This window comes from Leishmania donovani, chromosome 36 (genome assembly GCF_000227135.1).
Source record: "Leishmania donovani BPK282A1 complete genome, chromosome 36".
NCBI lineage: Eukaryota > Euglenozoa > Kinetoplastea > Trypanosomatida > Trypanosomatidae > Leishmania > Leishmania donovani.
Window position 1 is genome coordinate 1,794,202 of NC_018263.1, and position 54,399 is coordinate 1,848,600.

The 54,399-nt window shown below is 57.4% G+C and overlaps 15 protein-coding genes across 15 annotated transcripts; all 15 read left to right on the forward strand.

The window, feature by feature from the left end:
- Window positions 1-2,670: 2,670 nt before the first annotated feature.
- Window positions 2,671-3,810, forward strand: LDBPK_364790 (hypothetical protein, conserved; the record flags this gene model as incomplete). The annotated part of the gene is made up of 1 exon (XM_003865545.1): window positions 2,671-3,810. The coding sequence occupies one exon, from the start codon at window positions 2,671-2,673 to the stop codon at window positions 3,808-3,810; it is 1,140 nt and encodes a 379-aa protein (XP_003865593.1).
- A 3,803-nt stretch (window positions 3,811-7,613) lies between these two features.
- LDBPK_364800 (hypothetical protein, conserved) lies at window positions 7,614-8,582 on the forward strand (the record flags this gene model as incomplete). Its single annotated transcript, XM_003865546.1, has 1 exon — window positions 7,614-8,582. The coding sequence occupies one exon, from the start codon at window positions 7,614-7,616 to the stop codon at window positions 8,580-8,582; it is 969 nt and encodes a 322-aa protein (XP_003865594.1).
- Window positions 8,583-9,493: 911 nt separating this feature from the next.
- LDBPK_364810 (hypothetical protein, conserved) lies at window positions 9,494-10,852 on the forward strand (the record flags this gene model as incomplete). The annotated part of the gene is made up of 1 exon (XM_003865547.1): window positions 9,494-10,852. The coding sequence occupies one exon, from the start codon at window positions 9,494-9,496 to the stop codon at window positions 10,850-10,852; it is 1,359 nt and encodes a 452-aa protein (XP_003865595.1).
- A 2,342-nt stretch (window positions 10,853-13,194) lies between these two features.
- Window positions 13,195-15,189, forward strand: LDBPK_364820 (hypothetical protein, conserved; the record flags this gene model as incomplete). The annotated part of the gene is made up of 1 exon (XM_003865548.1): window positions 13,195-15,189. One exon carries the CDS (start codon window positions 13,195-13,197, stop codon window positions 15,187-15,189), a length of 1,995 nt encoding a protein of 664 aa, XP_003865596.1.
- A 1,037-nt stretch (window positions 15,190-16,226) lies between these two features.
- LDBPK_364830 (hypothetical protein, conserved) lies at window positions 16,227-16,706 on the forward strand (the record flags this gene model as incomplete). The annotated part of the gene is made up of 1 exon (XM_003865549.1): window positions 16,227-16,706. The coding sequence occupies one exon, from the start codon at window positions 16,227-16,229 to the stop codon at window positions 16,704-16,706; it is 480 nt and encodes a 159-aa protein (XP_003865597.1).
- Window positions 16,707-17,505: 799 nt separating this feature from the next.
- On the forward strand, window positions 17,506-18,924 carry LDBPK_364840 (hypothetical protein, conserved; the record flags this gene model as incomplete). Its single annotated transcript, XM_003865550.1, has 1 exon — window positions 17,506-18,924. The coding sequence occupies one exon, from the start codon at window positions 17,506-17,508 to the stop codon at window positions 18,922-18,924; it is 1,419 nt and encodes a 472-aa protein (XP_003865598.1).
- Window positions 18,925-19,639: 715 nt separating this feature from the next.
- Window positions 19,640-23,362, forward strand: LDBPK_364850 (hypothetical protein, conserved; the record flags this gene model as incomplete). Its single annotated transcript, XM_003865551.1, has 1 exon — window positions 19,640-23,362. One exon carries the CDS (start codon window positions 19,640-19,642, stop codon window positions 23,360-23,362), a length of 3,723 nt encoding a protein of 1,240 aa, XP_003865599.1.
- A 2,970-nt stretch (window positions 23,363-26,332) lies between these two features.
- On the forward strand, window positions 26,333-27,025 carry LDBPK_364860 (hypothetical protein, conserved; the record flags this gene model as incomplete). The annotated part of the gene is made up of 1 exon (XM_003865552.1): window positions 26,333-27,025. The coding sequence occupies one exon, from the start codon at window positions 26,333-26,335 to the stop codon at window positions 27,023-27,025; it is 693 nt and encodes a 230-aa protein (XP_003865600.1).
- A 2,602-nt stretch (window positions 27,026-29,627) lies between these two features.
- On the forward strand, window positions 29,628-31,385 carry LDBPK_364870 (hypothetical protein, conserved; the record flags this gene model as incomplete). The annotated part of the gene is made up of 1 exon (XM_003865553.1): window positions 29,628-31,385. One exon carries the CDS (start codon window positions 29,628-29,630, stop codon window positions 31,383-31,385), a length of 1,758 nt encoding a protein of 585 aa, XP_003865601.1.
- A 1,353-nt stretch (window positions 31,386-32,738) lies between these two features.
- On the forward strand, window positions 32,739-33,422 carry LDBPK_364880 (60S acidic ribosomal protein, putative; the record flags this gene model as incomplete). The annotated part of the gene is made up of 1 exon (XM_003865554.1): window positions 32,739-33,422. One exon carries the CDS (start codon window positions 32,739-32,741, stop codon window positions 33,420-33,422), a length of 684 nt encoding a protein of 227 aa, XP_003865602.1.
- A 1,218-nt stretch (window positions 33,423-34,640) lies between these two features.
- LDBPK_364890 (hypothetical protein, conserved) lies at window positions 34,641-37,436 on the forward strand (the record flags this gene model as incomplete). The annotated part of the gene is made up of 1 exon (XM_003865555.1): window positions 34,641-37,436. The coding sequence occupies one exon, from the start codon at window positions 34,641-34,643 to the stop codon at window positions 37,434-37,436; it is 2,796 nt and encodes a 931-aa protein (XP_003865603.1).
- Window positions 37,437-38,605: 1,169 nt separating this feature from the next.
- LDBPK_364900 (hypothetical protein, conserved) lies at window positions 38,606-38,992 on the forward strand (the record flags this gene model as incomplete). Its single annotated transcript, XM_003865556.1, has 1 exon — window positions 38,606-38,992. The coding sequence occupies one exon, from the start codon at window positions 38,606-38,608 to the stop codon at window positions 38,990-38,992; it is 387 nt and encodes a 128-aa protein (XP_003865604.1).
- Window positions 38,993-39,805: 813 nt separating this feature from the next.
- Window positions 39,806-40,045, forward strand: LDBPK_364910 (cytochrome b5 1, putative; the record flags this gene model as incomplete). The annotated part of the gene is made up of 1 exon (XM_003865557.1): window positions 39,806-40,045. The coding sequence occupies one exon, from the start codon at window positions 39,806-39,808 to the stop codon at window positions 40,043-40,045; it is 240 nt and encodes a 79-aa protein (XP_003865605.1).
- Window positions 40,046-43,751: 3,706 nt separating this feature from the next.
- Window positions 43,752-49,238, forward strand: LDBPK_364920 (hypothetical protein, conserved; the record flags this gene model as incomplete). The annotated part of the gene is made up of 1 exon (XM_003865558.1): window positions 43,752-49,238. One exon carries the CDS (start codon window positions 43,752-43,754, stop codon window positions 49,236-49,238), a length of 5,487 nt encoding a protein of 1,828 aa, XP_003865606.1.
- Window positions 49,239-51,008: 1,770 nt separating this feature from the next.
- Window positions 51,009-53,987, forward strand: LDBPK_364930 (hypothetical protein, conserved; the record flags this gene model as incomplete). The annotated part of the gene is made up of 1 exon (XM_003865559.1): window positions 51,009-53,987. The coding sequence occupies one exon, from the start codon at window positions 51,009-51,011 to the stop codon at window positions 53,985-53,987; it is 2,979 nt and encodes a 992-aa protein (XP_003865607.1).
- Between the last annotated feature and the right edge of the window lie 412 nt (window positions 53,988-54,399).

The window sequence follows — 54,399 nt, forward strand, 5'->3', positions numbered from 1 at the left end:
TGACGCCTCGCCTGTTGGCCGGCGCGACGGGCGCCACGGCTTCCGCCCTCGAGCGGGGGGACCCTTGGCGGCTGCGTGCTTTGGGTGAAGGCGTGCAGGCCACCCGCGTCTGCGTCTGGCGCGGATCGGGCAGCACGCCGCCGGCGGAGGGACCGAGAGGGGCAGGACGGGGAGAGCTGGTTAGACGCGTGGCCTGATTCGATGACAGGGGCTGGGCGGGCGCGTCCCAGAGGGCCTGGATGCCGCGGCGGTGCGGCAGCGGTGGTGGAGCTGTGGCTGGGTGTGCGTATATTCTGTTGCCCTGTACTTGGTCGAATATGGACACGCTGAAGGAAAAGGTAAACGCGCCTAGTCTGTGTTTGTGAACCTCCCTGCGATCAGGCTTTTACGTCTCTATGTATGATTTGTGTTACAAGTTTTGCGCTTCTTAGCTAGCGACTGCGGCTTTTCGTGTGTTGCCGAATCGGTCGTTGTTTTGCATGCTTTTTGCAGCGTTTTCGCGAAGGGGCAGGCAGTTGTTAGCTACACGGCAGGACCATTTTTTAATTGTTTCAGCGGTTCGCTTTTTCCCCGATTTCTCCAACTCTCGTTTTCTATTTGGCGTGTTAGCTCTCCTCCTCTTTCTGTCCTCCTTTGGCTGGTGTGTTGGTGGTTTTAGTTGCGTGTGGGAATGTCGTCAGTCGAGGACTGCTTTTTGCTTTTAGAGGGCTGACAGACATCCTTTATCCATGGGAGAGCAGATGCCGTACGTGAAGTAACTCACTTCTAGCGCGGACATTGCTGCACTTGACAGGAGAGGGTGGGAGTACTGCAAGCATGGAATGGCACTGGGTCTATCTAAGTGGCAAGCAGTGCTATCTTGTCCTCTGATGCACGTCCGTCAGCGCCAAGTGAGCGAAATATCTACACAAGGAGTAAAAAAAAATGATCAGCATCTCACTTGCCGGCGTGTTTGTATGCGGCCGTCTTTTCTTCTCTGTTCGTCGTCTCGTTCGAGTCTACAAGATGCCAATGCAGGAACCGCGCGTGAGTTCCACACATGACGTGTTCCGTGATGGGTGAGGGCGGGAGAGGGATACAGGTCCAGCGCGTAGACCTGGTGTCTGCGCCCTTCCCCGTTTTGTTTGCGTCGCCTTTCGCCTGCACGCCAGCTAGCATTTTCTCAAGATCCCTCATGCATCTTGCACCATTTCTCTCACCTCGTTTTTCTTCTTCCGTCTACGCATACTGTGCACCCCTTTCCATATTCTCGTTCGCTGCCGGTTACCCTCACTCTCCTGTTTGTGCCCGTCTTCACTGGTGCATTCTACGTACACCCGACGCCATGAATGGACCGCGGACAACCACACGCCCACCCGCCGACACACGCACTGGCAATGTGACGCCGGTTTCTAGTAGGTATACTCACTAGCACAACAACACAGGCCGATTCAAAGCGGTTCCGTTCTTATTGTCATCTGTTGAGAGTTAACCTCCCCCCGCCTTCTGTCGCTGTTTGGTTGTTCCGCTCACGAGTGAGTGTCCCCACGTCTGCACGCGTTGTCCCCTCTCTTGTTTCGTTCACCCTTCTCTTTGTTGTTTGATGTTTTTTTTTTATTTTGCTGCTCACGGCAAATTTTTCATTTTTGTTTTTGTGTTTTAGGAGCCCGCACTCGCTGTCTGTCTGTCGTTGTCGCTGCACTCGGCGTTTGTCTGTCCACTATCCCTTTCTTTCGCTTCTGCTCGTTGTTGTTCTCTTGTTCGTAAGTCAAGCGACCGCAAACATCTTCTGCCACCGTTAAGTAATAATACGTAGGCCGACACCGACACCGGTACTGGGGCAACGAGAAGGTGAAGAGGTCAGAGAAAGGGAGTCGGCGCGGGGTGGGCAAAAGGGCAAACACAGCATTCACGCTTTTTGTCGTTGTCGTTACTCGTCACGTCCATAGGAGCTGAAGGAAACCCACTCCGCTGCTACACCTTTGCCTGCTCACCAAAGGACACGCACACACACAGTCATCGAACCCTCCCTGTCGTACAATTCCCGCTATTTTGGCGTTTCGCTCTGGCTGCTCGATGCCGCAACCAGCCTCTAGTCACGCCTTAGAGCGTGAGCAGCTGGCGAGTGTGGTGCGCAAGCTGGTGATCGATGCCGACGAGTTTTTTGCCCAGCAGCAGAAAACGCTGCAGCTGTCCTATGCCGAACTAAACAGCCGTATCGAGCAGCTGCGAATGCGTGTGCTGCAGCAGCAACTGCAGCTGAGCCCGATGCACACGGCGAATGGCGGATACAGTAACATGAACCCGTCTCTCTTTTCAGCGCTGCACAACATCCCGAACGCGGATCTACTGGGCCTCTCCGGGTCTAACGTCGGCATGGTCGGCGGTGTCGCGACAACGCCAAATGCTGCCAATGCTATGAACGCCACACCGATGCGTCCGAAGACCGGTGGCGCGACTCGGTCGTTGATGGGCAGCCTGAACGGACCCAACGCGGTGCTGGGCATGAGTGAGGCATTATCAGAGAGCGCGCGCTCTAACGGTGCGCTTGGTGGTTATCTGAGCACGGCTCTGAACGGCAACAACGCAGCAACGGCAGGTCCGGGGTCACTGCGCTCCTACAAGGCGGATGCCGTAACGCCACCGAAGAAGCAGCTGGCCCTCTCGCAGCCAACGAACAAGAGCCCTAGCATGCCCTCGCCGCACTTGGCAGGTGGGCTGAACGCAATGTCCGTCATAGACGACGCCATCAGCGGAGAGTTTTTCTCAACGGCACCGAACAACAACAACCGCAGCCACCACGACTCGCTGATGGCGTCTCCACAGGCTACACAGAAGCTCTCGCTGGTCGAGCTTATTGAACGCTTCAACATGTCGTCTGCCCCCGTGAACACGACCTCTTCCTCTGCCTTCAACTTCGACTCGCTCTATGAGCAACTCACCGGCGGCGGTGGTGCAGAGGAGTTGTCGCAGAGTCCGATGGATTACACGGAGAAGGCACCGAACTTGATTCCGACCGGCCAGCCAGATAACGCTCAGGCGTCGCCATGCGACCGCCACCATGACAACGGCGGCGACCCGTCGCCGGACGCGAACGGCATCAGCGGTGGTGCCATGGCGAAGAATAGCATTCCTATCGATACGCTGCGCGCCTTGCACGACCAGCATTTGACGACCAGCGTGCGTGTCGCTTACGAGCGGGGGCGCCCGAAGGTCTTGAAGATTCTTGGTGGCGCGGCCGACACTCCTGGGAGGCTTGGCATTGACCCCCGCAGCAGCTGCGAGGTGCTCGTGGAGTTTAAACGGAATCGGGTTCTCCAGTACGAATCACATGAGTACGTTGCGCCGGGCAGCTACGTCATTGTCGGCGGCGACCGCGGTGAGGACCTGGGTCTCGTCGTTTACGTCTGGTGCGAGGTGGCGCAGGAAGGAAACGGCCACGGGCACGCAGGCGGTGGCGCCGGTGCGTTGGACAAGACTGCCTCTGCGTCTCGCAAGCGCCAGGTGGTCGGCGTTGGCCTGACAGACAGCAAACTGCCGCGCAGCATCGGAGTGGGCAACGGCACTGTCTTGCGACTGGCATCGGAGACAGACGTGCAGCAGTTACTCGGCACCCAGGCGGAACTGGAGCGCCGCGCCATTGACGTGTGTGCTCAGCTGGTGCTCGACCACTCTCTGCCAATGGTGATTGTCGACGCTGAGTACCAGTTTGACAAGAAGAAGCTGACGTTCTTCTACGAGGCTCAGCAGCGGATGGACTTCCGAGAACTGGTGCGCCACCTATACAAGACGTTTCGTGCGCGTATTTGGATGGAGCTGGTAGACGCGTAAAGCAGCTGCAATGCGATGCTTTTCCTCGCCCAGGGGCATGAGCACAAGCGATGCGTTTTTGTTTTCTCGCTCGCGCTTGTGCGATCGATATGTGCCCGCGCGTCGTGTCACGCGTGTTGCGTATCGGCGCGTATGTGCGTCGACCCACCGAGGTTTCTTCACTTTCCCTTTATAGATGTCACTGTTTACTTTTTGTGTGTTTTGTTTTGACTACATTTCTTCCTTACAAAGCCGACACACCCAAGCCCGGGAAAAAGCGGCAGCAAGTAAAGTAACGAGACGGAGAAACGGAGGCGAACTTGTGGGGTGTTAAGAGGTCCTCCGACAGGGAGCTTCTTTTTCTTTCCTTTGCCCGTTGCAGTGGTCAAGGTGGGAGAGAGAAAACAGATGAAGATCAACCAAAACCAGGAGAAAAAAAAAGAATAAGTAAAAAAACAACAAAGGAAAAGAAAGGAAAAAAAAAAAAGAAACACCGCCAAATAAACGAAAGCGACAGGAACGGATTGCACGCGTAATCTCGTAATTCATGGTGCGGGATTTATTATTATTATTTTTTTTTTCGGTCTTGCATATAGGCACCGTTAGGGGATAAGAGAGGAGAGGGCTGGAGGAGGGGGCGACTGATTCTTGCGAGACATGTGGATCGCTAGCAAATGAGAGATCTGCGCGATTTTCGAAGCTGTCTTAGCTTTTCCATGCTGCGACGCGACGCGGCTGCCATGTGCTGATCAAAGAGAGTAAAGCATTCAAAAGGGAAGCCGCGTCAAGCTGCATCGGCTTCCGCACTACCCCCTCCCCTTCCCGTCTGCATCTTAGGTGCGTCAGCCGGAAGCGGTAGAAAGGGGGGGGGAGCGGATTTCAGGTAAGAAGCCGTATGCTCTCCGTCCAGAACGGGCATCAAAGATGAAGAGCTTCGATAACCTTCAGCGAGCATGGATGCGCGCATCTCCGCATGGCGACCATTTGGATGTTTTTCCAACCTTGTTCTTCGTGATTCGTGTGAAAAGTCATTCTTTTCGGTGAAGGAGACGTCCCCAAACCACACAAGCGTTTTTCCCCCTTTCACTCTTGCTTTGGTCGACCTTCGCTTCGTGATCGTTGGGCGTCTTCGCGTACTGGTGCTGCTGTTCCCCTCGGTAGGGTTCGTGCCAGCATCTCATTTGTTGCCTACCGCTGTCCTCTTCCCCCCTTCTTTACCCCCCTCTCGGTTCGCTTTCTTGGTGTCCCCCTCGACCGTTTTTGTCACGCTCTACCCATCTTTCTCCCCGTCAGATTATTTTTCTCGCTTTCGACTATGAATTGTGCGGCTTGCCCTCACTCCTCTTCGTGTTTTACGACTCTTACTGCGACCTTGGTGTGAATGCCCCCGCCACGATCTGGGCCACTCAACAGCACATGTGTTGATCTCTCGTTTTTCTCCATCTCCCCTTCTTGCGTCCCTGTCGCTCCTTCAGCTAGACTCTCTTATGTTGCCGCTTTCTCTTTTTTTTTCGGTAGACATGCGCAATGGGCGGCCACCGCGGCGACTAGCGATCTCCCGTTCACGGCCACTATCACTGCTTCTGTATGTGCAGTGTAGCGCATGTGCACTTTTTTGGCGACGTGCTCAGCCCCCTCTTTTTTTTTGTGCCTTTGTGTTTCCATTTCTGTTATCTTTGTCTACCCCATCCCTGCGCTCTCCTCCGTTCTCTTCGTCTCCAACCTCCATGCTTATGCCACACGATAGTGCCAGCACCTTCTTCTTTTTCTTCTCTTTCTTCGCCGCGTCTTTCACGCTTATGTATTTTTGAAGGGATTGCCAGTTTCTCAGGGCAGCGGCACACACCTCAGTGCGTGGTAGGCACACAGCCCCGAGCCGCAGGCTTTCTGGGAAGGATGCCATGCAGACCCCCTCCTCCCTCGATCCCCCTGCCAAATGCCGGGCCACTTGTGGTGGTGACAGGGTCACGCACCCTACGCCGTGGGGAGCTGGGAGCGATGCATCGCTGCTCATGTCGTCGGTGAGGCTCTGGACGGTGTTGTGTGGGAGCGACATGCGACAGTGAGCACGCTTGTGCCATCCATATGATAGGCAAAGTGTCAGCGTGGCTCGAACGTGCATCCTACCCGGCCCTCGCACTGCCCACCGTCGTGGTTAGCCTGAGCCGCCCCACAGGGGATGCAGCAGGGGTGGCGACCCTCGCGATGGGAGGGCGTCTGTGCGGTGGGTGGGTCGAGTGTGAGGCAGGGGCCCTGCTGCGAGATGGCTGAGTCGGTGCACTGCTGTAACGTGTGTGCCGTGACGGGGGGAGGGGGGGGTGCTTCGTACCGCGCGGATAGGCCTGTGACGGACCGGGAACTGGTGGTAGAGCGGCGTTTGAGCTCATGGCTTGCCGTGGAGGGGGCACGCTGAGCAAAGAAATTCGTCTATGCGACGCATTGTTGAAACGGGTCTTTTATCTAGTGGTGCTGCTGTTTCTTTTTCCTCATTTTTTGCGTGTTCGGACTCTCTTGGGTGCTGTCTGGAGGATCTACGAGACTTGTTGACGTCTTTTGTACTCCAGGTCTACTTCAAATGGTGTTGCAGTCGTTGGGTCGACCTCTTCCGAGTGTGACGTTTTTTCTTTTGCTAGTCAGGGTGGTGGTGGTCGCGGGGCGAGCGAGAACCTTTTTTTTACTTGCGTGAATCTGTATGTGTGTGTTAGTGTGCGACTCCGCCGCTCACTCTCCTGTTTTTTTTTTTTCGTCGTCGTTGTCCGTCTTCTACGCCGCATCTGGGAAGACTTTTGCGTTTTCCTTTTTCTGTTTTTTTTTTTCATTTCTCGTGGTGTGCGTTGAATATGCTGGTGTGCTGCGTCCTGCCGACCGTCTATGAGCGCCGTGCGCTTTCGCATTGGACGCGAGACGCAAGGCGAAAAGGGATCCAGAAGTACATATATCTCTCTCTCTATATATAGATATCTATCTATATATAGATATATATGCATAGGAAACGCCACAGATCATGGAGTGAATGGGTGGCCTTACAAAAAAAAAACAAAAAGAAGTGGCGAAGGTGATAAGGAAGGAGCTTTAAGAGGACACCTTGCGTTGTTGTATAAGTGGAGTGCGTGCTGATGTCTGTTTTTCTCTCTCCCCCACTTCTCTCTCCTGAGCCGCTGGAGCTGTGCGCACGGTGTGAAATCTACTGAGTTCCATGTCCTGTTCGTCTCTTTTTTTTTTCTTGATCGTTTTTGCTTCGGATTTTTTTTCGTGCGTGTTAATGTGGCTCCTTGTTTTTTGTGTGTGAGATTTTTTTGTATGTGTGTCTGTTACAAAGAAGGCTACTAAAACAAACCTCACCTATACCACCCCAACACGCTCAAAAACAACAGCAACAACGACAACGAAAAAAAAGGCGCCGGCCATCTGGGGTGCAGTCGGTGAGACGCCTTGACTTGAAGCTCAGTGCTTGTGACCCGCCGTGCCTTAAATGCAAGTGACTCGCTCTCTGATGAAGATAGAGACAGATAGAGAAGCCGTGCGCTTCTGGTCGCAGCACAAGCAATGATGAGGCACTGACTCGTATCGCAGATCCGCGAAAGTCAGACAAGTGTTGCACACTGCAGTAGTTTTCCATCCTGATGCGGTCACTGCCGTTGTCAATCATGGCTGCAGTGGCCAGACAAGGATCTCACCATCACTCCCCTATCCTCCATTTCAGAAGTGCTTGTATGTAACGAATTGCTTCCGGCGTATTTCTGCCCAGAGTCATCCCTACTTTGTGCCGCTCCGCACGCCACCCCCTGGAGGAGACTCACGCCTCGGGACAGGAAACCATGTCCATGTCCGCATGTAGAGTGACTCCTTTTTCGGCGGGCCTGCAGTTTACGAGGAAAGACGTCCACGAACCTCCTGCAGATACTGCTGTCGATAATAAAAGCGGCGTATCTGATGGAGAGCCTCAAGCGGCCGGTAGAACACCAGTGAGGGAAGAGGCTCGCTGCTTTGAGTCGGAGGAAGAGCGACTCCTGTGGAAAGCCGCCAGGCTGCGCCACAGCATCGAAACGGACTTGGTGCCACGACAAGAGTTGGCCGAGCGCGCCCTTCGACACGGTCGTCGGCAACTTGTGAAGCTACAGCGCCTCTCGCCGAGTGCGGCTTTCCTGACGTTCCGACAGAAGTGTGCCGCGTGGTGTGATCGGCTGCGCCTCTTCGAAGAGCTTGTGGTGCGCACTATGTTGAGGGAAGCTGTGGACGGCGCCGCACGAAGTGGCGATGTGAAGGCACCTGCCCGATGGCGGAAGTCGAATCAATGGCCGGCCATCACCAATTTTCTGGAGTTGCAGTTGCATTTGTGTTTCGCAGTCAAGGGCAGCGCTGCGGTAGAAGCCTCTTCGCCAGAGCAGTCGAGCCGCGAGAACTCTGCGGTTTACCGACATCTGGCCGCGATCTGGGCAGCGCAGCAAGAGCGTCTTCTGACATGTGACCTTCTTCATCGCTATTACACATTAAGGGACATTTTGCATGGCTGGGGAAATGCCTGGCACGTGAGGGCGTCTTGTGCTGACGACGGCGACAACGTCAGCTCCACTGCACGCAGTCGTCTGCCACATGAGCCGGACGGCTCATGCATCTGCCCGTTCACCGCGTGGGAGAGTCTCTCTGAAGTGGATCGACTCACAAGCTACTCAAAAATATGCTCCCACCACCTCACCGAAGACGTGGTGGAGTGCTTGGAGGCGCTCATGTTCACGCACTTTGCGGACGTGTGGTGCCATGTCGAGTCCGTCACGAGCGGTGTAAGCACGTAGTCGAACGTATCTGCGGTGCGGCTGCATGTCGATGATGATCTCCGAGCATTTCCGTTTCGAAGTCAACCCTCATCGCTTCACAAATGGCCGTGCATCCGCCCCCTCACCCTCTCTTCTGTCTTGCCTCTGGTACCGAGAGCGTACCTTCCCTTCGCGAGAATGCCGCTGTGCTGACTCTCATCCATCTCCGCCAACTACCGCTCATCTCTCGTGTTCTCTGTCCTTTGGGTCGAGACAATCATGTACTCAAGCGCCTTTGTGCCTTCCTGTCTCACCCTCGCTTCCCGCCCCTCTTACGCGCCTCCTCTCCGTTTCGAGCAGTGCTGTCGGTGTGCACGCGCGTCTGAACGGATGTGCGCGTGCGCTTGACCATTGCGAAACCCTGGGGTAGCAGCCAAGGCGATGGGCGCGTTTAGTGTGCGGGTGCTGCACTGGACTGCTAGTGGACAACGATGTTCAAATCGAAATCGGAAAAGAGAAGCGACGGACAGGACTTATGGGAGGGGCACATCCTTCTAGGGCGTACGAACAGGTAGACACGTGCTGACAGACCTATGCGACCGCTTTGCTCTCGTCGAGAGTGCTCGTGATCCATCCGAGACGTGGCGCGCCTCCGAGCGAGGCCGCTCCGGCTACCTCGGGCATCACTCCTTCGCCATATGACCCCACACGCTCTCGTGTTCCACCTCTCCTTTCCGTGCTATCCTCTTGTTTTTCTATACGTGTTCGTGTGTCGTACGTCTAGACGGCTGGTGCACAGAGCGCATTGATCACCGTCGGCCGCTTCTTCTGGCGTGCATGTTTGTGTCTTCCTGAGGGGTCGTGCCGCCTGGACTCACAGATTTTTTTAATATATTGTTTTTATTTTTTGATAGTCTCTGTCGTTTTGTTTCCTCGCCTTCTCGGGCTCAATGTCCGATTCGGAGGCGCCGTGTCAGGACGGGCTAGCTGCTGCCACGTGCAAGAAACCACCGCAGCGTGCCTGGGTGGACGACGAGGATGTACCAGTGGAGCAGGAGACGCCGGCGTTCTTCAAGGAGAGTCACGTCAAACCGGCGTGGGCACTTAGCGACACGACACGCGCAGACAAGGACCAGTCCGACTCTCACGAAGGCGCCGTTCCGGGCTACCGGCGCTCCGCGGAGGCGCTGGCTCGCAAACGCTTCCGCAGCGACGATCTCGACACCTTGCTGTCGCGCAAAGAGCCACTCCTGTCGTCAAAACACGACCGACCTCACAGTGCTGTGCCGGCAGTGCTCTCGTTGCTGCCCCTTCCTCGTGACTCGGCACGCACGATTCACTGGCATCGTAACGGCCAGCTGGCAGTCGTTGGCGGCAACCAGCACATCTACACTTTCCACGCCGCCGGTGGGTTCGTGGAGCAGCTCTCCAAGGTACACGTTAACAAAAGGATAGAAACGACGGCGCTCTCCGAGAATGGTGAGGAGGTGCTCATCGCAGCGCATGAAGCGTACGCGCCCCAGCTGCTGAACATTGCCACAGAACAGTTGACCACGCTGGCATTCCTCGACACCCGCGATACTGCGGTGCATCGGAACGGCCGACGCGACAACACGCGAGATGAGTTCTTTGTCTCGAAGCTGGTTTGCAGGCCGAACGACCCCGTGAGTCGCGGCGTGGCGATGGCGCGCGGCTCTTCGGTGACGCTCGCCTCGCTCTCCTCCGGCAGCGTCCTTAGCCACATCACTGCCGACACGGCAGTCGTGGATGTCACCTTTCTCTCCTCGACAGAGCTGGCCATCGCGACCAACAACAAGGTTCTACTCTACGACGTACGCAAGCTCAGTCGTTTCACCCGCGAGTTGACGGACAACGCGGCACTCGACATTACAACTTGCGGCTTCTCAGCTTCTCGTTCATCAGGTGCGTGTGAACGCGCCATGGCGATTGGCTCTGCAAGTGGTGTGGTGAGTGTCTACGACAGCGCTACGCTGCGCTCGGCAGCGGCGGCGGCGGCCTCGGTGGCGGCAGGATCACGGCCGAAACTGCTCCGCGAGTTGAAGCAGCTCGTGACCCCAATCTCATGCCTATGCTTCGGCGAAGACAGCCAGGGCGACTCGGTGCTGGCCTTTGCGACACGCGGGCAGAAGGGCGGCTTCCGTCTCGCACGGATGCCGGAATTGAACGTGGTGCCGTCCTTTCCAGCCGTCTCGACACGGCACGGCTTCGTGCAGAGCATGACCATCGCACCAACAGTGCCGATCCTCTCTGTCGGTGAGCGTCAGAAAGTAACGAATTACGCGCTTTAGCTCAGAGTGGAAGCACAAGAGGCGCGCCGGTCACCCGAAAGAGGAAGGCAGATCTCTGTTTGATTGCGATGCTATCGATGAGACCCGACGGGTGAGAAGTGCACGGAAGCACCGCGACCGCGGGTGAGTAGAGAACGCGCACGTGGCCATGCAGAGAGCTCTCTTTTCCCCCTTTCTCTTTTTGGCTGCACGCCGCGCTTTCAAAGTTCATGGGTGACTCTCATCCTCCATCGCCCTCTGTGGCCGTCATAAAACGGCTGGCCGCAACGAAAAAAAAAAAAACAACAACCAAAAAAAAAAGAGTATCCTTCATCTTTCGGCAGCGCCCCTGTTTCACGATGTTTACACACGTGACAAGCGGGTGTCTTTTGCTGTTGCTGTTCGTGTTTGAGGTAAAGAAGAAGTCTCACGGCGTCGTCTGCACGGGATGCATGATGGGGTAGGTTTGAGCTGTCCAGTACGTTTGGCACACGATGAAAAAAAAAAGACGGGATAGTGCTATGCAGCGGTACCGCTCCCCCTCTTTCCTAAAAGCTTCTGTTTTTCTTCTCGTGTAATTGATCCTAAACCGCTAGAGAAAGAAAAGGGCGCCCCAATATGTCCGCACGCAATGCGAAACGGCTTCTGCGGGCATGATTCGGTCCCTGGGTTTGATGAGGTGAGTAGGTGCGTGTGCAGCGTGCATGACTGTCTTGATGTCCGCGTGCCACGCAACGGAAGACGACGCTGCTGCTGACACATGGATGAGGCACCAAGTCGGTCACTCATACGTTTCACCGTGCATGTGGGCACCTTCTGTCAACGAGAACGAAGCAGCGACGAGTAGCCCAAAGCAGCTGCATACACTCACACAAAGACCATGCGCGACGCAGCATGCGAGCATTCTTATCATCCGCTCGTTCTCCTTGTCCGCTTTTCTTTTGTTCATGATGCGCACAACCCACCCACCAATGTTGTTGCAAGAACATTTTACGCAATCCTTTGCTCGGGAGAGGAGGGGAGCTTATTTGATATTTCAACCTTACAGCGCTCACTCGTGCTGCGACTCTTGCCGGGCGCGCGCTTGGTTACGTCAACACACAAACGGCACACGCTCTCCTCGCGTGCGACACCGACTTGTTTTCGGTTTTCTTTGTGCCGTTGAGGGGAGGCGAACTACTCCTTCTCTCTCCCCTCACTGGCCTCCAGGGGAAGGTTGCTGCTCCTCTGACGGCGCCCTCCCCCTCTACCCCTCCCTCCCACAACGTCTCTTTCGCGTTTGCACCGTCCTCTGTGCCGGGGCTTGGGTGGCCGTTTCGTGCCTTGTCCGCGATCTCTGCATTTCCCCTCATCTGTTTTCACCCTCTTTGTCGTAGGTTTTTTTTTTGTTGTTGTTGCTATTTTCGCGCTGCATCCGCCTCCGTCTCGCAGTAGCGTCCCCTCCGGCCCGTTCCTTGCTCTCGACTGCGTTTGAGCCTTTGTGTGTCTTCCACCCCTTCTCCTTCTCTTTTTCGCTTTTCTTCGCGTCGCTTCTCTCTCGGTCCCATCCCCTATCTCACTGCCACGACCGCCGCACACCGTCTAGCCAGACGGCACGAGGGATATCATAGTAAAGCGTTTCTACCGATTCATTCCCTTTTTCTCTCTCGCTCCTGTTTTGTGTCTGTGACGGCAGGGCGCAGGGCTTCGTTGCGCGCGCTACGGACGTGTGCGCTGCTGTTAGTGATTACTTCTCCTTTTTGCTGGTGCCGTGCAGACCGTGACAACGCAGTGCCCCTCGGGACGTCGGGCACCTTTTTTTTTTCGGGTCATTTTTGTGTTGTTGTTTGTTGTGTTCTGCCGCGGTTTACGTGTTGTGGATTAGCGCTCCTTACTGCATGTCTGCTTTAGTCTCGTGTAGCAATTAAATGGCGGCCGCTGCGCAGCTCACGAAGGCGACGGCGCTAAAGAAGAACACCGTCGACTACATCCCCAGCAAACTGGCGTACGACACAGCTATTCCTGTTACGATTCTCGAAGATCGCAGCGACTTCATCGAAAAGTGCAAACCCTACGACATCATTGATGGACCGAATCCCCTCGATGAGCCAGAGGCGACGGATGCTACGCGGCCGCAGGCGCAGTCTGCCCTTGTGTCGCCACCGCCAGAGGTGAAGACGGTGGAGCGCTCGTCAGGGCGCGCCAACCGCAAAAGCCACCAGTCGACATTGAAGGCCGAAAAGCCCCACCCCGTCAAGCGAGAGAGAGACACCGAGGAAGGGCGGGACGGAGCTGTGGTTGTATTCACTCGACCGTCACGACACGGATGGGCAGCGGAGCGTCTTGCGCAGCATCGACCGTATCAGTTGGTGCGGTCGCATGATATGGAGACGTGTGTGCGGTATGTGCTGGATGATGTCGACTACGATTGGTGCGAGCGTCAAAACGTCGCACCGGAGAGCCTCCAGCGCGGCGTGACTTACCTCGAGTGGGCGTACGCTTCCTCGCTCCTTAGGGCAGCGACGCCGCGTGTTGCCACTCCCGAAGACTCAGGCACCGCCGCCGCTGACTCTGTTGTCCCCGGATACGGTGAGGGGCGCCACTCGTTGAGTACACAGTCTTCGTCTCCCACTGGTGCCGCCGCGGCAGGCAGCGGACGGCATACGACCTCGGGACGGCAGAACGGCAAGGACAAGGCTAGTGCTGGGGACGCTGCAGTGCGCTTGTGCGCCCTGTGCTCCAAGCCGGTGCAACTGCTGACGTCGCAGTCGCGGTCCGGTGCACTGGAACGTGGTACAGGCGGTGTCAACACTCTCCAGAAAAGAGGAGGCGGGGCAACGCACTTGGCTGGTGCGCTCTCGTCATCACCGACTGCACGAGGCGGCGCGAGGGTCGGCGGCGGTCATGCGCGGGGCACATCTGCCCCGCAACCGTCAGGTCTCGTGCTGCCCACCAAGAGGGCATTCGGTGATGTGTCCGCAGGGATCGCGTCCCCGTCGCACGACCTTCAGAGCAGAGGACTCCGGTGCAGCGACTGCGGTGTTGTCGCGCATCTGCGCTGCTGGTTCTTCTCAGAACCGCCGAAGCTACCGGAGGCATGGATATGCGACGGCTGCACCATTTACGCCCATCACCGCAAACGAAGCGCAGGCATGTGCTGCATATGCGGCCGCGCCGGTGGGGTGCTTCTGCCCTATGTCCCTTCGGCACTAAGGGACGACAGCGACGCTGTCAAGCCTAGTTCCATGCAGACGCCCGCTTTCCACGGCCGCTCGTCGTCGGCGGCTGCGCTGTTTGACACGGTCTGCCATGCGGTGTGTGCCTTGAGCATGCCGGAGCTGGCTGTACATCCCCAGGTCACCGTTCTGCGACGCAACGGGCTCGTCGATATGCAGATGCGCCCGTACGTCTACCCGCTTCGCCGTGTCGGCAAGCACAAGTGCGCCATGAATTGCCGGTTTTGCCAGCATTTAGGTGGCCGATGTGTCCAGTGTTCACACCCACACTGCTTTGAGGCGATGCACGCGTCCTGCGCAGCCGAAGCGCACACCGTGGATTGCCAAGCTGAGCTGCCCATTCTTCCTGCGACTGCCAGCCCACGCCGCACGAGCGCCGGTGCGCGAGGTGGCGCATCAACTTTAGACGCCACCACCCAACCGATTTCGCTTGGCTGTTCACTGAGCAGCCCCCTGATGGGCACTACCAACTGGACCAGGTGTTCTCCCTACTGTAGGAAGCACTACGGCTACTCCGTCGGCAACTCCGTCGGGTCTGCTGAGTTAGGCCACAAGGCGGAGGCGGAGGCGCTGGCGCTGGACTTGACCGGGCTGCTCACTGGCGGCGATGGAGTCACGTCGCCTGTGGTGCGCAAGCGTGGCCGCGGACGGCCGCCGGCGGCGCTGGTGAAGCAGCGAGAAGCAGAACGCGACCTCATTTTGAAGCTTCGCGCCTACTGGCTTGAACGCCGCGAGCAGCGCCGCGAGACATCGGCGCTGCTCGCCAGCGAAATCAACGCGCGCGTGCGGCCGATCGGCGAGGCATCGATGCGGCCGGAGATAGTCAAGATTTCGGCGGAGAAAGTGCGACTTTCGCACTTCCTGAGTCTCGTGCCGGAGTGGCAGTGGCAGCTCGTCTCCATCGTCGAAGGCGAACTGCCGCTGCCGGACGAGGAGTACGACGACGTGCAAAAGTTCCGTAAAGCGGCCCACACGCGTCGGTCCGGCAACACGCGCAGTTTGTACGACAAGATGTGCGAAAGCGCCGTGCAGCTTGGCCTCTTGTGCCGAGCGGCAGAGGCGATCAAGGAGCAGTGCAGACTGCGGCGCGCGAGCGTCGAGCAGGAGCTGGCGGCGCTCCGCATTCTCAGTGGGTGGCGGTAGGGAGGGGGTGGGGAGGCAGTGATGGCATCGCAGAAGAGCGCTAACAGACCTGGGGAGCAGTAAGCTGTGGCGCCTCGCTTACAGCAACGCGCGCAAACCGCTGGCCATGAAAGATCGGCAGCCCAACACCACATCGGCAATACTCCAGGGCAGCGGCTCACGCTTTTCCTCTCGGTATGGCGCATCAAAGTAAGCCTCCGTGGTGCACACGTGCTTTCTTTTGCTTGTTCGTTGATTGTAGTTGTGCATATATCCGTATATACATGTATATATGTTTGCTAGCGACATATTTTACATCCCAGCGTCCACAGAGCCCATGAACAAGGCAAGGAACACTGCACATGCGAAAGGAAACGGCCGAATTTCGGCCCGGTGGGAAGCGTCAGCAACGTGCGCGCGACGCTGGCGACCTGCTGCGGTCTTGTATGGCGCCAATAGGCGCTTTTCAGCACAAGATGATGTGGCCGAACGCAGGGGCTTAACGTTAGACGGTGTTCTGGAAATAGTTGCTAATTTTCTTAGTCAAGTAGCAAATGAGCTCCTGTAAAGCTTCACGCATCTCATCCACTCCCCAGGGGCTCTGTGCATGCACCGAGGACGGCTCTGAGCACCCCAAGCCTGCATGGGCGCCCACTCACATATGTGCCCAATGAAAAGACTCACCTCCCTCTACGTTGATGCTTTCTTTCTTTTTTTTACTTCGTAGAAGCCTTTTGGCGCTGCTTGTCCCCTTTGGAGAGCTGCAAGCACGGCTACAAGAACACACGCGTACCACATGGTCAAGTGCACAGGCATAGATCTTTTCTCCACAGTGTGGCTTCCTTAACTGGCTTCTCGTGGCCACCAGCGTGCACATCTTTTCTTTGCTGCAAAAAAAAAGGAAATCCTAGACTCGCAGGAGAATATATACATATACAAGGGTGCTGCTTCTGCGTACTGTAGACTGAGCTTGTGTGGGTGTGGACGCGTCAGCCCTCACGTTCTCTCTTTCTTTTCACCTCCTCTGGCCTTTTAAAACCGTCTTCCCCAAGGAAGAGATGCGTGTTCGCACCTACCACAAGCATGCTATCCAGCGCAACAGCCCTGCTCTGCAAGGCCTCCTCGCCTTGCACACGATGTTCTCCGTTTTCTACTCCGCCCCCGTCTGGTTCACCTACCTTGGCATCCGCTGGCACGTGGCCAGCGTCACGTCGCAGCAGCGAATATGGATGATCTGCGTGCTCATCATTTGGTTCTGCACGGAGATACTGCGTCTCCACCTTGGGTGTCTGGCCAACAAGCGAACACTCTTTGGCGAACTTGTCGCATTCCTGACTATGACCCTCGTTCCACAGCTCCTGCTCGTCTGTGTTCTTTTGGGCTTTCTGCCGGAGTGCACCGACTTGGAGTTTAGCGTGTGTGTCACGCAGATCCTGCTGTTGGTGCTGGAGTGCCTCACGGCGATGCAGCTGTTGATGCGGGTGACGCGCAACAACGTCGTTGACTTTTACGTCTCCCTCGGCTCGCCCTACTGCTGACACGGAAAGCAGCGCTGCTGTGAGGGAGTGGCAGTGGAATTCTTCACACAGGAACCGCTCGCATGCATACTGGCCGCGGCACATAAGGAAGCCGGGGGGGGGGCAACGAGCGGTGGCAGTAGTGCCGAGTCTCTTGTACAGTTGTTCTCTCCTCTTTCTGCTGTTGTGTTCTCTATCCCGCGGACCGGACATCTCTCTCTCTCTTCCTATTAACAGCCTTTGAGGAGAATGGCAAGCAGACCGACCTTCTACAGTGCACACCGCACCAAAAAAAAAGAATTGTGTCAACTGGCAAAGAAAAAAAGTGAGCGAAGCTGAGAATTGCTGAGTTTCATGAACCTTTTCACGGAACCGAGCGCCTATCGTTGAGGCACAAGACACGCAGCCTCGCCAGTCGCATCTAGCGCGTTGCCTCACAGGCTTGCGGATGACGTCGGAGTGAAGCGAATCAGCAGCGGAGGACATAGCTCATTGTGCTCGTTGTTTTTGTGATGTACTCCTCCTACGTTCGCCGTCGTCACCGTCTCGTCCTCTAACTGCCCCTCCTTCCCCTCCCCTCAACGAGGCCGTTTCCTTGATGTACACTTCCGCCGCGTATGGTTGCTGGTTCTTATTTCTGTACAAGCCGGCGGCACGCTTGAAGGAGAGACCCAACGGCGTCTTCCATCAGCGCACACCTGTGCCGACCGTTTTTCTTTTTTTTTTGGATTGTGCGTGCCTCACTTGCCCTGCCCAGGACACCAGTCGCACGCCAAGGCTCCAACACTGCCCCCCCCCCCCTTCCCCCCTTTTTTTCAAGATGGATATTTCGTATCAATTATGGTCGCTCGTAGAGCAGGCGCGGCGCTCATCGACCATGCCGCCAGCGCGCATCACCCTCCCTGCTCGTCAAACGCGAACAGCGGCAGAGACTCAGGCAACCGACTCTTTGCTGATCACCTCCCAAGCGCTTGACCGTGCCGCTGACGTGGCCATCGGTCGCGCCACAGCGCACATTTCCGCTGTCATGGCCGCTCTCGACGCAGTGACACCAAGTTCCTTGGCGCACCTGCAGAACAGCCTTCTGCTCTCGGATGCGGAGCTGCTTTCCGTAAGCAGCTCGCTGAAGGCGTTCACGGAGACCCTCACCAAGGTCACTGCACTCACGGAGGCACGACGCTGGCGCGGTCGCTTGACGGGCGCACCTTCAACCGCCACAGGCAGGGATGACGCCTTGGAGGGTCTCGCAGTGGACAAACCGGATGGGCAAGATGGAAAGACCCGAAGTGGCGTTGTCGCGCATCTTCGACAGGCAGTCTCGACTCTGCAGCGGCGGATCGCCTCAAAGCGCCTACACGTCGCCCTTGCGAAGGAGGAGTTGGCCCTGTACAAGACGGAGCTGTTTCTCTACGGTCACTGCGGTGTGGTCGCATGCTCGGACGAGGTGGCTGCCGAGCTCGCCCGCCGCATGGAGGCGACGCACAAAGAGGCAGGTTTGCGGGGCCAGCAAGGCGCCAAGGCACTTGAGTTGGCGGAAGTCAACGTGCTCTCTGATGGCGGTGGCGGGCAGCAGCGGCGTCATCACACATCGTCAAAGTCACCCGGCCCGATGCCGGGCTTTGGCACGACGTTTCGTGTAGTCGATGGCATGGTGCAGCGGGCCGCCGAAACCGTCAAAGCAGCTGGCAGCCACGCCGATTCGGCACTGCATGTAGCACTCACGGGCGGTCACGCTGCAGCGCGGCAGCTACTGAACGCCGGTACTGCTTCTGTCGCGGAGATCCTTATGCTCGGCGCTGGAGCGCGCCGCGGCGGCTGCGGCAACCTCTCGATCCCAGCTGTTGAGGCACTCGTGACGACTGCAGGCGGTGGTGCGCCCCGGCTTCCGACTCTTCAGCCGTACCAGCTCACGAACGAAGAGGAAGCGTATCTGCGAGAGCAGAATCGCGCGCTTCTTGAGGCCCAGCGTCAGGCATCCGCACAGGATGCCAAGGCAGTCGAGGCTCTGGTCAGAGAACTATCGCAGCTGACGTCCCTGATGAGCGAGCAGGTGGTGCAGCAAACGGAGCAGTTTTCGCTGATCGTCAAGAACACGGAAGCGGCGCACACGAACGTCAAAAAGGCGATGAGCGAGGTAGAGAAGCCCCTGAGCGCCTTTTGGAATCCGACGCGGCAGCTCGTGGCGGTCCTCTGGGTGTGCATGGCTGTTCTTCTCGCCGTGAACTGGGCCTCACGGTGAGAGAAGCAGCTGAAGAACACAGACACAGACGGAGAACGACAAGACCCGTAGTGCTGCAACGGGCAGACGCTCTCGAGCATGTGTTTTCCTTGCTTCCATGCAGACACCTCCGTCGACACTGGAGGGGATGGGCTTGGGAGTGGCGCCTCCCCCCCATCTCTTGGATTCGCAGGGGCTCTTAGCGGCTCCATTCGAAGAAAAGCTGAAGGCGAGTCTCGCTCATCCGCACACACGTTTCGGAGAGAAGCGCAGAGGAAGCAGATGAAGATATCACAGCTGCCTCCGCTCCCCCTCCCCCCACCCAAAAAAAAAAGAAAATGCGAAGACACCACTTGCAGAGGGTATCTCGGAGTAACCGTCATGGTCGAAGCTATCTCGTAGACGGAGGGGGTATGTTTATGCCTTTCGCACTCCTCGAATACAGCATTCCTCCGCGACCTAATGAACCGGAAAAGGGGGCCGCACTCTCCCAGTAGCGACCGCGAGCAGGAAGCGTTGTGTTTCGCCGTAGTGCTCTTCGCGAATGCTATCCTCGACGTTTTTTTCCCAGTCCTTCTTTTGCTGTTTCTGGTGGTGGGGCAGCTGTATCGATCTGGCTTCCACGGACGATCTCCTTCTTCCTCCCTTCCACGACATTGTAGAAACGCGCACACGCATACATTCACATCACCAAAGGGACTGCTGCGTTGAGCGCAGTGCGGGCATCGTCGTCGATATGTGGCTTAACGCTGCCCGTCGGTGCGTACGTAGCTATCCCGGCGACGCCACAGCACAGCTCACGCACGTCAGCTCGGCCGCACGAAAGCAGCCCCGCGCGGCAGCGTTTATCTTACCCGCTGGCACTGCTCGCTGCTACGCCACGGGACCGGCAGGGACGGACAATCTTGCCGGCGTCTCGCCGGCTTCTGCCGCGAAGGTGAAAGCTGACAGCAGCCCCGTCTCGTCGAAGACGAAAAGCAGCCGTTTTGTGCGCACCTGCGGCAACGCGGCTCCTCCTGCAACGTCTAGTGCCGAACCCAACGGCGGCGCCATCCCGCAAGGTGAGGCCGACGCGAGATGGTCCGCTCTCCACGTGAACTTGTCGGCTCCACCGGGCTTGACCTCTGCCGCTTCCGTGGCAGCGTACCTGCAGCGCCTCCAGAGCCTTCTGCGGCACGGACGCCATTCTTTCATGCGCGCCTGTGCCGTGCACGAGCTGGGGAAGATTTTATTGCCTTCAGTGAAGGGCATCGACGGTGCCACTGTACTACTACTGCTGCAGACGCTGCGGATGGCGGACGCTGACGAGGCCATGCCCCTTGTCCAAGACGCAACCACGTGGATGGGTTTGCACGGCTTCCACTTGACCCCGCCACAGATGACAACCGCGATTGAGCTGCTGCTGCACTTTGACCGCTCCGTGGCGCGTGAGCTTGCCGTCGCGTTGGTCCAGCGCACGCCCCGGAGCACTCTTTGCTCTTTTTCCACCGCGCGCGTTGTGCCGATTCTGACGGCAATGTTGCCAACTCTGACGTACGGCCGAAACAGCAACCTTGCACTCCAGTCGATCGCGCAACTGGAGCAGGCAAGAGAAAATAACGTAATCGCCGCTGAAGGGCTGCGCGACGGATGCCTGAGCGACGAGTTCCTGTCAGTATCATCTGGGTGCCTGACGCAACTCTTGCGCGCCTTGTGGGCCTTTAGGCGAGCGAATCAAGGCCTCTACAGCACAGTGGCTGCCACCGAATGGCGATCCCTGGAGGAGGCTGCGTGCCGCATACTCGCCACCCCAGAGAAGTGCGCCGAGGTGTCACTCGCTGAACTTATCAACGTCATGACCGACCTCACTCAGTGGAGGAAGCAGCGCAACGGCTCGGGCAGCGCGGAGACAGCAGTCAACAACGCGCGGGGACAACTTTTCGCAGCACTTCTTCTTCGGCTAGAGGCGATCACGGAGCGCCTACGCCGCTGCTCTCCTGAACCGTCCGAAAGGGGCTTTATCTTGCCAGAGCCGCTGACGATGAGCGATATCTCAGTGGCCTGGTCCCATTGCTTGGCGCACGCCAAAACTCGCAGCCCCTCTCACGACTTACCCTCCCTTGCAGACAGCGGCGACGGTGCCGACGCCGCATGTGCATTTGGGACTTCGCTACAGGCTCTCCAGGCGGCTCTGTGGGGCGTTGTCGCTGCGCGCTGCAGCGCAGAATCGCAGAGCATTGACGCAGTGCAGTTGGCTGCGTTCATGTGCAGTGAGCTAGTAGTGTCCTGGATGACACATGCCCACCAGGCACGCGATGAGGCTCTTGCGCAGGCGGTCGGTGACGACACATCCGCAGTACTGCCGGATCTTGCATCCTTGATTCCCGAGGCGACACTCCAGGGTGTTGTTGACGGCATATCGGCACAGCTACTGGCTGACAGCATCACATGGACGCCGCAGATGGTTCGCCAGGCGGTTACTTTGTTGGGGAACAGCAGAGATCCCGCGCACCGCGCGCGGGCGCTGGAGCTGGCGAGGAAGTGGTATCGGCAGCTGCAGTCACGCGCCCAGGAGGGCGAGCGCCTTCAGCCGATTGAGCTGCTAGCCTTTTTCGTTCCGACTCTGTTGCAAGAGGAGAAGAAGGGCGTGGCGCAGGCGGTGAGAGCGTCCCTGTCGAGGTGGAGCGTTGCAGAGGTGCTGTACTTCTTCACCGAAATCGCAATGCACGGCGGGCGCGCAGGTGGTGTGGAGAGCATGACGGTACTGCGGGACTCGGGCAAGCTGCTCGGCGTGTACGCTGCCAAGGCGTCCGCGCCGCAGCTGGTGGGGCTCGTGGAGTGCTACGGTTTGGCGCAGGTGCGGAGTGATGACTTCTGTGAGGCGGTTGCTTCTCGAGTGTCAGAGCTGCTGCGAGCCACAGTCGCGGATGCGTCTCGCGAAAAGACATACTTGTCAGCCGCGCCACCGACTACTGCGTCCGAAAGTCAGGCAAACTCCTTCGCTGCGGGGGAGGAGCAGGCGATGCAGACGGAACCTGCCGCCGCGAACAGCACAAGGCCCGGTGCCATCACCTCTCCGGGAGTGACGATTTCACAGCTTGCACGGCTGCTCCGCTCCCTTGCACTCATGGAGACGCGGCAGGTGTCGCCTTTTATTGACGCCGTTCATATCATCACGCGCGCTGCCGACGCCGACCAGGGCACCGCGGAGCAGATCACGCAGCTGATTGCGGCGTATGCGAAGATGCTCATCTGGTGCTATCCAGTGCTGCGTGCGTTGGCGGAGCGACTTCTGCGAATGGACAAGTCGGAGGTGACCCTGTCGCACCTCGTTACTGCGCAGCTGGCGCTACTCCGCATGGACGTCACCCTTCCTTCCTTCACTGCTCGCTTTTATGAAGAGCTATCGAAGATGCACAAGCCAGCGGCAGGCCAATCCCGTGTCTCGGCCGCTGGTTGCGCCAGTCTGCACGACATGGTTGTGCAGTTGTCTATTCTCGCGCGCCTGCGCGGTCACCCGTCAGAGACGCCTTTAGACGATGCGGTAGCGGAGGTGCTGATTGAGCGCATCGTGGCCCACTCAGATCATCTGAAGGTGGACGAAGTTGCGGAGGTGCTGCTGTCGCTGAGTCGGCTCGGTAAAGGAAACTCGGCCGCGTTCGGAAGTCTCAACGTTCGGACCCTGGGCATGTTGCCAAAGTCACCTCCACGGGTGATGGCGCATGTGGTGGAGGCATACGCGCTCGCTGGCCGCGGCGACGACACGGAGCTGTTCACCCTCGTCGCGGATCGCACTGTAGCCATGCGCCACGAAATGGCATCCGTCACCATTGCCAGCGTCCTCGCCTCCTTTGCAAAGGCAGGTGTGCGCAACGACAGACTCTTCATCGAGGTCATTCCCCGGGTTCGCCACGTCGCGACCTACGGGACCCCGCGCGATGTGGTGAACGTCGTGAGCGCTTACGCTGCGGTGAATCTGTGGCACTACAAACTGTTCGCTCGCCTCGCCGATCGCGCGATTCAGTTGCGCGCCGACTTCCGCACCCCAGAGGTGGTGGCACTACTCAAGGCGTACGCGACAGTTCAGATGCGCTACGATCGTCTCTTCACGGAGTTCGCGCCGCGCATTCAGACGCTCGTCCACCTGCTCTCGCCGGCAGACCTGGCCTCCATCGTGTCCAGCTACGCGCAGCTCGACATACGCTGCCCGCCAGTGTGGAAGGCGACCGCGGCCCAAGCCGTCATGGTCACCCGCAGCTTCAGCCTCGAAGACGCGAAGACTCTTCTCGAAGCCTACGCGTCGCAGTCGTTCTTTAATCAAGAGTGCGTCAGCGCCCTAACGGAGCGCTTCCCTGAGCTGGCTAGCATTTCGTGGGGCTCGGCCGAGACCGTTGCAGAAGGTAACGAGCGTTCTAGCAGCGGCTCTGACGGATCCGAGAGTGAGCACTGTGGTCAAAACAAAAGCTCGCAGGGCGTGTAAGGCAGATTAATGCAGAGTTCCGGTGTCGGGACAGTAGCCTCATGGGATGTGACGAGTGCTGTCTGCGAGAGCAACCTCGAGGAAACGAAGAACAAATCTGCGATCGATCCGCACTGCCGGCGACCCGGCAGCGGACCTTCTGTGTGCCTCTTTGTTCTCCCTTTTCCTCATGGCAGCGGCGCATACCTCAATGCGTGTTTTTACACGGTTCAGCGCCTCATTTTTTCTGGGGAGGAACCCGGGCCAGTACCCTCCCCGCCCCCCGCCCCCCACCTATTATGTACCTTCTGCCGAATTCCGAGTCACATGTCGTGGTGGCAGGGTCCAGCACCTACGACGTGGGGAAGCCAGAGCGACGCATCGCTACTGATGTCGGCGTTGAGGTCGTGGACGGCGTGGCGTCGGATCGAGTCTCGGCAGTAGGCACGCACAAACAAAACCACCCACATGAAGGTTATGGCTGTGCTTTGCACGGACCGCATCGCGCCCACTTGCGTGGTACCGCTTTTGCAGGGCTTTCTCTGGCCATTGTTTGGGTTGTCCTTGTTGGGGGAGGGGGTTTCGCGCGTCTTCAGTGCGTTGCGCGCACGTTGTTTCTTTGTGTCGTTCTCGTAAACGTTTTCGTGCGTGAAAAGAAAAACGACGAAATGCCGCAAAGGGCAGAACGCGTGGCCAGATGTGATGAAGCGGTGAAGAATGCACCATAAGTATGCACACGGAGAAAAAGAAGGAAAGCCGACTATACACGCAATTCTGTTCGAGCCCAGCACTGCGAATGGGACGTCCTTGCGTATTCCCTCTCGGCGGTGCTCTTGTGTGTGTGGTGGGGGGGGTGGGGTGGGGGGGGTGGCGAGCGAGAGCGGAGACGCTAAACTTGCGTGAGCTCTTTTTCACGGCTCGATCATCCGGCACACAACTATCCTGGGCAGCCCTCCTTCCTTTCTCTCACAGAGTCGCACTCGAGCGCTGAAATGCGCTGATTTTGCGTACAAGTGCGACACGGATAGAACTTGTGCTCAGCCTTGGTTACTTCGTTCTCCTCCCACCCCCCTCGTCGCCCTCCGTCTATCCTTCGTATGTTTTGGTTTGCCCTACATCACGGTTTTAGTCGGAACCTCTTTGCTTGTCCGCCCCTTCCGCTTCATCCTCGGTGTGTTTGATGCTGTCTCTCATGGTGGCATTCTGTTTCAGCGCGCGCCGCTTTAGTACTTGTTTCGGTGCTCGTGGCCTCGACGTCACAACACACAACTGCGCGCACGCACGTCTGAAGGGGGAGAGGCAGCAGTTTTCACGCCCAATGGTGCGTGCCGCAGTAGCGCAGTGAAGACTCCCTAATCCCGGAAGCGCATTTCGAAATTCGGACGTCGCGGCGAGAGAGGAGGGAGCCGCAGCACATCACTTTTGTTTCTTAGTGGGTGAGTGGCACGCCACCCAAAACGCCACGGTTTGACCCCTTCTCCTTTTCTTTTCGTAGCGTTTTCACTTTCCTCTCGTGTGATTGATGAGCCTCGGTGTCCTCGCATCCACGCTCTTCACGAACTCGCGTATCATGCTTTACCAGCCTGAAAATAGGTTTCCATGGCGGCTCTCGTGCCGGTTCTCTCCAGCCTGACGAGGAAAGCAGGGATTTCTTGTGGGCTTTCCGCATCTGAGGCGGGCGTGAACGTGCCAAGCGTTTCTGTCGCTACGGAGTAAGCTGGCCGCAGAGCGGTGTGGCAAGCGAGCGGAGAGGGCTCATCGAAGCAATGGTGGTCGTGATCGTGGCGGTCGTGGTGGTGTGTGTGAGGGGGGGGTGGAGGGTTGGGCGGAAATAGGAGGGGGCGGGCAAACTGATGGAGCCTCTGATTTATCAGGCAGCCACTGATGTTTCGAGAATGAAACAAGCAGAGACGCGCTGCTTCCAGATAAAAACGAACAAAAAAAACACAAGGCACGCCACACAGTGTTACACCAAGCCGAACTTACCATTCAGCAGCGCCGTTTCTCGCAACACTGCTTAGCGGTAACCGGCGGAGGGGTTGCTGATGAAGGGACCTCAAGCTTGCTGGTCACACAAGTTCGCTCTGGAATAAATGCCCTTGCTATTGTGCGTGGGAGACTCTGCACGGTTGAGTCGTTTGACGAGTGGCATCTGCAAGAGAGACATCAGCAACCACAAGCAGGTTGTCTTACATCTGGCCGTAATGCGCTGCAGGGAGCACTTGTTTCTCGTGGCAGGGCCTCGCCCTGGGCCTGCTTTGCGAAGCAGTGGCGCGCATCCTCAGAAAACACGCACGAGGCACTGCAGTTTCTACTGCGCTGCCCATGTACAATAAGATTGAAGGGCGCGGAGTGGAAAGTAGTAACGAAAATAACAACCACGAACTCGATAGCCGGGAGCATCACAGAGGGGCTTCAAGGATATCGCGCCTCCGCCTCCGCTCCCCCCCCCTCCAGCGGAGAAGGTTTGAATGCGTCTGCCTGCGCCTTTGTGGCTCTTCTGTCACGCATAGCGACTGCTTCGAGAATGGCCTGTCGTTCCCTCTTCGACTAAGCCGATTTTGTTCTTCTTGGTATGCTCTGCTGTAGAAAAAGAAATAAAAAGCCATGAGCTGGAAGCCACGCCCGAACTAATAATGCAGAGCTGTACTGTACAGGCATAGACTCAATTCGCTCGCTATCTTTTGTTTTCTGTAGGTGTGTGTGTGTATAGACGCCACTCTGCATGCGCAGATGAAGTTCATAGACAATGAGGATGCAGGAAGAACCCGTTTGAATTAACATGGGAACTGCACTAGTGCCGCGTCTCCTAGACAGCGATATCTCTGAAAACGAACTCAATGAACACACAGAAAAGGAAGGCCGAGAGTACTCGTTTTCACTTCCTTTTCCCATCCTTCTTGTGCTCTCACCTGCTACGTTACCACCACACGTTGAGAGACGAAAAGCATCACACACGTACAGGCACTTGCTCACTTACCCGTAGAGGTCATGTCTACCTATGGAAAAGTGTACCTTGTCTCGGGCAACAATGGGAAGTTGGCTGAGGTGCAGTCCTACCTTGCTCACGCGAAGATCGTCGCAGAGGCGGTGAAGTTTGACCTGCCGGAGACGCAGAACTCGTCGGCGGAGAAGATTAGCTGGGATAAGGCGGTGGAGGCATACCGAGTTGTAAACAAGATGCCGGTCGGTAAACCGCTGCGCCACGGCGGCACACCAGTGCTTGTGGACGACACCTCGCTCGAATTCGACGCTCTCTGCGGGTTGCCCGGCCCCTACATCAAATGGTTCCTTGATCGGTTGGGGGTGGAAGGTCTTTTGAAGATGGTCAAGGGCTTCGCAGCACCCTTGGAGGAGGACTCGGGGGCAGCGGCGCCCGCCCACCGTGGTGCCAACGCCGTGTGTATCCTCTCCCTCTGTCACGGCGTTGACGAGGCTACCGGCCAACCGTTGGTGGAACAGTTCCGCGGCGTGTGCCGCGGTGCGCTGCCTCCCGTCCCTCGAGGCGGTGTGGGCTTTGGCTGGGACTCGATCTTTGCGCCTGAGGCACAGACACCGGCGTACGCAAAGACCTTTGCGGAGATGTCCGCGGAGGAGAAGAACACGCTGTCTCACCGCGCCAAGGCGCTCAAGATGCTCACGGAATATCTCAAGACCCACGCGCTGGAGCTCCGAGGGACGTAGCTGCTTGCATGACCGCACACACAAATGGAAACGCCCCACCAAATCCCCCTGAACGAATTTTTTTTTCTCGCATGCACTGATTGTGTGACTGGGGCTTTTCTCATGGAAATCGTGGCGATACCCCGTTCTTCACGCCTGCACTGAAGCCAACTATTCGTGCTGTAGAGCCTTTGCCGGTGCCAGCAGCCACAGAGAGGCGCACGGCGATGCTTCGTGCTCGTCCCAAGCGGGACATGCGAGGGGGCGTTGCTCTCGTGCTTTGAGCAGAAGTGGCCCTAAGAGCATGTGTGCACGGCGACCATCCCTCTCTCTAACGGTCGTCTCTGCTGCTAATCGACTTCTCTACCGTTCTCTCCCTTAGGCATCCCTGATGGATGGTTCATGGTTCACCGTGGACTGGATGTCTCGGGGTACCCAAACGACAGCATGGTGCCCGTGCAGTTTTCAACACGCTTTTGACAGCGTTCTCTGCTTTCATTCTCCTCTCTCGCTCTTTTCCCTTTCTACCCATTCGTTTCTTCGCGGCACGCGTGTTACTCTTGCAGGCCTGACCTCTTGTTTGCGTGCCTGCTCTCTCTATTCTTTCTTACCGTCACACAGCCGTCTTGCCACTGTGCTATTCTGACGCGTCCGACCAGGCGCCTCGCCCTGTCTCCCTCTTCATCACTGTCCGCGTGACCACCATTTTCGTAGCTGCGCATTGCGTGATTTTTTTTTCTCCGCACGTTATCGCTTGCGTTTCGACTTCCTGTGCCCCACACCATCTTCAGAATCGAGGCGCTGTCAGAGACCATGCACACCAGTGCGCATGCTTGACACCGGTGTTTCTTTGGTGAGTTGACAGGAACGCGAACGGGTCTGCGCCACACCCAGAGGGACAAAGTCCGGCGCACATCCTCGCGCAATGTGCTCTCGTCCTCTTTTGCTTGGTGTTTTATCCTCCTTTTCTTCGAACGCGAATCGGTCGCCACCCCTCCTGCCACTGCTGCCGAAGCGCTCCCCTCACAGCAGCGAGAAGAATGCGACAAGGAACGCACACACATCGCTCGAAACGTCTAGCTCGCATCTGCGTGGGCCTCTTCGTCACAACCGGTGTAGTAGAGCCACGACGAAGGAGAAAGTGGGCCCCTTGTTCCTTACATCAATCGTTTTTTTCATACCCCATCGGCAGCTCCGCGTTCTCTTTTCTGCCTTCGATCCACGAACCCTACACAGCATTCCCCACCCGCCCCGCTCGCCTGCACCTTGCACGATAAGCTAAGCATTTTCGAGTACTGCGTTCTGTGTCTGTGGCTTTGCTGCACTTTAAAGGACATCAATAAACACGCAAAACGATGTCTGTGTTCTTCCGCTGCTCCTCGGCCTCTGTCGTCCCATCTCTCTGTGTTCGTTCCCGCGCCCCTCCTCCCCTTTCCCCCACTAGCCACCCCCCCTCCTCTTGGCCGCTGCTCGGCCATGCGTTGCCACACGCTGCACTCATAGCTTGACGTTGCTGGTCTATCCCTCATCAGGCGATGCGCTGGTGGCCCAGAAAGAAGCCGCGTAGACGACTATGTCGGCGACGCTGCTCACTCTCTGTCCCTGTTTTCGATTACGGGCCACTATGATGGTGGCGATAGTACGAGTAGTCGCCGTTCCCCTACCCTGAAGTGCAGCACGGCTACATAACGACCCAAACAACGGACACGCGTTTGGCGAGAGGGTCAGAAAAAGACGGCAAAGAAAAGAAGCGAAACGGAAGGGAGCCGCTGAAAAAAAAAAGAGAAGGATGTCCTCGTACCCGTGCTGGGCATGCTGTATGTGTCGCACCGCGCCCTCTACACAATTGTAGGTCTACCGCTCTCACTCCTCCTGTGATGTGCTCTCGTCTTCTGCCATCTCCTCTAGGCGACTCTACGGGGCCGCCGTCGATGGCGCTGCGATCTTCTTTGTTGTCGCCCTACCGCGAACAAAGCCTCGACCTCTGTGCGCGACGCTCGTGTTTCTGCTTCATTCTTCTTCCGTGGTCCAAGTCTCTGTGCACATGCGGGGCTGCTTCTCGGGTTCGCTTCATGCTGTTTGTGCATGCAGGGTGTATGAGTCTTCATGGCTTTCTACTGCTCGAAGGCCGAAAAGCACGTGAGTAGACGCCGAAACAACTGGCCGCAGTGGTGTGCTCGCCCGCTGTCCACCACGTAGATGCAGTAAATCAGGGTGCAGGGCGCAGAAGTGATGTTTCGACCGCAAAGGCGGCTCCGCAACGCTTCGCCTCGCCTTCTTCGCCTCCTCTATCGGCCGTGTACTTCCCTGCAGCTGCAAGCGGCATCAGCGTACACTGGCGTTCACGTCTCTCTCTAGCGCGCTCTCTCTTCTGCCTGTGTCTTCATGTCCGCTGCCGATGGTGCGGCACGCTTCTCACGCAATCACGTCCATCTCTCCCTTCTTTTTTTTTTGGGGGGGGGGGGGCCTGTGCCACACATCCGCATGGGCCAGACCTATTCACTAGACATCTGGAGCGCGTGCGTGACGTTCACCTTTCTCTCAGCTCACAGTGGCGTTACCGTTTTTTTCTTTTACCCTTTCGACTTTTCTACTGTCAGCTCCCCCGTTCTGCTTTTACCCCATGCCGGAAGGGGAGGTCGTCTTCGACGATGCCTCCGTGGCGTCCTCTGAGAAAACACCATTAAACAAGGACATGCTCGACGCACCGCCTCGGAAAGACACTCGGTTGCGCGCAAAATGGCTGAGATGCGTCACGGTGGCCGGCGTCCTGCTTCTCATCGCACCGCTCTATCTCTGGAAGAACTTTCACGCGATGCGCGCGGCAGGGGAGGACCCGATTTCCGTGGTCACCCCGCTCAGCGACAACTTTGACATCCACGAGCTAATCCGCGAGTTGAACGACAACGGTGAGAAGATCTACCTGTCAAGCCTCATATCTAAAGAAGCCGACGGCTGCGCACGGGATGTGCCTGGGCTGCCCAGGGGAAAACAGACAGTAGTTACGTTCAAGACCATTGAGAATGCAGAGCGCGAGGCGGTGGTCTACGTGCCGAAGAGCTACCCCACGCCGGTGGGCGGCACGGCCCCGAAGCCGGTTGCCCTGCTGCTGCTCTTCCATGGTCTAAATGATAACTGCAAGCACTTCATGGACGCCACCGGCTTTGTGCCCTATGCAGAACTCGACGGCTTCGTGCTTGTGAGTGTCTGTGGGTCTTTGGGGTACCTTGGCACAGGATGGAACGCGGGCATGTGCTGCGGCTTCCTTGAAGAAAAGCCCAACGACGTGGCGTTCGCAAAGCAGGTCGTGACAGAACTGTCGCAGAGCGTTTGCATTGATAAAACCCGCGTGATGGCCGCCGGATTCAGCAACGGTGCCATGCTTGCGGAGGTGCTGGCGTGCGATGCGCCCGAAATGTTCCGCGCTGTCGCCTCCGTCAGCGGTGTTGTTGAGATCCGCCCTGGAAATGATGCTGCGCTTACAGCGTGCACGGCTGCCGTCGAAAAAGCCTCGTCGACCGTGCGCACGAGTGTGCTGATGGTGCACGGTACCGCGGATCTCTTGGTGCCGTGGGACGGTAACAAGCTCCTTGGATTTCCATCAATCGTGAAGAACCTCGAGGGATGGAGAGAGCGAAACGGGTGTACGGACGAGACGAACACCACCATCTCTACCGATACCTACGTCAACATCATCTACGCCAATTGCAGCGTGGGGAAGCGTGCGGGGTCACTTCCGGCGTCCGATGAGGAGCACGAGGAGTCGAAGACCTGTTTGGAGGATGATCCCTATTGGGGCTTGAATTCGGTGGCGAATAAGACCGGGGATGCACCGTCTGGTGTAGAGGATGCAGCCCTGGTTGACAGAGAACGCTGTATCTCACGCACGGAGGCTGAGTATCTCAGCGTCAGGCGGGAGAGCAAGAGGCACGTGACCCGACTCAGGCATGAGTGGCGTTCTCGCGATCAACGTTGTCAGAAGCGGGACCGCACGAAGGTCGAGCACGCGAAGGCGCACGAGAAGCACGATGATAAGAAGGTCTACCATACAAAGGACAGTATCTGGAACCAACACGACGGCACGGATTTCCATCTGCGTCCGCACCTGCATCTGAAGGAAAAACCGTCGCAGGAAGGCCTGCACAGGCACGTTGCTGTGAACCACCGTCGGCTGCGCCATCTTCCCTTTGGCGCCGTTCCCAAGGAGAGTTGTGAGGTGCCGGTGCAGCGCGACGGCCCCCTGTGTCTGCAGGACGGCATAAGTCAGGTGGAGCTTGTGCGCGTGAAAGGCGGCGGTCATAGCTGGCCGCGCGACATTGATTTCTCGACGACGGACTACATCTACAACTTCGGAATTCGTGTCTTTGGCCGGTACAACTAATGCGTGGTCACGGCCATCGGTACCAGGGCTCGCCCCTCCCCCTTCTCTGTATTTGCTTTCGCCTCTTCTTCTCTTGTCCGTATGTTCCTTTGGCTTGTCTTCATGTTTTTTTTTCTCTGTATTCGACATGCTGAAGAGGGAACTTCCCTTTTTTTCTTTGTCGTTCGAAGACGTGAAGTGCGTATGAGTGATGCCCCCTGCTCACTTCACGTTCCTACTCCTGTTCCCGTGTATGCATTCTCACGCCTCTTCCCCCCGCCTTGTCTCCGCGTTGCACGAGAGCGTAATGGAACGGAGAAGAAAAAATTGAAGGGGGTTCGAGAATGACGGGAGGACACGACGAGCGTTGCACCGACGCGAATGGGAAAAGGCGGACTGCAGAGACTGGAATACGAATGCGAAGGGCACCCCGCATTTTTTTTCCTCTAACCCCCTCCCTACTCTTTGAGACTCCCCCGTATATTGTAGCGCGTTTCCTTTTGCTACTTGCTTCACGCGAGTTCACAACGATGCAGCTATCGACACAAGGCATGGTGCTCCTTGTCAGTTCTTGCTCTTCTACGTTGTTTTTTTTGTCTCCGATATATCTATGCTGATATATTTCTTCTGCCCTCCCCCCTTCTTCATGCTCGTCTGCAACCACTACCACCTCCGGTGCGCCCCTTTTTCGCTGCAATTTTTTTTCCTGTTTCTATCAACGTGGCTCTTTATGCCATCATTGCTTGACACGTTACAGACTTTTATCGTGGGGCGACAACAAAGAACCAACATGGTCGCTTGTCTACTGGGGGAAGGAGAAATACGTCCGTGTAATGGGGCACGTGGACAAGTTTAAGCTCGTTTCCCGCGCACTGCTTGGCGTGGCGATGATGCGAAGCAGGTTAGCTAGGTGTGCGAGCGTTTCTCTTCATGGTCTACACGGAAGCCTTTTTGCTTGGGGTAAGAGCGGATGGCCGCACAACCGAAAGGGCCCCCAAGTGCCTTGCGCTCTGATATGCACTCCGGCACTCTGTGCAAGTGCCCCATGGGTATCCGCCTCCTCCTCATGGACTTGTGCCGGCGTCGATCTGTCCCTCTCTCGGGTGCGATTCCTTTCGTTTTTGCCCATTCCTACTTCACCTCACCGGCCAATCCTCTCCTTTTTTGCCGCTCCGCCCTCGCTTCGATGCTCCTTGCCAAATCCGAGTTAGTGGCTCATCGCGAAGCGGCACATCCATACAGACAGACGGAGGGGACTCTACTGTTTGCACACGAACCACCACTTCTGCATCGAGACAACTAGCGACGCGAGCAGGAGTAGCTCAACGCTTTTTCCACCCCCTCCCCTCCGTTCTTAAGAAAGCACATAAGAAGATGCCGAAATCGAAGCGCGCCAAGATTGTTCCGCTCACCAAGACGCAGGCGAAGACGCGTGAGGACAAGGACAAGCTCATTGAGCGCATCCGCGAAGCCCTGGAGGACTACAGTGATGTGTACACCTTTCAGCTCCACAACATCCGCACCAACATCCTGCAGCAGATTCGCGAGGAGCGCGCCGGAGACAGCCGCATCTTCCTGGGCAACAACAAGATCATGATGATCGCCATCGGGCGAGATGAGGAGAGCGCGCAGAAGCCGAACTTGCACAAGCTGTCGCCATTTCTCACGGGACTGTGTGGGCTGCTCTTTACGAACCTCAGCAAGAAGGAGGTAAAGGAGTACTTTGCAACTGTTGGAGCCCCAGTCTACGCTCGCACCGGGCAGACGGCAACGGAGTCGCTCGTGCTCAAGGGAGGTCCGCTGCCGCAGTTTCCGCACAGCATGTTTGACCACCTCGCCAAACTTGGTCTTCCCATCAAGCTGGATCGTGGGGTCATTGTGCTGCTGCAAGACACCACCGTGTGCGAGCCGGGTGATACGCTTAGCGCGGAGGCCGCGCAGCTCCTGAAGCTCTTTGGGGTTCAGTCTGCCGAGTTCAAGATGGACCTGACAGCGCACTGGACAAACGGCGTAGCAAAGAAGGTCAGCAATAGCGCATCGAAGAGAAGTGGGAAGTAGCGAAAGCATCGCCGTCCGGCAGCGTCCTTGCAGGGCGAATGGAGCACGTCGGACGGATTTTTGCCGATCCCCCTAGTCTTGGGAGGCATGGGACAGAGAACCAAGGAAGGGCGTCACGGTGACCGCTTAGCGAACGGTTCCTCGACACCGCGTTCGGAAAGTTGTTTCATCACGGTGCAAGTCTACACTGGTGTCTCTCTGTCTCAGCGCCTGTGTGTACATGTGTGTGCGTGTGTGTGTGTTTGTTCATGCGTGACTCGCGTCTAACTGGTAATGATGTGCACTTTTCTGTTGTGGGAGTGTTAAAAAAGCGAATAAGCGCATCTTCTCTCTTTGCTTACTGTTGGCTTGATAAGCAAACTACCCATTGACGGCAAAAGAGAAACGGCCAACGCCAGCTCGTTCAAGTGCCTCTGTCGAGTGCACAGCCACTGACTTTTCCTCATGGAGGGAGGGAGGGAGGGAGAGGGGGGAGGGGCAGCGCAGTGCTGCGCAGCAAGAAGGGCCTCTCCTTGTACTACGAATGCTCTCTGGCGACTCAGGGGCGCGCCATTGAATGAGGGCAGCTCTCCAAGGGCCTCGAACGCGTGACAAGGAGCAGCCGCGCCTTTGCTGGTACGCTACAAGAGCTCTGCGTGCGCTTGTCCCGCTGACGTGCGCAGGCCCCGTCCATCAATGACGATCACTGCTCTTTTCATGTCTTTTGGTGTCTCTCTACCTCTTTTGCTTCGTCTCCCATCTGCTCTGAAAAACGGTTCACCATCTCTTTCTAATGCGAAGAAAAGCAAAACGGTGCCCGTTAGCGTTGAGGTATATGCGCTGTGTTTCGCACCGCTGCTGCTGCTGCTGCTCACCTCTTTCTTTCTCTTGCTGCCCGCTTCTTTCGCCGGCCTTTACTTCTGCTTCACTGGCTTCCTTTTTTTTTTTTTCGCTCTGTTCTCGTGGTGTGTGTGTGTGTGGTGGAAGAGATATCTGTCCGCCTCTGTTCTCTGTGCCTGTCTAGCTGTCCTTGCACCTCAGAAGAAATATCGCATTGCCTTTTCAGTGAGACAGCTGCACCATTGGTGAAGAGCTCTGCACGACAAAGTCATTGAGAGCCATTTTTGATGTGTGCTGTCGCTCCTTAGCACAGTGCTCCTCAGTGCCTATACTGCCCGTGAAGAACGTTTTTTTTTGTTTTGCCATTTCCTGTCTTCTTCGCAACTGTTGGAGAAGTCAATGTCTTCACTTGACACGCGAGACGCAGTGAAGCACTATGAGCTGCGTCACAACGTCTTGTTGCAGAGTATACTGCCCGGGGGTCTCCTCTCGTCTCTGGAACTGAAGGAGCGTTGTGAGGCTCTTTTGGTGCCGCGGCAGGTCTCGCTCGAGGTGCTGCACATTGCCCCGTACTTTCTAGCCACTGCACAGCGTCCATCCACCGAGTCGAGCGCCAAGGCCGCACCACCGCTGTCGGCGCTCTTTGGTGAGGAAGACGACGCGGCAGAGAGGGGCGGATCTCCCCAACAGGGTAATGACGCCGCGAATGATGGGGGGCGGGCCGGCGGCGTGACGTTTCCGCCAGAAAACATCGACGCTTTCAGGGCTGTCCTCACCCGGTTTCTCGAGTATCACCTCCTGCACTTCGACGGCTTTGGAAACTCCGAGTTCACCAACCTTAGCGGCCAGCGCGGCTCCTTCGCCGAAGATCTGGACCATGTGAAACGGTTCGGCCACTTTGGCCAGGTCGCCGTCCTCGCTGATGCAGATGCGCTTCGACCAAGGGGTAGCGGCGCTAGCGCTGACGGTACCTCCGCAGCCGCGGGCAATCTTCCATGCCATCCCTCGTCTCTGCAAATCTTCATAATCGACAAGCCTTTGATGGACTCTGAAGAAGTGCGCCTCGTCAGGGAGGCGCTGCACAAGCTCACAGTGTCCGCGGTTTCCAAAATCGAGGCGAAGATGTGCACGCCAAGGCTCACGACCAGCCTGGTAGACATACCGTTTTTAATGGGAGACCAGGACGCTGGACACTTGACAGCGCACATGAAGCAATCGTCGGAACAGTACGCTCTATCGGCACCCTCAGCAGCCCGCGTGGCGGCGGCGAACGCAATAGACGCAACGGATACGAACTCCTGTGACGGGTCCCTTACCGAAACGGTTGTGATTGAGGACTTTGAAGATGAGCCGCCGGAGGATCCTGACCTGGAGGCCTACGTGGCCAAGTACACGCACATTAGCGAGCGGCAGCGTCAGCGCAGCGAATCGACTCTCTCGGCGAGGGAAATGTTGAACAGTGGCGGCAATGCCAACGCTCAAGATGAGGTGAGTCGCGCACCGTGTTTGTCCCACTCGCTCCCCTCTGCCCACGGACACCAAGACGTTGCTGTGGCCGGTGCTGGCTGCCCTCCGAATGCGTCTAGAGCGGCAGGTACAAAGACTGCTGCTGCCGCCAAGACTAGCATGCACGCCAATGTTCTGTGCCACGAGTACAGCCGCGAGTGCATCAAGGACTACCGCCGTGTAGTGGCCGCCGACAACGAGATCTTCTACAGCGAGTTTGAGCGGCTCATGTCACTACGGTGCGCGGGTTCGCTGGCGAGGGTGATGAGCGAGTACGTGTCGAAAAATCAGCACTTGCAGCAGCCAATTCGGAGTAGTGCCGTGTACAATAAGTTCGTGGAGAGGTGCCACGCACTGTTGCGCAGGACCCCGCGTCTCTCTGCGGACAGGGAGCGGCTGACGATAATGCAGGAGGGCGTCGAACGGTACGTCACGTCGCGCCTCTACCACCAAATCTTCAACGTTTCTGAGGACGAGCGGCGCAAAAACGAGCGAATGCAGCAGAAGCTCCTACGGCTGGAGAACATGGCGCCAGCGGATTTGGATGCGCTGCCAGAAGTGGAGCTGCACCACGTGTGGGGCCAGGCGATGTTTGAGCTGGATGGCATGGACTTCTTCAAGTCCCCGCGAGAGAAGCTGCGGTGTGGAATGCGGTCATGCGAGCTGCTGAGCCTCGCGGTCGGTGACATTCTTCGACAGCGGCGCGAAGCCAAGCGCGCAGAGAATGCTGCCAAAACCGCCGCCTCCGGGAACGCCGGTGGTGTTCCGCTAGCGTTCGGTGCCGACGAGTTTTTGCCTTGCTTTCTCTTGCTGGTGCTCCGCGCTCGTCCGCTGAGCTTTGTGCAGAACGTGCTCTACATTGAAAAGTTCCGCTGTCCCGCACTCATGTCCACTGAGGAGTCGTACTGCCTTGCGACACTGCAGTCGTCCTTGCTATTCTGGGAGAACTTCGGTGAGGACGGGCAGATGGATGCGGCCTGTACCACAGCCTCCCCGCCTGGTAGCGCTGAAGCGACGTCGCACAACGGGGGTTCAGCGAGCATCCGCGCGCTCACCAAGGCGCCCCCGTCACTTTCGGGGATAATGCAGCAACAGCAGCCACCGCCACAGATGACGGAGAAAGATCTGCTGCCTTCTGTGCGACAGGCGTCCTCTACTGGTCGCCAGCAGGCCGGGCTGACAAACATCAGTCAGCCAGGCAGCGAAGCAGCAGCAGTCTCAGAGGGGAGATCGATGGAAGAGGAGGCGCCAACCGTCCTGGATGTGCTGTTTGGCTGGGCGAACCGGAACTTGGCCCCCCTCGCCAGTGAGATTGGCCTCGGTGGAAAAGCCGGTGGCTCGGATGGAGACGGATCAGCACGTCAAAGTGACAGCCTCGGTACTAAGCCGGCTTCCATCACTGGCCCAGGTGCGGTTGGACGCCTCTCCCCACCGCGGGGCACCGTCGCGGCGCCCACCTCCGGCAGCGAAAGGGCCGATGAAGTAAAAGATACAAGTTGTGCTGCTGATGTTTTCCACGCCGCCTTGGCACCAGCGTTATCACCGCCCCACCTTGCTTCCAATATGTCCCCGCGCGCCCGTGTGCGGCAGCTTCTGGTGACGCAGAATAAGACATTTGAACAGCTCACGTTGGCAGAGCTGCAGATGATTGTGGAAGAGGCTCGTCAACTCCTACTTGAGGGTAAATAGGCGAGCGTTTGCCTGTCACACATTGGGAGACCTTTTTGTTTGGTTTTGTTATTTGGCGGTGGCGGGCAGAGAGAAAGAGAGCAGGAAAAGGATGAGTATATACCGGAGCAAATGTGGAGGCGTGAGGCGGCCTTGCCGTTGCTCTGTCCTCTGCGGCTCCGTGCCTTTCGCGTGATTCTCTTCTTTGCTGCCTTGGTCAGTGGACGATAGAAACGGAGCTCGTTAATTGTTTTTTTTTTCCTTGCACTTTCCCGTCACCTTCTGGGATTGTTTCGCTTTTTTTTTTCGCCTGTGTCCCGACCGCGAGGGTGCCTTTCTCGGGGTGTTTTCGCTTGCGCGCATGTGTGGTGGTTTTTTTTTTCAGCTCGCCTGTGTTCGGCAGTGCCTCGCGAACGACGACCTTTGCTATCGCTAGTGCCCTCCACTTCCTCGTACCCCCGTGGTGAGGCTCTCACATGTGTCTTCTCTGTTTTGGTAGCGCTTCCGATGTGGACTTTTTTTTTGTTGCCCCTTTTTCGTTGGTTCATCTTCTGTGCTCTTCGCCGCGTTTTGCCTGTTTCTCTTCTGTACCTCACTGGGTGTGCGTTCTTGGTCTCCCCGTCACCGTTTGCTGCTGAAGAAGTGTCTTTTCTATGAGCCCCTGTGCACCTGCGATCGGTGAAAACACTTGTTTCTTCTTTTTGTGTGCGTCTCAGGGGCTGCCCTTCGCGCCACACTCCGTAGCATACTCTCCCCCTTTGTATCCGCGTAGGCTGGTGCAGCGAGCCACGCGCTGTGAAAAGAAAAAGGCATCGATCACCATTCTTCGCCTTTTTTGTGTGGCAAAGCGGTTTCGGCAGCATACCCCCCCCCCTCCTCCCCCAGAAGAGCAGAACGATGAACATGCTTATGTGTGTTGCTCCTCCTCCATGATCGCTCGTCGCCCGGGACGGTGGTTTCATTCGTCGCTTCCTCTTCCACTCCCCCTTCTGTTTGCTCTTTTCCAAGCACGCACGCACACAGGCACACACACAGAGGGCCGAACATAGTGCCCTTCGCACGTCATCCTACTCTACTCGCCTGTCGTAGTAACGGTGCAGTGGCGCGTCTCAAACATACTCCGCGAGAAAGGGGAAAGCCGATTCGCTCGTTTTTTTTTGGCTTCCAACGAAGAAGCCTCTCCTCCTCGCATGCTGAAGCCCAGTCGTCTTGTCGGTCTGTCAGCAAGCATCCTTGGCACCCACCTACACATGTCCGCAGAGCAGCACACTGAGGCACAGGTGTCGGAGCTGGAGAAGCGCGCAACAAGCGCTGAGAAGCAGCTTCAGGCGCTGAGGGTGAAGCTGGAAGACGGCGCCGGCGCTGCTGCCAGCGGCGCCAAACTGGAGGCCCGTCTGCGTGAGCTGCTGAAACTCATGTGCGAGGACCGTGATGAATGCGAGATGATACGCGCTCAACGTGACGAGCTCATGGAGGAGAACGCCCGCCTGCGGGCGCAGGTGATGAAGGGTGAGTACCGCATCAAGCACCTCCTGCGTACTATTGAGGAGATCGAACAGGCTGGTGCGCCTCAGTGAGACGCAGAGCACACAGATACACGCAGGGATGGAAAAAGGAAACGTGAAGGCGCTCGATAACTCGCAGTGACTTTGATTCTTTTCGTTGTTTGCTTCTTCGTGGTGCCGCAAGGGCAGGAGTCGTCCTATGCCATCTAGGCACAGGGCGCATCTGGCCAGCTAAAATTGATGAGGCTTCTTGCGCCCATTAGGGCTGCGTGAGCACGTCCAGGTGCCCCTCCCTCTCCCCCTCCAAAAAAAAAGGGAAAGCGAACACATGTACTCGACATAAAAGCAATACTGAAACACAAGAGCACGTGCGTCCATGTTCGCCCAGTGCGTCTAGTCAGGCATTCACGTGTGTGCGCCACAAAACAAAGGGGAAAGCTAAGGCATTTTTGTTCTCTTCACACAGTCGATTTTTCTGACGCTTGCCTTTCATGGGAGCGGTTCAGCTGCGTTGCTGTTCCCTAGTCGACACACACTCTCACCTGCGTGATGCGGCACTCGCCATCTCCATTCTTCCCTTTCTTTTCGTATCTCCTTCGACTCTCTCCTCGGCAGCAATCAGGCTTCTCGGAAAGCGTTCCTCCGTCCGACGTCGGGTAGTTGGTCCCGACACCTCGGCTATCTTTTCCTCGCCGACCCTTCTCTGCTCTCCCACGTCTCGGGCGCTGGCCTGCTGTTGTTCTGTTGCTGTACGAGTTGCATAGCATCAAGCAAAGTCTAAGAGTAACGCCCCTTTTACATCTGTTCTACAGACGGATAAAGTATATATATATATATAGCTGGCAACCCCGCCTAAAAGCTTGTTCGCCCCATTGGCGTGCAGCCATGAAGGAGTACACACGTGAGGAAGTAGCGATGCATTGCACTTCGCAGGACTACTGGGTCATCGTGGACAGGCATGTCTATCACTTGGATGCCGAGTTTGTTACGACACTGCACCCTGGTGGGCTGATTATTTTGGAGTCGGCCGGCAAGGACGGGTCGGTGATGTTTCACGAGCACCACAATTTGGAACGGGTGAGGCCCATTCTGGAGGAGTACTGCATTGGTAAACTCAAGAAGTAACGCAGCTGCGTTTTTGAGCACGGCGAACGCTCGCGGTGTCGCGATGGTAGGTTTGCCTGGCGGATGAGCGAGAGCGGATGTGAGCGCTTGGATGTCTGTGTTGGCAAGAGCGTCTACACTCCCTCTGCAGTGGAGGGAGGCTGGGCATGTTTCCCAAAAGAGTTTGTTCCTTGCTGTCTTGCGTATTTATTCTCTTCTCCCGCCCTGTCAGTGCTCGTTCGCCTGCTCTTGTACTGCTCTTGCGGTGTCTTGGACAGCGCGAAGGCGGGGCGTTTCGCGGCAAAAAGAAAGAGACGACGACTCACGTCCGGTTGGCTGGTGGGGCCGCTCTTCGAAGAGACTTTATTTCTTTACCATTCACACGTGGCGTCCCCTAAACGAGGGGTACGCGCACTTGCTGCTCTGTGAATCGGTGTCGACCTACTGCCCGAGCAATTCATGAAAAGGAGCCGCACGCGCGCGCTCTGTCGTGTCTTGGACCACTCCCCCCACGCCCTTTTTACACATCCATCGACAGTCCAGCATGTACACGCGCACACGTCATTTTCTTCTCATTCCTTGGCTGCACCGCCCTTTTTCCTCTCCTGCCACGCCGACAACTGCTCGCTTGCTCGCACGCGCATACACATCGGCACCCAAACTCACGCATATATGGACACATGTTGGCGCGCACGCCATATTGCACATCCTTCAGAGTGCAGTTCTTTTTGTCTTGTTTTTATCTGCACGCCATTGTTTGTGTGTGCGTGCGCGAAGTCTCGTTCACACCATCCATTTTCTCCCCTACACACACACACACACACACAGGCGCACGCGCGCTCCCGCACACGCGGCGTTCCGTTTGTAGTCCTCCCTGATCGAGAGGGTACAAGAGACGGCAAATAGACGAGATCGCAGATCCGAACGTCCTCGAGGAGACGCGCGATCGACTTAGTTGTGGTGCTTGTGCAAGAGGTGGCTTAGCGCGTTTCACTGTGTTCACACAGGAAGGAGTGCACTCGCCGCCGCGATTCGCACACAGAGCTGTGTGCGTTCGCGTGCGTTCAACTCGTTAACGTGCGTGCTTACGCTGCGGCTCTGTATGCTGCAAAGCCGTCCCACGGATCCCTCTCATTGTATAGATATACATAGCGAGGTGAACGGTCTCCTTGGAGAGTGGACGCTTACGTCCGCCGATCGGCGTCTGCCCCTTGCGACCTCGTCTGCTTTCACACCTCCTCTCCTTCTTCCTCTTCCACAGCCATTCAGTGAGCCTTCGTTAGCCTCCCAAAGAGTTTCCGTCTCATGTCTCATCAAGGGTTTTCTTTAACGTTTTATCTTCGCCTCGTTTTCACAGACGTTCAGATCGAACGCGAAAAAAAAAACGACGATATCAGGCTCAACCGCCGAACTGCGTGCATTGATAAACCCTGCGGTGCTCTTCCCTTTTCATTGCGGATTCCTGCTTTTACGCACAACTTCTCAGCTCCCTTCGGTGTCTCTTCCCCCCCCTCCCGAGTGCATTAGAATCAGGGGCCAGTTTTCTAGCCACTTCCCTTTTTTTTTACATCTTCACTCGGGGAGACGGGGGAGGTCGGAAGGAAGGGTCGACTATCACTCCCGTGAGGACAGAACACAAACCATTGCACAGTAACTTTCTGCCACCTTGAGTCACACGGGCGGGGGGTGCAGGCGGCACGATCGCGCACACCCTGCTTATGTGATTGGCCGGCTATTCCTATGCTGCTGCTGACAAGGCCTCTTCTCTTCTATGTAGTGTTCTCCTCTCGTTTCCTGCCCTTTTTTTTCTTGCACTGGCGAAGGAACGGAAGTACTCATACATCTTTACTTCCTCCCCATTCCGACTCGCGTGAGTCTGTGTGTGTTCGTCTGTGTGTTTTGGGCTCTGCATCGGCGATATATATATATATACACACACACACATAGTTATTTATTTACATTTGCGAGGCGACGGCGTACGGCTCAGGAAAGGGGTGCAGTAGGAGGTGCGTTTTCTCTTTTCCCTCTTCTCATTCTCTCCTCCTGAGTGAGTGAGTGAGTGCTTGTTTCTGTGTGTGCTCGTGTGGCAGAGTATACACACACGAACGCACGCACACACAGAAAAAAAAAGAAACCAAGCATATAGGGGCGTAACGTCGACGCAAGACAACGAGGGATCCGAGGAAACAGACGAAGACACAAGGCCGCATCTACATAAGTAATTCCCCCCTCACCCCCCGAAAAAAAATTGAAAGTTCACAGCGCGTGTTTACGGCTGTGCAGTTGTGTTGGTGTTTACGTGGGTGCGTGCTGTGGTAGCAGAACGTTCTCCTACAGTTTGCTCACAAACCGCGCAGCTCCTGCCCGCCTTGCCCTCTTCCTCCTCTCCTGACCCCTCAGTCACGTGGCCCCCGCTCTCTAGGCTGTTTCTCCTTTTTTTTCGTGACGAGACGTAGATCACGCGGGGGTTTTCCTCTTCAGCTCTTTGTGTGTGTGTGCGTGTCTGTGTTTGTGCCCGCCACGCATCCTCCGATCGCGTCTGTGGCGCTCTTCTCTCTGCGTTTATGTCTGCAGCGCTTTCATAGAGGACACTTTTACTTCTTTGTTTGTGCCTCTCTCTGTTTTTCTTTTTTGTTTCTGTGCTTTCCTTGGCGTGGCGCCCGCCTTTCACCCGGCACTTTTCGTTTTGTTTTTCTGCTTTATTGTGGTTTGCCGCTCCTCTTTCTCTGTGTCGCTCTTCCCATCTTCTGCCACCTTTTTCCCCGCCTCCGCCGACACTCTCCTCCTCCTCCCCCTCCTTCCGGTCTCCTCGTGTGCCTTTTGTGGGAGCACCCGTGCTGTTAGTTTTCTGTTTTGTTTTAACCTTTTCTGTGCCTCTTTTTTATTTGAAACGGAATCTCCTCAGTCGTGTGGAGTTGCGTTGGCTCACGAAAACTATATGTTGGCTGTCTTCGTTTTTTTTTTGTATTTTCGTGCCCTCATGTGTGTGCTCTCTTTGCGTTTTTTTTTTTTTCATTTTGCTTTACTTCCTTCTTCCTCTTCGTTGTTGTTGCCCGTGTGGGGGTTCGTTTATTTCACTCCCTGCCCGTTTACGCTTCGTCCCTGCTTTTCCGACCGCCCTCTCTCGTCCCTTTTTCGGTGTCGTCGCGCTGTGCTAGATCTCTCTCTCTCTTCTTTTTTCTTGTTACTGTTACGTGTTCCCTCCCACCTCACGTTTGCCATCGATTGAGTTGCCATCCGGTGCTGTGTCTTCTGTTTTGCTCCTGCGGTGTGCACTCCTCCGAAAAGCCCTTCTACCGTAGACGTGGAAAGCTAACTGTCGGACGTGCCAGCTAGCTGCTCTTTAGGACTTCGACAACTTCATCACGTCACACTTGGTTTCTCGTCTTTCGTGCCCGTCGGCACCCTAACGTTATCCCACAGATTGCGCATCTCGGGATCCTGGCAGTGCGTGTGCGTGGCATAAGCGCTGGTGGTGAGGTGACTAGCTAAAGACAGAATAAAGGACGTGGCGAAGCAACCTCGTGCGCACTGGCAAGCCCACAGCACGGGAAAGACGCAGGTAGACGGTATTGTGAAGGTAAAGAGCAAGTTTTCACAGCGCAGACGTGCGGCGGTGTTGGTTTGCTTAGGAATTTGCGTGTGCGTGTGCTTTCTTTGCTGTGGGTGGTGTCGCCGTGTTTTTTGTTATTGCTCACGATTGTAAGTCGGACCAGAAAGTCGAAGTATGCGGAGTGAGACGATCATGAGGCGCGCGCACCGTCATGCCAGCGGGCATGGAATGGGCGGCGTCATGAGCAGCACCAGCGCGACAGTCGTCCCGGCAGCAGAGTTAGCGGACGCAGAGGCAGAAAAACTGTCGAGCGCGGATCGTAGTGGCGGCAACGGCACGAGCAACTGCAACGATGCGGCGAAGCAGGCGACGGTGCTGGAGCGTTTGTGGAGACCAGTGGAGTGCGTCCTAATGGACATCTGCTACGCGATTGATGATCGGTTCATTATTCCACAGAACATCACTGCTGTGCCGGCGCTCATAGAAGAAGAGTTCACTCACCGGCAGGGGTTTTTTATGCTTCTGGGACACTTTATCTCGATCTCAACTCTCATGGTGTTTGCCGCCTACTCCCGCCGCCTGAGCAACCTGGTGAGTGGGGCGTCGCCAGTGATGGGTGAGATTCTGTTTTGCGTGTCGCACCTCTCTCAAGTGACTCAAGAGCAGCTAGGCTGGAGTCTGTTCTGCACTGGCTTCCTGTCACCCAGCACTTTTGAGTGGGCAACGACGGAAAGCGGCATCAGTGGCGGTGTGGCGATATTGGGCGGGGCAGGCAGCCCAGGCTCCAAGCGGCAGATGCTCGGAGCCAATGGCGGTGGCGGATTTGGCGCCAGCGGCGCGTCAGCCGGTGGGTCGCAGGGCTCGACTGGCATGGGCGGTGGTAGTGCCGGGGGCATCGCGGGCTGTCCGTACACAGGTGGGAACCTGGTGCGGTACTTGTTGGGGCGCAAGGCTAACAGCATGATTCGCCAAGAATCGTTGCGATCGTACCTGTACTCTAGCTTTTACTCGCCGTCGGCATTCTTGGCGGAGCAGACGGTGTGGTTTGTCCTGTTGGCGGCGACAATGGATCTGGTCTCCATGCAGCGGCTAGCCGTGGCAGCCTTCTTCGCAAACGTTGTGGGATGGCTGCCAGTGTACTCTGTCAAGTCGTTGGCCGGGCTGGGGGTGGCTCTGGTGGTGGTGTTCATGTATTGGATTCCGTCGTCGGAGGTGGATGACGCCGTTCTCTCCGTCACATTTTTGCAGCGCCCCATGCACCGCTTGCTCTCTGCCTACTGCGCCTCCCTCTGCATCACTCTCTTGTTTGCCGAGACGCTCCTGCTGGAAGACGTGCGACGGGTGATCGTTCATGCTGTCTTTACGCTGCCGCAGCGGCTGCTGCGCGTCGGCGGACATCACCCGGTCGTTGCAAAGATCGTGCATGGGTGCGCGTGGCTGCGGTGCGAGTATTTTTATTTCGTCGACTTTTACTTTTTCTTGGGGATGATGTGTTGGCTGTCACTCGTCTTAATGGAGACGGCGGCGGGCATCTCGGTTTTCGGCACTGCGGCGTTGTTAACTGCGGTTCCGTGGCTGGTCGGCAGCGGGTGGAGGGAGACGCCGATGCAGGCGCTCAAGGACACGGTTATTTATGTTGGTTTCTACGTGGTAGTGGCGATTCTGCTCGCCCACGTCGTGCCGTGGAGCGGGTTAGCATTCTTGTCTAATGCCCTGCAGTCAGGTGCAGTGTTGTTTCTCATGGCGGCGCGCTGCGAGTGCAAGCAGCCGGGCGGGAGCGCGTACGTGCTGCTGTGGGTGGCGATGATGTGCGTTTACCTCTACCTGAAGGCTGGGGCGATGCGCGGGACGACGGGCTCATCGACGTGGAGCCTGTACGACTCAAACCCTCGCGCCAACTTTGCGAAGGCGGCGTACGCTGTGTGGTGCGGCGGGCCGGAGACGGAAGAGGGGGCGCTCAGCCTGCTTCGCAGTGCGTGCATCACTTTCTGGCAACTTCTCTCCAAAGGTTTGAGCGAAGAGGGCATTCAAGTGCTGCACTTCAACGTAGTCGTTCTCGGCTCGATGCTGCTGTTTTCCACTACAGTGCGCGCCGTGGTCGTGGAGGGCGTACGCTTCTCGAGCCCTGGACCAGCGGTATCAACCTCAGCGGAGGCCACAGCCACACCCGCCGCGGCACTGGCAGCTTCCTCCGTGTCGCTTTTGCCGACGAGCACAACCGCTGCTTCGGCGAAAGGCGATCACAACGGTGGCGCTGCCCAAACCTTGGCAGGGCGTCAGTGCTGCTTCCGTAGCGTATTAAACGGCTCCCACTGTAGTGCGCCCACGTCCTCGTCATGTGCGAAAAGCAGAGCCGCGGCACATGCTGTCGGTGCAAAGGCTTCGTCGTCGTCGACTGCCAGCATCATGAGGCGCTCATGGCAAGCGCCAACTCATGCTGCAGCCGCTGCGATTGACGCGTGCGGCAGAGGCAAGTGCAGTGATGGTGTTGCAGCACCAGAGGAGGGCGGATCGGAGGAGAGTGTGGCAGAGGCACTTGTAGAGATGGAAAAGGTGATCGAGGAGGCAAAGGAGGCCACCAGAGAAGTGTGGTCTGTTGCACAAGGAGTAGACGAGCAACCAGCCTGGCCAGCGCCTCCGGCCGCCACAGGTGTGTCGCCTGTCGAGGATGAGGAAGCGCCGGCGGTGCTAGAGGAAGAGACGGAGATGCCAGCGGCGCCGCTAACTTCGACGTCGAGTCCAAGTATGTCGAAGCGCGAGGACAATCAGAAGGAGCAGCGGCCACAGCTGTCCACCGCGTCGTTGACCCAGAACCCGGCATCGGTAGACTCGGTGGACGAGGCTGTGAGGGAGGAAAATGAGAAGACGCCTCCTCAGCCGATCAGTGGTCTCGACAGCAAGAAAACGGAGGTGGCGTCAACCGTGTTTCCGAGAGACGAGAGCGACCTCATCCAGCATGCGTCGCGGAGCGCATCCCTTGAGGAGATTGTCAACTGCACCGCCACATCTTTCACCTCAACAATGTGCCGCTCCGACATGAGCTCAGCCATACTATCCAGCTTTCGCCACGAGCAAGCCGCATCGCTCACGAGCCGCAGCTCGACAGCCGCGGAGACACCGCTGGAAACTCGTCGCGAACGGCAGGAGCGGGAACGCGAAAAGGATCGACGATACGAGCGAGAGCGCGTCAAGACACCGGCATCCACGGCCTCCTGTGCCTCGGCTTTGCCGTTTCCGGCGACAAAGGCGCAGCGAGAGGAAGCTCAGACGCCGCCGCAGCAGCGGACATCCAAGTCGTCAGGGGGGCAGAAGACGTCTACAGACACCGAAACACCGACCGCTGCGTCCTCGGCGCCCGCTCTTCCACTGCCGCGCTCCCATACGGAGAGCCTAAAAAAGGCCGCGGAGACTCCGATGAGTCCCCTGGTGACCAGCCGCCAGACGGCTGTGACAGAGAGTAAGGAGTTGGTGCGGTCGAAGAACTCAGGAGCGGACGCTAGGACAACAGCAGCTTCTGCCGCGAAAGCAGCACGCTTAACAGAATCGACGGCGTTGGCCGGTGCTGCCTCGGCTGCTGCGGGGGTCGGGGTGGGGGCCAAGAAGGACAAGGGCAAGGCGGCCAGAGACAATGGCGAGGGCAAGAAGGCCGACGGCAAGGTGAAGATGGCCGCGGACAAGAGCAGCACGAACAGCAAAGCTGTGACTGAGCCATCTCCAGGGGACGCGAAAGCGGTGGAGTCGGCTGCCGCTAGCGGGCCCGTTACGTTCCCGCTTCCGAAGCCGCGCCACGAGCACAAGTCAGCGGGCGAGGCTGTCGCCACCGCAACCGCGAAGGCGCCGGCCGCCGCAGCCAAAGGTGCAGCTGGAGACGCGGCGAGTGGTGAAAAGCGAGGCAGCCACAAAGCCGCCCCATTCTCCATGCCGGAAAAGGCGGGCGCGGCAGCTGCAAAGAAGGCCGCCGCCGCTGCCGCAGCACCACCCCAGATCTCGGCCTCGGCACCAGCACCCACGGCGTCGTCGTCATCGTCTGTCGCGACGGCACCGGCGGTGCTGCCATTGCCGTTACCGCGCTCAGTACAGGCAGCTGAAACTGACAGTGCGGCAGGGGCTGCTCAGACATCACCGGCAAGCGGCGAGCAACCCCATGAGGTGCCGTTACAGCAGGCCTTGCGCGACTTGCGGTGGGCAAGCGCAGCTTCACACGTGACACCAGCTGCTGGTACGGATGGGTCTGGCCAGGTGTCGGCGAGTGGGCCGAAGCATGACGTCAAGAGTAAACCCTCCGCCGCGGCGGCTGCCGATGATGCAGAAGAGTCCGACGTCAGCTACGACCTGGTCCGTGCACTCAACTTCCTCAGACTAAAAATAAACTACGCAGCCGGTGTGGACGATGGTGACGACGATGACGGAAGCAGCTCGACGGTGTCGAATGCGGACTGCCGGCACAACCCTACGTCCTTTCTTCACTCGGACTCACCAGAGCACTCGACAACGACACCGAAGCGCTCGCTGTCGAATGCGCCCGAGGTGAAGTTGGACGTATCTGCAGCAGCTGACTTGGGAGTCGATGCGAACGTGTCTCGCACGGTGCCTCAGCGGACTGACGAGGCTGGTGCTGCGCACGAGTCATTCGCGCTGGCGCAACCGTCAAAGAACGAGTCACTGATGAGCACCCCGCAGCGCGTCTCCCAGGCGATTCAATCAGTGTCCGAGTGGACGGCCAAGAGCAGAAGCGGCTTCGGCGACTGCCGAACGGACTCCTTCGCCTCTACAAATCACAACAGCGCTAACTCTAGCGGCAACTGCGCTCTACACGACCGCAGGTCTCCTGTCTTTCACGTCTTCTCCACTCACCCGAACGCGGCAGTTGCTGCGACGGCAGCCGAGAGCTCCTTGTCCCCGCACCCGCGGCCGGTGCACATGGACGTGGCGTCGCACGGCAGCGAACTGCTGCCTTCTGAGATGGTGGAGAGCGGCATGGAATTGTCGGCAGCTACGCGGTACATGGACTTTAACGCTGCCTGCTCCTCGCTGGGGCACTACCAGGTGCCGCAGATCGTTGCGCCGCCTTCGCCGCCGTTGGAGTCGCGGCAGTCGTCCTCCTCGCACATGCCATTCAGTGTTTCTACCTTCAACCACAGCGGATCACAGATGTCGTCGATGTCGAGCATCGGGCGATCCAACTCCGACACTGCAGGCGATCGGAGCTCGGTGCTCCCTCGCATGCGAGGCGCGCCAAATGGCCGGGTGTCGGTGATTGAGCAGATGGCAACGCAAAAGACGCAACAGAGCGTTTCTGTTGCTGACACGATGCAGCAGATGCAGTTTGGTGCGTCGAGCATGCAGCAGGCGATGATGGTGATGATGCGCGCCCCGGATGGACAGATGGCCTTGTACCCGATGGTGTACAACCAGCCGGTGTACATGGCGGACGCGAACGGGGTGATGCAGCCCGCGCAGAGTGTCCAGATGACTTCTCATCCGCCGCCACAGCAGCAGCAGATCGTATACGCTGCTGCCGCACCGTCGCCGGGGCAGGCGGTAGAGGTTGCCTACCACATCGCACCTGACGGCTCGTACATGATGACAGCGATTCCTCAGATGCCGCAGCAGATGATGGGCCAGTATCAGCAGCAGCAAGAGCCATATCAGCGGTTTTGACGTGAATAGCTGAAGCCGGAAGGTCAAGTCGAGCGTGCCCTCTGCGCATGCACGCGAGCGTACGATGTTTTCACGTTGTAGAGCACGAGTGGGCGTTTCGTGGCGTCTGAGAGTTATTATTCTCCATACTAACGTGCATGTGTGTGTGTGTGTGTGTGCGTCTGAAAGTTCTTGTCTGGAATCGATAGCGACCACGCGCAAACTTGCTTTTTCTTTTTTTCGTAGGGGACGGTCTCGGCGTCGACTTCCAACACTCCTGAACTCAGCACAGGACAAACACGGAGGGCTGCTATTTCCGCTCTCCCTCCCACCACCCCATTCTCCATTGCCAAAAGAGGCGTATAGCAGCGCTCTACCCGTCGCTTACAGTAACTTCAATGCAGTGGAGTACTGCCGGGGCACAAGGGAGAAAACGCCGCGTTAAAGGTATACATTTTTGTTTTCTGCATGCTTGAGTCTACAGGGTTTTTTTTCTTCGCGCGTATGCGCCGAGAGCACACCTGGCGGCGGCGAACGTGAAACCACAGAGGAAGCACAGAAATCTGGAGAAAGGTGCGAGTGGGTGGATCGCCTCTGAGGTGTTCCCTGTTGTGCGTCGCTGATCATTCCGTCTCCTGTTTCAACTAGGGGACAGTACAAGCAACCTGCACACCTACTCCAAAGGATTAACAAGAAAAGTTTAACACCGCCATATCTTACTTTGCCATCCCCTCACCGCGACTACTCTCGTTGCGTGTCGCCTTGAGCTTTCTTGTTCCCCCACCTTAGCATCGCCAGCAACGAACGTACGGCACAAATTTCCTGGGTGGAACTTCTCCAGACATTGCATCTGAATATTTTCATGCTGCAGGTTGGTGCACCGTGTCGAACTTGACGGTGCCCGTGCGGCGCCAACCTGTTAACAACGCCAGAAATACGAAAAAAAAAAAAAAACAGAAACTAAGAGAGACTCGTCTCGGACACGAGCGACAGAGGCGCCGTATTTGATCTCATCTGCGCGTGAAAAGGACGCACCACAATGTCTGTCGCTATCTCACACATACACAGCTCCTCTGTTCACGCTTAGGGAGGGAGCGGAAAGGCTAACACGGCTGACAGCTGCGGTGCAGGAGCACTTCTCTCCTGCAGGAACGTTGAGGCTTTCGCGCACTTTGTGTTTTTTCTCTATTCCGTTCGTTGTGACCCCCTCGCACTTCCCTCCCTCCTCCACACACACACACACACACACACTCCGCACTTGCATCCGCTATGCATTCAGTGAGCACAGTCCTGCAGCCCTGCACGTTGGAGAGCGCGGGCATAGCGCCACCCCCCCCCCGTCTCCAAAACGTTGTCGTGATCTACTCTTCTTCCTCTTGGGCGTTTTGGTTCTGTAGGTGTGCGCCATACACCCTCTTGTCCGACGGTCGCCTCTGTCCCGTTTCTGGTTTGTCCGTGCACCAGAGAGGCTAGAGAGAGGAGTGTGTGGGTCTGCATGTAAAGGTATACATGCATGCATGTGCTTGTGTGCGTGCATCTGCATATCTCACCCTGTTTCACGTGGACTCCATTAACCGGCGTGACGACCTCCCGCTCTTCCTTCACACAGACACACATGTACATCCAGACCGTCACACAGCACCTTTCTGTCCTTCCCGGGTATCTTCATTTGCTCTTCCCCTTCCCCTTTCTCTCTCTATGCGCGCTGGCCGATGATACGTTGCGGTGCGGAACCTTTCACGCCCACTCCTTCCTTCCTCGCTTTCTGCCTCTCTCCCTCAAGGCACCGCGATGAACATCCACATATCCGGGAATCTGAGCAAACCGACCGTGATCTTTATCGCCGGATGGCCAGACACCTGTGATGTCTTCCGTGACAACGTCATGGCTACTTTGGCCACGGACTACCGTATTGTTGGAGTGACCTTGCCCGGATTCGACGACGAGCATCCGTTTCTGGAAGAGCTGCGCAAGCGAGGCGACGCAGAAGGGCTGAATCAGCTGGGGAAACTGCGGGGCGGGGGCAACGGGGTATCAACCGCGTGCACGGCAACTGGGTCCACGTGGATGAGCACGCTTTCGCCGATGCGATTCCTCACCTCCGCCGGCGCTGCCCCGCAACCAAACGACAGCAGCAGCCGCGGTGGCGGGGCATGCGCGAGAACACCGCTGCAGGCATTCGGCCTTCCCTGTCGCTGCGCCGCATTAGAGCCTTTCCGCACCTCGTGGAAGGGCCACAGCTTCCAGGATCTCGTGACGCTGCTCGAAATCGCGGTGGACACAGCCATGGAAACGTGTAACTACTGCCCAACTGTGAGGTCGCCCATCTCTGCGGAGGCGCAGGCGAGCGCGAGACGCAGCGGCGGCGGCGAAAGCGAGGCATCAGAGCCCACCACCGATGCGTTCGCGGCTCACCAGTTGCCACCCACATACACTCGGCCAGTGCTAATCGCGCACGACTGGGGGTGCTTGTTGGCCTACGAGCTACTCCTTGCCCGGCCAAGGCTCTTCTCTCGCATCGTCGCCCTCGATGTCGGCGCGTACTGTTTTGAAAGCGACGCCGCTCACGTTGAACGCATGTGCGCTTTGGTATCCGGGCAAGGCAAGGGCACGCCAGCCGACATGGCCCGCAGCCCTTTTGCAGCAGCAGAGGCGCAAGCCGCGGTAAACAAGGAAAAGGCTGCGAATTCATCCGCTTCTGGGCGGGAGGTGGACGCTATCGCTCAGACTACTACAGCCACCTGCGATCCAAACTTGGCTCAGCGAGGACGAATAGTGCCGGCAGCTGGCGCCGCCCCGACCCTCACGCTGCTTCGAAGACAGAGTACCTCGCCCCTGGACGCTGCGCCGGCCCTGTCGACGCTGCCGCAGATGCGCAGCGGTCCTTCCACTCCAGGGACAAAGCGCTCTCTCGCTTTGCAGTACGCCATCCGCCGGCGCAGGGGCGCCGCTCTACCGCAGCGTGCTGAGGCGCGCAAAAGGCTTTTCATTGTCCTCTACCAGTTTTTTTTGATCGCATGTGAGCTGTTTGTGCCCCATCGCCTGGCGCGCTGGCTGGTGGGGTGGTTTGCGAGCGTCTCCGGGCGACCCTCCTACTCGTACGACCCACAGATGGTGGTTACGCCGACGATGGAGCTGCTGAACCACACTCTCAACGCACAGTTCTTTGCGCGACACCCCCTCGCTGTGGAAAACCGGGGCGCTCTGCAGCTGCCCATGCTACTGCAGACGGAGGAGACCAAAGCCTCTCCATCATCTTCAGCAGCAGCAGTAGCTACTGTGGAAGGGGGCTACTGCAAGAGCAAGGGACCTGCGCAGGCAACGGCCGCCGGTTGGAAGATCATGCTCATCCCGTATCTGGAGAAGATGTCCGTGACAGCCTTCCGAGGCAGCGCAACGTCTGGCAATCAGGGTCAGCTGCAGTCGAATGGCCGACCCCTGTCCAAACGTGGGGTCTGCGAGGCTTTTGAAGGAAACTGCGGCACGATTCGCAAGTCCACGCATTCTGGGCGGGCACAGCGGCACAGGCTCTACGGCGACTCGTCGACAGACAGCTGCGCAAGCGTTGATGGGATGGGCGACAATTTGGAGGGTGACGGTGTTGCTGGCCGAAGCGGTACCACGTTTGACAAGAAGAACCCGACAGACGACGCGCACGTCGTCTTCTCATCGTACGCGAAGGGGGCTGACATGGTGTTCGATGAGTGGAAGTCGCTCGCCGCCGGCACGCGCGGCACCGTCGATGAGGGCCCAAGCGGTCTCGGCAGCAGCGGCGAACTTGACCCGTACACCTCTGTCAACGGCATCGCTGCACCCGTGTGGGTCACCGAGGATCCGCTCACTCTCACAGGCGCGCAGAGCTTCATGGAGACGAACAGGGCAACAGGGGTGGGCAGCAAGGACGTCAGTTTCTTGATGGCTGCCGACGGCACCTTTGCGGGCGACGGCAGTCGCGCTGACACTTTCGGCGTCTCTTCTAGCACTGGTGCAAGACAAATGCACGTGGCAAAGCGGCGCCTCTTCTACCAGGCCGTCGTCTTTCCACCGTTGAATAGCGTCGCCACCGGGTCGTCGTCGACGTCGTTTTACGGCGACCTCGACGATGGCGACTCAGATCGCAGCTCTGTCGGGCCACGCTCGACAGTGCTGAGCCGACTACGCAAGTCGAACCGCACCTCTCCGCTGCGTCCTGCTGTGCCGGTGCACGCGTCGCCCTGGCACTCGTGGATCTACCTCCGATTCTGGTTGGGGACGTTCGTGCTGCGCCTCGTAGCGCTGGTGTCGTGGCTCCTTGGTGAAAAGCCGTCCATGCAACCGTCATCTGTGCCGGGCGAAGGCATGGCAGCCTCGAGTGCCACCGGCGCTCCGAGCAGGGCGTCATCGAATGTCATGACCACAGCGATGACTACAATATATCGTCGACTGCCTGCTACGCCCTCACTCGCTGCAGATGTTTCTACTCTGCCGGGGAATGGCGACGTCGTGCTGCAGCCAAAGAGCCACGCGCCGCTAGTCACACAGCGCTACTTTGTGCCGCTGCCGATTCCTATTCTCTTTATGTACGGCGGCGAGAAGCGCGTCATGTTTCACGCCGACCACTGGTGCTCGTACATACGTCAGTATCAGCGGCCGCGTGACGGGATTTCCGATGTGGTTGAGGTACAGGGTGGCGGGCACTGGTTCTTCGCTGAGAAGAAGTATCAAAAGAAAGTGGCAGATCGCATCGCCGAATTCCTCGCGGCAGAGCCAACGACGCCGTATGAAGTCTGACGCGACGTGCATGGGCGTTGCAGCGCGTCTGGGAAGACTCCGCCACGAGCTCACGGTCCGATCGCTTTCTTGAGTACGGGTGAGGAGTTCATTGCTTTTCGACTGCGCTTCTGCTAAGCACCGACTGCGGCACTTGTCTTTCTGCACTCATCTATCTTATGCATGACGCCGCGCCATTACCTGCGTTTCCGCGTGCGTTTACTTCCGTCTTTTCGCACACGAACGCGCTCTCACGTGCGCGTCGTCTTCGCCAGCACAACGCCCTCTGTGAACTTTGCCTCCTAGAGGTTGTGCTTCTACGCATCTCTACGTGGGCACGCTGCGTGTCAAATGTGCGTCACGGCCTTAATTCTTTTTCTTTTTTTTTCTTTTCGTTTCTTTGGTGCTCCTGCCCGCCCTGATGACGCCGGCC